Source organism: Schistocerca americana, chromosome 3 (genome assembly GCF_021461395.2).
Source record: "Schistocerca americana isolate TAMUIC-IGC-003095 chromosome 3, iqSchAmer2.1, whole genome shotgun sequence".
Classification (NCBI taxonomy): domain Eukaryota; kingdom Metazoa; phylum Arthropoda; class Insecta; order Orthoptera; family Acrididae; genus Schistocerca; species Schistocerca americana.
Genome location: NC_060121.1, coordinates 971,399,449 through 971,471,537, shown reverse-complemented (window position 1 = coordinate 971,471,537; position 72,089 = coordinate 971,399,449). Strand labels below are relative to the sequence as shown.

Below are 72,089 nucleotides of genomic sequence, written 5' to 3'. Positions count from 1 at the left end.
AACTTTTTTCTGTATGTTCCATGGTAGACTGTCACATATCCATGGTCAGAGGAATTTAGTGATTACCTATGGGTTTATGGCCTACTTTCAAATCTGACATCATTTATCCTTGATAAAATATGTATGATGGCCAAAAAATTATATACACAATTTTATCCTTAAAAAGAAAATAGTAATAGAGGGAAACATTCCCTGTGGGAAAAATATATATGAAAACAAAGATGCTGTAACTTACCAAACGAAACCACTGGTATGTTGATAGAGACAATAAAAAACACACAAACACACACACAAGTTTCAAGCTTTTGCAACCCAAGGTTGCTTCATCAGGAAAGAGGGAAGGAGAGGGAAAGACGAAAGGATGTGAGTTTTAAGGGAGAGGGTAAGGAGTCATTCCAATTCCAGGAGCGGAAAGACTTACCTTAGGGGTAAAGACAAGGGAAAGACGAAAGGATGTGGGTTTTAAGGCAGAGGGTAAGGAGTCATTCCAACTCTGGGAGCGGAAAAACTTACCTTAGGGGGAGAAGTTAAGTCTTTCCACTCCCGGGATCGGAATGACTCCTTACTCTCTCCATTAAAACCCACATCCTTTTGTCTTTCCCTCTCCTTCCCCCTTTCCTGATGAAGCACCCTTGGGTTGCGAAAGCTTGAAATTTGTGTGTGTGTTTGTGCGTTTTTTATTGTCTCTATCAACATACCAAGGAACGCTTTCATTTGGTAAGTTACAGCATCTTTGTTTTTATAAAGATGCTGTGACTTACCAAATGGGAAAGCGCTGGTAGATAGACACAATAAAAAACACACAAACACACACACAAATTTTTTGTGTGTGTTTTTTATTGTTTCTATCTACAAGCGCTTTCCCGTTTGGTAAGTCACAGCATCTTTGTTTTTTATATATATTTTTCCCACGTGGAATTTTTCGCTCTCTTATATATAAAGGTACTCTACACAAAACAAATGTGCATCATAGTAGACTACACAACATCAGACTGCATTGAAATAGCATGTACAACTTTGATTAATTACATTAATGTATGAGAAAGACCTTTTACATGGAATACACAGTTGATATTTAGATACAACCCATAATAATTCTAACATGTTTGTACATATTATTTGTTTAGATCATAGCAACAGTAAGATAAAAATTAGTATTGGCACAGAGTACATAAATCTAATTATTTTGTATGAAGCTATTCCAAGTATTCGTTTACACTATAAATTACATTAGATTAGATTAATACTTGTTCCATAGATCATGAATACGACACTTCGTAATGATGTGGAATGTTTCAGGTTAATAAAAGACATCTGTACAAGATATTACATTACACAAAATATTGCATGACACTAATGTTTAAGTTGGTTTTTTTCCCTTCCTTTAATTTATATCTAAAAATTCAGCCAATGAGTAGGAGTTGTCATCTAGATATTCTTTTAATTTATTTTTAAATGTTGGTTGGCTATCTGTCAGGCTTTTGATGCTGTTTGGTAGGTGACCAAAGACTTTTGCGGCAGCATAATTTATCCCTTTTTGTGCCAAAGTCAGATTTAACCCTGCATAGTGAAGATCATCCTTTCTCCTGGTGTTATAGCTATGCACACTGCTATTACTTATGAACTGGGTTGGATTATTAACAACAAATTTCATAAGTGAATATATATACTGTGAGGTTACTGTGAGGATTCCTAGATCCTTAAATAGATGTCTGCAGGATGACTGTGGGTGGGCACCAGCAATTATTCTGATTACACGTTTTTGAGCAATGAATACTTTTCTACTCAACAATGAATTACCCCAGAATATGATGCCATATGAAAGCAGTGAATGAAAGTAGGCATAGTAAGCTAATTTACTGAGATTCTTATCATTAAAATTTGCAATAACCCTAATAGCTTACGTAGCTGAACTCAGACATTTCAGCAGACCATCAATGTGTTGCTTCCAGTTTAACCTCTCATCAACGGACACACCTAAAAATTTTGAAAATTCTACCTTAGCTACTGACTTCTGTTCAAAGTCTATATTTATTACTGGAGTTGTGCCATTTATTGTACAGAACTGTATATACTGTGTTTTATCAAAATTTAAAGAGAGTCCGTTTGCTGAGAACCACTTAATAATTTTGTGAAAAACATCATTTACAATTACATCACTTAGTTCTTGGTTTTTGGATGTTATTACTATACTTGTATTATCAGCAAAAAGAACTAACTTTGCATCTTCATCAATGTGGAATGGTAAGTCATTAATGTGTATCAAGAACAGTAAATGACCTAAGACCAAACCCTGTGGGACTCCGTACCTGATAGCCCCCCAGTTTGAGGAATCAGCTGTTGTTTTAACATTACATGTACCACTTATTTCAACTTTCTGCATTCTTCCAGTTAAGTATGAATTAAACTATTTGTGCACTGCCCCCCTCAAACCATAATGATTTAGCTTATATAAAAGAATTCCATGATTTACACAATCAAAGGCCTTTGAGAGATCACAAAAAATACTAATGGCTGATGTCCGGTTATTTAGAGCATTTAATATTTGATCAGTGAAAGAGTATATAGCATTTTCTGTTGAAAAGCCTTTCTGAAAACCAAACTGACATTTTGTTAGTACTTTATTTTTACAAATATGGGAGGCTACTCTTGAATACATTACTTTCTCAAAAATTTTTGATAGAGCTGTCAGAAGAGAGATTGGGCGGTAGTTGTTGACATCCGACGTATCCCCCTTTTTATGCAATGGTTTTACAATGGCATATTTCAGTCTATCAGGGAAAACACCCTGCTCCAAAGAGCTATTACATACATGGCTGAGAATCCTACTTATCTGTGGGGAACAAGCTTTAAGTACCTTGATGGAAATGCCATCAATTCCGTAAGAGCTTTTACTTTTCAGTGAGTTTATTATTTTACTGATTTCAGAGGGAGAGGTTGGTGGAAATACAGTTGGTTCAAACTGCACAGGTATGGCCTCTTCTATTAGTAGCCTTGCCTCTTCTAGTGAAGATCTAGATCCTATTTTCTCCACAACATTTAAAAAATGATTATTGAAAATATTTTCAATTTATGATTGTTTGTTAGTACACTTGTCATTCAGTTTTATGGCACTAAAGTCTTCCTGTGCTCTTGGTTGCCCTGTTTCCCTTTCAATAATATTCCAAATTGTTTTAATTTTATTATCAGAGTTACTGATGTCAGACATGATACACATGCTTCTGGACTTTTTAATAACTTTTCTTAGTACCGCACAATAGTTTTTGTAATATCGAACAATTTCAGGGTCAGTACTCCCTCTTGCTGTTAGATACAGTTCTCTTTTACGGTTGCAAGATATTCTTATTCCTTTAGTTAGCCAAGGTATTTTATATATTTTCTTGGAATTATGTTTAACTATTTTCTTGGGAAAACAATTTTCAAATACCCTTAAAAATGTTTTTTTTTTTATTTCTTTTATCTTTACCAGTAGTTTGTTATACAATCTACTTCCTTGTATGTTTGTTTGATTCTGCGCCAAAGCCTTGTTAACTCTTTTAATATGAATGTCATTGTTCTTTCTTGTGTTGTAAGTATGTAGATCTGAGTTGGATTGGAAATTGTAACTATTTCTTTTTACATTGATTATGCTTTTTTGTATATAGAGGCATGGTAGGGGTAGAATATTTAGCTGTTGAAATAATTGCTTTGAAGGAGTTAACCTTGAACTGTTGGTAATTATTCTAACAGCTTGTTTTTGTAGAGTGAAGATTGTTTTGAGATTTTTCTTACTATGACCCCTGAAGGTGAGGCCACAGGTAATAGCAGAATGTATATAAGCAAAGTAAACAGTTCTACTACATTCCCTACTACATACATATGTAATGCAAAGCAAGCAGAGCTTAACTTATGAGAGAGATACAGGATGTGGGATTTCCAGTCTAAATTTTCGTCTATATGTACACGTAAGAATTTTGTGGTAGCAACTCTCACAATTTCTTTATTTTGTATTCTGAGATCCAGATCAGAACGTGACTTTGTTTTCCTGTAATGGATATAATTAGTTTTAGAGATATTTATGGTTAATTTGTTCATTTCAAACCAATTTTGCAAATATTCTATAACTCTGGTTCAGATGATGGCAATACCCGGTTTATGTCAGTTACTACAATGTTTGTGTCATCTGCAGGGTTATGTGAGCTCCATTTACTGGTGTCAAAGTTCATTAGCACTGTGGTATCATCCAAAGATCATGGTGCCACACCACAGTCAGTAATGTGCATCAATACTACAAACATTAGTGATGTCTCGCTGCAATACACAATGATCCAAGTGCTTATCCATCCTCGAAAATAATAATTAGTGGCAATGTAAATAGGAGGTCGGTAAGTGAAAAGTACATTTTCAAAATAAACAGTGATGTGAGAGAGCAGTGCAACAAGCTTGGAGTAATATTCATTGATCCTAATAAATTTTTAAATGATAAATGTCTATGGAGGGATGGTTTTCATTTGAACAGATTAGGCTTTGCAGCTTTAAGTAAAATGTATATGGATGTCTACAAAATCATAAATGAGGGAAACTAATATATCCTGATGGGGGTAGTAAACTATTTACACAGAAAAATGTCAATGTTTCTGCACCTAAGATGTCACAAAGATGTGAAAAGGTAGTTTTTCAGGAAGAACGCCCTGAAGAAACAAAAAACAAAGCAGGTGTCAAAGTGTTACATCAAAACATTCAGTACCTAAGCAAAAAGTGCATACAATTACAGTAAGCACTAAGTGAGAAAAATGCAGATGTAGTTATTCTTACAGAACACAGATTGTCTAATACTTTAATTACAATGACTAAATTTGACAACTATACAGTGAGTAGTAATTTCTGTCAAACGTAACATAAAAGTGGGGGAGTTGCCATATATTGTAAAGGCCATCTACAAGTCACAAAACTGGATTTTATCACGTAACTTAGTGTGGAGATGACATTTGAAATTTCAGCAATAAAGCTGTTGGTAAACAAAGTGCCCCTGATTGTTATAGGTGTGTACAGATCTCCTAGTAGTATTGTGGACAATTTCTTACAAAACATGGAAAAAATGATAGAAATTGTATGTAATAAGTATAAGAACACAGGTATTGTTATAGTTTGTGATTTTAATCCAGATTCCTTAAAGTATACTAAAGATTATGAAAAAGTAAATGATATTCTGTGTAGCTATAATTTGTCAGACAGGGTTAATTGGCCAACAAGACTAACTAAAGACTCCTCTAGCTGTATAGATCCATTTTACACCAACTTAGATAACTGCAGAGTTGACATAATAAACCTTCACCTATCTGATCATCTTTGCCAGACAATGGAAATACTGAATATGTACGATTCACAAAGTACATATGAGATGATTGAAATAATATGTACAAATGAAAAATGTGTAGAGAACTTGGGGTACACAGTATGAGACATGGAATGACATATATTGCGCAGAAACTGTTGCAGACAAATGGAATAGCTTTTATAGCACTTCCTTTGTCCATTTCAATGCAACATGTCCAGTTACTTTCAAAAAGAAATATACTCAAAACCGTATAAGACTACCTTCAGAAGTAAAACAGCTAAAGAAGAAAATATTTATTACTTGGAAAATATATAAAGAGTACCTGAACACATCAACTAGAGACAAGTACCAAACATGTCGAAAAGCCTATAAACAAGCACTGAATGTATACACAAAGGAAACTACACAACAAAAAATTGCTACCTCAAATAACATAAGCAAATCAGTATAGAAATGTGTAAATGAGAGAATCAGCAGAAAACCAAAGCGTAGTGTCAACAATATCCAACTAACGACTGATAATGTAAATATTTCAGATCCATATATGATCAGCAATGTTTTTAATACTCACTTTATAAATTTAGGTAACGTGTGTGACCTCTGACACTGATGACTACAGAACTCCTTGCCAGGTACAAAAATCAGTGTTTATGTGTAAACAGATACAACTGACGTAGAGGTAATCATAAATAAAATGCAAAACAAATTCTCTATGGGATGGGATGAAATCTCCTCCATAATATTAAAATGATGCAAACATTCACTCATACCTGTTCCGGTCCACCTCTTCTATGAAAGTTTGAATAAAGTTGTGTTTCTATCTGAATTAAAATATTCAATACTCAAGCCATTGCACAAAAAAGGTAGTATCGACAAAGTCGAAAACTACCAACCCATTAGCATAATTCCAATCCTAAGCAAAGTATTAGAAAAGATTATTTCACTAAGGTTAGAAAAATTTCTTTTCAAAGAAAAAGTGCTACGAGAAACCCAACAAGGTTTTAGGAAGGGCTATTCAACATCATCTGCCATATGTGATGTAGTACATACAATACTTATGAAATCAGATGAAAAAGAAAGGATGGCATGTTTGTTACTAGATTTATCACATCAACACAGTATCTCATGAGCTGCTACTTGAGAAACTGGAAACTTATGGTATCAGAGGAATAGCCAAAAGTCTAATACAGTCATACCTACAAGACAAATATCAGGTCACACAAGTCACACACAAAGTGGGCAACATTATTAAAAGTATAGCTCCAGTCCAGCTATAGTAAAGTATGGTGTACCCCAAGGATCAGTTCTGGATCCTTTATTGTTTATACTATATGTTAAGGATCTGCCCACAGAACACAACAGCAAGATATTTAACTATGTGGATGACACAACCGTTGTTAACTGGGGAACAAACGAGAACGATTTGGCCCAAAATTGTTCTGATGTCTTATTTGCATTGAAGAATTACTTCCAAAACAACCACTTTAGCTTAAACATCAATAAAACAAATCTAATGACATTTCAAATACACCACAAACAAGATGAAATGCAATGGAGTGTTGTGTCTGATGATGGTTCAGAAATAAAATTTAAAGATAAAAAATGTTCAAATGTGTGTGAAATCTTATGGGACTGCTAAGGTCATCAGTCCCTAAGCTTACACACTACTTAACCTAAATTAGCCTAAGGACAAACACACACACCCATGCCCGAGGGAGGACTCGAACCTCTGCCAGGAGCAGCCACACAGTCCATGACTGCAGCACCTTAGACAGCTCGGCTAATCCCGCGCGGCGATAAAATTTCCTTCCTTGGCCTAATGTTAAATCAGCATCTCTCTTGGGAGCATCATATTGATTTATTATGCCAGAAACTTAGCAAATCAATTTATGCAATGTGGACAATGTCACAATTTCTTAAATATGAGCAAATAAGTATAGTATACTATGCTTTAGTGTATCCATACCTCACATATGGAATTGAAGTATGGGGATGTACTGCTGCCAAGCATGTAAATAGGGTGTTCATCCTTCAAAAAAAGGCAGTTAGGATCGCATGTAAGCCTAGATATAATGAGTCCTGCAAAGCAATTTTCAAAATTAAGAAACTACTAACACTCCTATCACTACATATTTATAAAACTGTTCAGCTGATGTTAAAATACAAGCAGTTCAATCATCTAAATAGAGAAGTGCACATGTACAATACTAGGAGGAATGATGATTATCACCTGGAAAGAAATAATACAAAAAGTGCAGACAAGAGCCCCTATTGCATGAGGAGCAAATTTTATTTATTTATTTATTTATCCATCTTTAAGCATTTACATGCAATCGATGTCGTCATGAGTAATGTACGATTTACATATTAAGAAATATAACTATTGTGAGGTATCACACAAAGCTAAAGTATACATTTTAAAAGAACATACGTAATAAAGGAATATATTTGATACTTAAAGATATCCCACATAACTAAATTGTGCCTTTTAAAGAATGTGCATAATAAAAGAATTCATTTCATACATAAGGATTTTTCCACATGTTTAACAGTTAAATGTGGAACTACGAAGACAAAAAAAGCTTAGGAAGAGGTACAAACAAAGTTGCGAGTTGTTTCATAAGTCAGGTCTATTTTTGAAGAGTTTTCAAATTCTTTAACACTGTAAAAAGCTTTGACTTTCAGCTATTTTTAGTCTTACTTTTAAAAATATTAAGAGAGACACAATGTGCCTGCAGAGGTAATTTGTTGAAAAGCCTTATTCCCATATATTCATAACTGTCTTGTGTTTTCTTGAGTCGAGTTGTTGGTATGTCTATCTTATATGTTTGACGAGTGTTATGATTATGAACGGACTGCCTAAGGTTGTAACTGTTAAAGTTTTCTTTTATGTACAAAAGGCAGCTGCATATAAAAAGAGAAGGGACTGTCATTATCTGTAATTCTTTGAAGTATGACCTACATGACACGTTATTTTTGGTAATCCCAGAGATGCTCCTGATGGATTTCTTCTGCCAAATAAAAATTTTCCTGGACCATGGAGAATTACCCCATAGAAGAATACCATAGCTAACATGGCAATGAAAGAATGCATAATAGGAATTAATCAGCAGGCTTTCAGAAACACAGGTGCATAATTTTTTCAGTAGACAGATAACTTGCGAAAGCTTTCGAGATATATTGTCTATGTGACTCTGCCAGGTCAATTTCGTATCTAAGTATATGCCAAGATGTTTGGTAGAAGTGTACTCAATATCAGCATTGGATAAGCTGAAGGATATGTTTACAGTCTTTTCATAGTTAATAGCTAACTCATTGGCTTCAAACCACATATTGGATAATCTGAGAAACTCTTTACTTTGCTCCTTCAGTTTATTAATGTCCTTCCCTGAATTGATGAAAGTTGTATCATCTGTGTAGAGCACAGATTTGCATGGCATATTGCTGGGCAGGTCATTTACAAATATTATAAACAGTAATGGCCCAAGCACTGATCCTTGGGGTACACCTCTAGTGACATTCAGTAACTGTGACTTTTGACCGTTGTAGCTTACTGTTTGCTTTCTGTTACTGAGATATGATTTAATGAGGGAGAGTTCCAGATCCCCAATGCCATAACACCATAGTTTTTCCAGTAGTGTTGTGTGGTTTACAGAATCAAATGCTTTGCTCAAGTCCACTAGTGTGGCTTCAGCAGATAATTTGGATTCAAAAGAAGATTGCGCAATAGAAACAATATTTTCAACAGCATTAATTGTCGATAACTGGGCCCTAAAACCATATTGAGACTTAGTCAGTACATTGTTTTTTGACAAATGCTTGTTAATTTGCTTTTGTATACCATATTCGATTATTTTTGAAAAAATAGGTATCAGAGAAATTGGACGATAATTATTAGTGCAGTTTTTATCACCTTTTTTGTGTTATGGAATTACTACTGTCTTCTTTAGACATTCTGGAAAAATACCATTGTCAAATATCCAGTTTATGAGTGTGCAGAGAGGGGATGATATCAAGTCAATTATTTTTTTAATGACAAAATTTCAGAGGCCATAAATATCTTCCGATCTGGAGTCACTTAACTTTGCCACTGATTTAATTACATCACTTATTTCCACATGTCCCCAATTACAATTTGGCACAGTATCAGCAAAGTTTTGTAAAAACTTGTTTATATAAGTAGATTGTGAATTTGATTTTGAACTCTTCTTACGAGGAGATGAGGGATTAGGGTTTGCTGCATTGATAAAAAGAGATTAAATTCATCTGGGGTGACATTAATATCAGTTTCAACTTTTACACTATGACTACCTGTACCTAATTCTGCTTTAATGACTCTCCATGCAGCCTTACAGTTATTATTGGAGGTTTTAATGAAGTTATCATTTGCTCTACATTTTGCTAATCTGATTTGTGATCTATAGTGTCTCTTGAGGCTAACATACGTTGCATTGTCAACACTACCATTTTTTACCTTATCATAGCACATCAAAACCATTAATCTTAGCTTCTGTAAATATGGTGTGAACCACCTATGTGGAGTAGTTCTACCATGCTTTCTTGCCATAGTTTTGTTTCGTTTGGTAACCAATGGACAGGAGGTATTGAAAATTTCAGATAGAGTACTAACAAACCTGCAACAAGCCTCCTCAACATTGTTGGAAGCATATATTATATTACTCCAGTTTAGTACCTTCAGCTTATTCCTGAAGCTATTTATGCTTTTATCATTTAATAACCTGACATACCGGGTTGGTTCACAATCCCCCATTGTTTCATTAATTGTTAGTTTTACCCATATACCTTTGTGATCTGTCAGATGGTCAACATTAAGGAGTCCCAATTCAAAATCATCTCTATGTATATCTGTGATAAAATTGTTGAGGCAAGAAAGTTGTCTTGTGGTACTATAATTTGCACAGAAGAGATCATGGGATCTTAGCATGTTTTTGTTTTTTTCCTTACATCAAAATTTAAATCTCCTAAAATTACTGTCTTGTGTTTGGTATATTTTTCTGTATGGTGAATAAGTTTATCTAAACACTCTACAAATTGATTGGCATCACTATCAGGAGAATGGTATATTGAAATAACTGTGAGTTTTAATGTTGGTAGTAGCATGACAGCTGCTTCAAGAATGCCTTTAACACATATGTCCCTAACATCAAGTACAGTATATCTTAACACTAGGTTGTCACTTATATATATTGAAGAACCCCCATAACCTTCATTGTGTCTGCAGTAACTTGTAATTAAATTAAAACATGGTGGTACATACAGTTTTATCTCTTCTTCTCTTAACCAGTGTTCATTAATACATAATACTATTCTGTTGTTTCCATTCAATACAACACCAACCTCGTCAGCTTTATATTTCAGAGATCTAATATTTATGTGCATGAATAATATTGATTTTTCACAGCAAGAGGGAAGATGCATGGTGTCTTGGGCACAACTGGATGCACACATGGTGGTTTGCCAAACTTCCAAAAAAATTAAAAAGCTTAAGTGGAAGCTGCCTTGAAATTGCCTTGAAGGAGTTCCTCAGCAATAAGTGTTTTTATAGTATTAAGGAATTCCTCTCAGAGGAATAGAATACTTTAAATATGTCTGCTTGTGTCTGTATGTGTGGATGGATATGTGTGTGTGTGCGAGTGTATACCTGTCCTTTTTTCTCCCTAAGGTAAGTCTTTCCGCTCCCGGGATTGGAATGACTCCTTACCCTCACCCTTAAAGCCCACTTCCTTCCGTCTTTCCCTCTGCTTCCCTCTTTCCTGATGAGGCAACAGTTTGTTGCGAAAGCTTGAATTTTGTGTGTATGTTTGTGTTTGTTTGTGTGTCTATCGACCTGCCAGCACTTTCATTCGGTAAGTCACCTCATCTTTGTTTTTTTTTTATATATATATATATATATATAAAAAAAACAAAGATGATGTGACTTACCAAATGAAAGTGCTGGCAGGTCGACAGACACACAAACGAACACAAACATACACACAAAATTCAAGCTTTGTATGTTTGTGTTCGTTTGTGTGTCTGTAAAGCTTGAATTTTGTGTGTATGTTTGTGTTCGTTTGTGTGTCTGTCGACCTGCCAGCACTTTCATTTGGTAAGTCACATCATCTTTGTTTTTAGATATATTTTTCCTACGTGGAATGTTTCCCTCTATTATAACTGTATATATATATATATATAACTTTTTCCACAATTATATAAGGGGAAATGATCAATATGTAAACTATCCAAAACAAATCCTTGTATTTGTTCATGGAGAATAAATAAATAAATGATGAATGGGAGAGACTGAAGAAGACATACTCTCTCTCCTTCTTTCTCTCAACCCAGCAGCATCCCTGCATGGAGGTCAATATAGAGACAAGCTTGGAAGAATCCTGCAAACACAATGATTTAAATAGAATATATTGGTGTCACCAGTAAACATTACTGGTAGACCTTTAAGAATGATTTAGGTCAGATCATTGATAAATATAATAAGCAGAAGTGGACCAAGTGTGGAACGTAGCTTGCTCCTTTAATGGTATGACTCCAGCATTTTTTGAGGTGATTACAACTTTTTGTAATCTATCTGAGAGATATGATCTAAATGATTCTTTGCATTTTCCATTAATTCTAATATGTAGCAGTTTAACCAGAAATAATTCATGGTCGATAAATTGCAAGCCTTTATGAGATCAAGGAACACTCCTGTTATATGTTTTTGTGTCATTGGGTGCACTATAAGCTTCATTTAGAAATGAATTTAGGACCCCAGTTATTGGCCTCCCTTTATGAAAGCCAAACTGATGAGACCTCAGTAAACAGTTGCTTTCCATGAACCTTGTATATGCTTGATAATATCGAGATAGGTTTGTAGTTATTAACATCACACTTTTCATCATTTAAAAGAGAGGTATGGTACCATCAGATGCTCAATAGAAGAATATAATTAAAAGCTTCAAGAACTTACTCCCTACCACTACATGTTCAAAACTTTTTTTATAGGTCAGTCATTTGGCTTAAATTATGGGATTACACTCTTCACTGTCTCTGGCAAAAATTAGTAAGCCATCTCCTTTTGTCAGTTTTCAGAAATAAGTTACACAGTGGTAGCCTGAAAGAGCAAAGCAGGCAACTTCATCATCTTTAAGATAATTCTCAGCAACACAAAGCAAATCTATGGTTTCTAAGTGGCTTTCCAAGAATATTAATTGTAAGCCTAATCTTTTGTTCCTCGTGCTTTTCAGATTTTGGAAGCAACCTTAGAATTATGATTCCTTTGTATGGCTGCACTACTTTTAATTGATGTTTCTCCTGCCTGTTATCACTTTTAATAAGGAATGATTGACTGATCAATTTTAAATAGTTGACAGATTAGTTTGCATTATACTTTTGATAAAATTGGGCTCTTGTTAAGGCAGGATACCAAAAATTTGGAAGGGTTGTGGGTATTCTGCTTCTAGTTAACTTTATTCCTGTTCCTGCTGACTGTGTAGCATCTAATGGGTTTCATGGCACTGCTTCTGTTGGTGGAGCCACTGCTTCTGCTGTGATGTTTTGATGTTTTAGCTGTTGGTACTGGTACTGCCTCTGTGGTGCTACTGCTTGTGGTGAATGTGGTACTGTTGTTTTGTTTGGAGACTTCTTGTTTTTTCTTGTCTTTGGCTAAAAAATCATTTGTATGATGACAAGGTATAGTTTTCTTCCTAATCAATTCATTATCCCCGGTTCCATCTCTTGATTAGTCACCTTTTTGCAGTTGTTGCTACTAACACATTTTTTGTTGGCACTGATGACAGTGCTGCTGGTTTGACCTCTTTTAGTAGTGTTGTTGTTCTTCCTGTTGGGATTGTATTGTATTGTATTGTATTTTTATTGATCCAGGCAATCATAGTATTGTACAGTTGTACATATGATATTGGATAGGTCAAGAGAGCTATTTACAGTAATTTTTACAAATTGATGTTTACATTATTTTGTAGCAAGGAAATTATCTTTCTTCAACAAAACAGTTAATACAAATCAAAGAGATGTAAGGTTTTACATACGATATTGGATAGGGCAAGGGAACATATTTGCAGGTAATATTTAATAAATTGTTTTTACATTATTTTGCAATGAGGAAGTTAGCTATCTTTAACAAAACAGTAAATGCAAATGTTGTATGGTAAAATACAAACAGCCAATACAAATGTAATAGTAAAGTAGTCCAGTGTATTTCATAGACATGCACAGTATATAATTTTCAGACCTAATCGAACATTTATCATATTTTTTACATTTTTAACCCCTTTCAAAAAAATGATCAACTGCATAAAAGCAATGGTCCAAGAGATATTTTTTTAACTTATGTGTGAAGGCTCTTGGGTTCTTTGTTGCTTTGATTTCATTGGGTAAATTATTATACATTTTTATCCCAACATTTAAAACACTTTTTTGGTAGCAGGTAGTTCTGGACTGAATCATATGAAGGTCAGATTGCTGCCTTGTTGCATAGTTATGAATACCTCCATTGAATTTTAGTGTGCAGTCATTGTTTAACAGGTATGACTTGACAAATGAGACGATATTATAAATGTAAGCAGAGGGCAGTGTCATAATGCCATTTGTTTTGAAATGTTGTCTGCATGATTCGTTATGTCTTAGATTACATATTATGCGTATTGCCATTTTTTGCATTTTGAAAATATATCTACCTCCAGGTGAGTTCCCCCAAAATATGATTCCATACTGTAATGTAGAATGGAAGTAAGCATAATATACATGTATGAGAACAGATTTTGTGACTGATTTTTTGAGTATCCTTAAAATGTAACACACAGTTGAGAGCTTTTTTGAGATATAATTTGTGTGTGTCTCCCACTTAAGATTTTCTGCAAGCCATATGCCAAGAAACTTGACAGAGTCCACACACATAAGCTCTTGGTTATTTAGAATCACATCAGGCATTTCTTGTTTTTGGGATGAGAGTCTAAAGTTGATGTAGGTTGTTTTCTGTATGTTTATAATCAGTTTGTTCTCGTTGAACCATTTGCAGAGTGACGACATAAGCGGTTTAATTTTTTGGTTGTGGTCCTCTGTATCAGTACCTGTTATTAGAATACTTGTGTCATCGGCAAATAGTGTGGTATGTCTTGTAGCAAGCTTTGTGCTTATATCATCAATGTATAGCAGAAACAGTATGGGTCCCAGGATTGAGCCTTGTGGCACACCATATCTAATAGGCATTGTGTCAGAGGAGTGGACAGTAGATTGATGGGTGGTTGTATTCTTTTTTTCAAAATTAATTTCAACTTTTTGAAATCTGTTTGACAGGTAAGATTCTAACCATTTGTTTGCAATTCCTCTTATACCTTTATTTGCTAACTTCTTAAGGAGTATGGTATGGTCAATTACATCAAACGCTTTGGATAAATCTAAAAAGATACCAGTAGTGATTTCCTTATTATCCAGTGCTTTTAAGGTTTCGTTGAGATATTCATAAATAGCTGTGGTAGTTGTCTTTTGCTTTCTAAAACCATGCTGGTGTTTTGTCAATAAGGATAGTTTATTAGTAAAGTCTTCCAATCTGGTGTAAAATAATTTTTCAAATATTTTTGAGAATGAGCTAAGTTGTGCTATGGGCCGGTAATTGGCTACATCATTTTTAGAGCCCTTTTTGTGAAGTGGGGTAATTTTAGAAGTCTTTAGTAGGTCAGGGAAAACTCCGTTTGTAAAGGATGCATTTATTATGTGGGTTAGGGGTTCTACAATGGATTCTCCACATTTCTTAACAATTAAATCAGGAATATTGTCACTACCACTGGAGTACTTATTCTTTAGTCCTTTTATAACTGTAAGTACTTCAGGATTGGAGACTTTGTGAAGAAACATTGATGCCTGTACCGGTGCGGTTTCTATTAGTGTTTGGTGTTGAGCATTTGGTCTGTGGCAGTTGTTCTTTATCAGATTTTCTGCTATTTTGCTAAAATAGTCATTAAAACCATTTACTATTTTTTGGGGATCTGATGTGACTTCATCATTTAGGTTTAGTTTTAATGTTTTGTTTATAACATGCTGCTTACTGTTTGTTTCATTTTTTACAACCGTCCACAAGCCTTTCATTTTATTGTTAGATTCCTTTATAAATTTATCATTGTATAATTTTCTTGCTTGTTGGATAAGTTTCCTATAGATTGCAAAATAGGTCTTACAATATGACCTAAACTGATCATCGACGTCATGGTGTTTCATGTGATTTTTTAAGTCACGCTTTTTTGCTGGAAATCCTTATCCCTTTTGTTACCCATGAGTTTGTGTGTTTGTTTCCGATTTTCCTGGATTTCAGTGGAAATGCAGTATTGAAGTGTTGGAGAAATGTTTCATGGAAGGAATTAAATATGTAGTTTACATCATTTTCTTTATAGACCTCTGCCCAGTTTTCAGCCCTTAACAGATAGTTAAAAAGCTTTATATTATCATCATTAAATTGCCTTTGCATTTTAGTTATTGTGGGATATTGTCCTATGTAATTTAAATTCGCTGTTAGTATTTGGGCTTCATGGTCACTGTAACCTGTGCTGATGACTTCGATTGAGTGGTGCAGTTTGTCTGTGTTTATGAAAATCTGATCTAGAGCTGTTCTTGAATTTTTTGTGATCCTGGTTGGTGTGTTTACAGTTGGGGATAGGTTGAATGAATTTGTAATATTCAACAATTCGTCTTTGTTTTTTCCAGGTGTGAGGAAGTCAATATTAAAGTCTCCACTTATTAATAGATTTTTGTTTAGTGAGTGAATTTTTGTGAGTAGTGCTTCGAGGGAGTGTTTGAAGGTTTGGATGTTTCCATCAGGGGCTCTATATATATTCAGTATCAATAGGTTATAGTCTGTTAAGATAATTAAGGAGAATTCAAAGTCTGTTTCTATTTGCATATTATTGTACTTTGTGAGGCTTTTGTATTTTAAACATTTTTTGACATAGATTGCTGTACCACCTCCCTTACTTTTGTTCCGACAAGAATAACCAGCTAGAGTAAATTCGCCAAGTGGTTTTTTTTTAATTTTGTCTTCTGTTAACCAGTGTTCAGTAATACAGAGAACATCTAAGTGTGGCTTTGTTTTTAGGAAGAGATCTATTTCTAGTAACTTATTAAACATTGACTGCACATTATGGTGTAATATTTTAAAGGATAATAGTGACTGTTTTCCAATGGAATGATTTTTGACACCACTCACCGGGTTTTCTTGTAGTTTTGGTTCATGAAAATTTTGCTCTGCACCTGTTTTCCTTTGGTTTGCTGCTAGCAGGGAGCTATTGGTGTTCTTGCCCATAAAAAATCCTGGCTGTGGACTGGAGGTCTGCGTTTTCGTGTTGAAGATCTTGTCACAGTTTCCAGTGGTGCTGATTTGGAGTGTGGCTGCACATTTTTTGCTGTTTCCACTTGGATGTCGTGGGCCGACTGATTTGTGGCACTTGACGAGATATTTGCATAGGATGTTGTTGGTGACTTAGTGCTGACTGTGGATACCTTCTTCTTTTCTAAAACTGTTTCTGGTGTTTTTCTTGATGACCCTGACTGTATATTCACTTTTATTGTTGTTACTGATGGCTCTTCAGCTCCTGGTGTTGCTGTTGGTTCAGCTGTAGTATTGCTCATTCTTCTGAGATTTTCCACCAAATTAGCTTCATTGGACCATGAATATGTTTGATGTCCTGGTGTAACACGTTTTATGGCACTTCTTGTTACCAGTGGACTTTTGATGGCATTCAGCAGATTAACACACAGTTTCTTTTTCCCATTTTTATGTAAGTGAAGCCCATGCCTGGTGAAGTCTTTCCGTTGGAGGAAGCTATTTACATCTAAAACTCTGATGTGTTCACTGTAAGATGCCTTCTGCATCAAGTAACTGTTCATTTGGTAGATTTTGCAGTTTTCATTTGGCATGTCATATCTGTACGGTATTGTGCATAGAATTAGTTGTGTGTGCCTAGTTTTTGCGATCGTTTCATCTAGTGATGTCATAAAACCACGTTTTGATCCATTAATATCGTTTGCACCAGCTAAGACGACAACATAATCATTTTGTCCTAGACTAGACGTTTTGTTTTGTATATTGCATGTTGTTTCTTTGAATATAGCATTTGGCTTTATCAAAGATGTAAATTTATAGCTGGTTGTTGAAATTTTGTTCAGTACTTCTGCACAGTTCATAATCATTTTGTCCTAGACTAGACGTTTTGTTTTGTATATTGCATGTTGTTTCTTTGAATATAGCATTTGGCTTTATCAAAGATGTAAATTTATAGCTGGTTGTTGAAATTTCGTTCAGTACTTCTGCACAGTTCCTACCGTGACTATCTGAAAGTAACAGTACCTGTTTTTTGTTATTTGTAAGCTGACTCGTGTTCGTGTTTGTTTTCAACTTACTGCAGTCATTTTTCTTAACCATTTTTAAATTACACGAGAAGTGTTCAGAAGCACTTTGTAGGTTACCTTTATTTACTGTTTCACATTTTATATGTTCACTCTTACCTTTGTTTACTGTTTCACATTTTTCATGTTCACTCTTCTTCAATGGAGCGTCATTGATGGTGAAGTTGCTATGAAAAGCTTAGTATTGAAACTATTTTGGTGATTTTGATTTATTTTATTGTCAAATTCACCAGATATCGTTCCCCAAGCCTTTCAGGTGTAGTGCACATTGCATATGAAACCTACATCCTATAGTGCTTGTATCAACAAATTTCACAGTTTTGAAATATCTACAGATTCTGATAAACTGATTATTGCACTGCATACTCCTTCCCGCTTTGCCCATATTCATTTCAGAAGATTATGGTATTGTGGAATATTTATGCTTATGACATTATGGATGCATTCTCAGCAAACCAAACAGCTTGTACTTTCTGAGGTTTACATTAATTATTTGTTATTGCCAATAAGTAAATAGGCAAAAGCACTTATTTGCTGAGGGTAAAAGCATCCTAATGAAAGGCAACTCATTATCACAGAACACAACCAAACAATAATTTAATAGTTTCACAGCAAATATTTTACCATAAGGAATTCAAAAATGTCTTACATGGTTTTGGAAAGTGAATAGTAGCTTCTAGTTTCCTAGAATTGATATTAAAAGGTAGAAAAGCAAAGAAACTGCATGTAAATGTCTTAGACATCTAAACTGATATTCAGTTAATAAATTAGCATATTGCTTTATGCCTCAAGAAATGAAGTTTAGTATGTTTTACTCAGATATTTGTTACAATTATCCTGATGAGTACATAGAATAATCATCACATTTTGCATATTTTGACTTCCTTCTGTATTACAGAATAATATACAGACGAAATTTTTGCATTTTGTCATTACATGGTTGTGAATTACGGTCTAGCCCCCTGTAGGAAGCCAACATCAAATTTGGATGTAATATAGTCTTACAATTAATGCTTATAATCATGTAGTGATTCTGTATAATGCACAACTTTTTTTAAGTTACTGAACTAAATACAACTAGATAAACAAGATCAAAGCACTTTCAACTACTGGTCTGCAAAGCAAAATAAATTAGTGGTCAATGATGTAAAAACAATTATATCTACATCTACATCTACTCCCTGCAAACCACTGTGAGGTACCAACTAATGGCACTGATGATGAAGAATAAGAATAAGGATCTTTATTAGCCGTTCAGTATTTTCTTATACAATGGGCTTCGTCAATAAGTTCAATTACAGTATAAAGATGGTTATATTCTCATAACAATGTTTATATAAATCATATGAATGTTAGTGTAGTACAATAGCACACGTTTGGGATTTTATATGTTGTTAATTTTACAATAAGAAAGAAAACATTATATAGATTTATATTAAGCGGGGAGTATTCATGTTGATGACACTATGTCATTATCATATACATGTTGATAATATTATGTCATTATCCTAAGCTATTGATACAAATATAGAGCACTCGAAATAGGTCTATTATGCCTACATGTTAGATATTGTTTTTCCAAATTTAGTTCCTACTACAGGCAGAGGTACCTTTCTCTATGTTAAAACAGCAAATCTGCCATATTACAATCTTTATATTCATCAAGATTCTATGCAGAATCGGAGAGGAAAGGAATATGTGGAAAACACTGATAAGGGGAAGGGACAGGCTGATAGGACATCTGCTAAGACATGAGGGAATGACTTCCATGGTACTAGAGGGAGCTGCAGCCTCAAAGGTGGTGTCTATACACAGGTCTGTGACATCAATAGTAAGGTATTGTAGATTTAGTCCATTCTTAATATATATTGCAACACCCCCATGTCCAATTGTTGATCTGCAGTAACTACTAGCTAAGGAGTAGCCAAATGCAATATTGAGGTCAATTTCTGATGAATATAGCCAGTGCTCATTTACACTAAGTATGCCACAGTTGGAAGTTTCTAACCAGTACTGCAATGCTTCCAACTTCTTTCTTAAATACTGTATATTAATATGTAAGAACAGAAGACCATTTTTGCTAACCCTGGGTAGTAAAGATGAGGGTTCAGATTGTCTTCTTAAGGGCACTTCTATACAGCTGATATCTTGAGTTGTTTGTAAGTCTACTGCTGGTAGCCAGGCCCCATTTTGACAATGTTCAGATACATCTAGTTTCCTGGGCTCAGAGTGGATGGTTTGAAGATTATTTTGATCCTGCTGGAGCATATCTGTTAATATTTTGCCAGACAGACCAGCAGGCTTTACAGGTTTCCCTGGTCCAGCGGTATTACTGTAAAGGTGGCCATTTCTTTAGTCACAGAGATTGAAAGAATGTATGTTGAGATAAAGGAAATTATTTAGATAGTTAAGACAGAGGAAAACTTAATTGTGATGGGTGATGGAATTTGGTAGTAGAAAGAAGAAGAGAAAGAAAAATAGTCTGCAAATATGGACTGGAGGAAAGAAATGAAAGAGGAAGCTGCCTGGTAGAATTTGGGGCAGAGCATAATTTAATCATTGCTAACACTTGATTTAAGAATCACAAAAGAAGACCATGTGGAAGAGACATGGGGACACTGGGAGGTTTCATGTTGATTATATAATGGTAGAAAAAGAGATTTCGAAACAGGATTTTACACTGTAATATATATTATATAGAGGGAATACACAAGGGAAATAAACTTGCAGGCAATGTTACAGATAGGGAAGAGGAAACAGATAAAGGTGAGATATGACGTATGATACTGTGAGAAGAATTTGACAGAGCTATGTTTATAGCATTTGTAGACTTAGAGAAAGTATCTGACAGTGTTGCTCTCTCTAAATTTCTGAAGCTAACAGGGGTAAGATGAAGGGAGCAATAGGTTATTTACAGTTTGTACAGAAGGGTGTGAGGCAGGGTTGTAGTGTATTCCCAAAGTTATTCAATCTGTACATTGAGTAAGCTGTGAAGAAAAGCAAGGAGAAATTTAGGAGAAGAAGTAGACCTTTATGTTTGCCAATGTGACCTCAATCCCGTCACAGACAGTGAAGGGCTAAGAACAGTCGAAGAGAACAATATCTTGAGAGGAGGGTGTAATATGAACATTGACAAAAACAAAATAAGGATAACAGACTGTAGTCATATAAACAGGGTGATGCTAAGGGAATTAGATTAGAAAATGAGACACTAAAAGTAGATGAATTTTGCTATTTTGGTAGTAAAATACCGTATGATAGCCAAAGTAGAAAGGATATTAAATGTGGAATGCCAATGCAAGAAAAGTGTTTCTGAGGGAGATAAATTTGTTAACAGCAAATATAAGTGTTAGCAAGTTTTTTCTGAGGGCAGTCTGGAGTGTAGCCTTGTATGGAAGTGAAACATGAATGATAAGCAGATCAGACAAAAAGTTAATTGAGGTTTTGAAAGGTGGTGCTACTGAAGAATGCTGAAGATTAGATGAGTAAATCACATAACTGATGAGGAAATGCTGAACAGACGTGGGGAGGAAAGACATTTGTGGCATAACTTGACTAAAAGAAGGGATCAGTTTATAACGCATTTCAAGATATCAGAGAATCGTCAGTTTAGTACAGGAGGGAATGGAGGGAAGAGTGTGTGTGTGGGGGGGAGGGGGGGGGGGGAGATGGGTAAACATTGCTGAGAAACCAAGATATGAGTACAGTTAGCAGGTTCATATGGATGTGGCTTGCAGTATTTATCCACAGATAGAGAGGTTTGCAGCATTTACCCACAAACAGATAGGTTTGCAAGGGACTCAGTAGCATGGAGAGCTGCATGAAACCACTCTTCTGACTGAAGACAACAACAACACACTAGTCACACACCTTGGCTTTGCACCTATAACTCTAAGTGTCTATGGCTACACAACTTGTATGGCATGGTGATAATACTTATAAATTATATACACAAACCTTCCTCATGAATTAGTCTATGTATTGGTGAAAACTGTATCAGAATACCTACGGTAATTACTGAGATTAACTTTCACATATAGACAGAAAAACATGGCAAAGGACTTTATAATATGTATAGATAAATGAAATGACAACCAATGTATTACATTATTGAAATACTGTATGAACCTGTTAGAAAAATTTAGGATATTGAAAATCACATGTCAGGATATATAAACCCTGATGGTATTTGTAGCAAGTGACTGCACTCATGTTTCAAACAAAATGTGTCATTTGCAACACTTTCCCTCTCTCATTTTTTTCATGAAACCCATCAAGAAGAAGAACCTGCAGGGATGTAGAACACACAAAGGTATACTTTTACAAAAGACAAAACTATCATAAAAGCTTGATTTGTATAGGCTACTGTATTAACTATTAACTATCATTATACTACTTAGTGCTATTCACACTTAAGCTGTCTAAATTTAGTCAAGTAAATTAAAATGAAAACTGTTACTTTGAAAAAAGGTGCTGCCTCATCTGCTTTAATATGTAGTCACTGTTTATCTGCTATAAGTAGCTTAAAATTTGTTAGATTAGAGTGGTATTTTTCAAAGTAAATGTATTTTTATTGGTTGCACCCCATCTGTCTTGCAGAGTGGAACAGAGCCTTGATGACTATTGTGTGCCCAAAATCAAAATCAAAATATTTTTTCTGTGAACATGCCTTCTGTTTCTTTATAAAAGTACCATAGTAAGTTGATATCTCATTTTACTTAATATGAACAGGAGTAATTCATCAATTTATGCAAGAATTACTTTTTAACATAGTCATAGGCTACGTTTATTTTATTCCTTGTACAATGTAGCAAGACTTATAATACTAACAGTTTTATGCAAATAAATATGATATACTATATGACAGAACACCACACACTGTTGAACAACTGTGAACAGGAAAATACTTGTTTTAGTCAAGGAGTTTCTTGTAGCATTCTTAACATTATGAATTGTTCCACGTTATTATGTTCATCATGTATCTGATTTGTAGTGAATGTAGCAATTTTGTGCTATACATTGAGTTCACTTTATGTATCACATCTTAATCAGTTTAGCAGTTAACTGAAAGAAGTGCACATGCATAAGTTACATAATAAAATTTATGGTCATCTTAATAGATTTCAGAGTCAATTACTATTTAAAATATGTCACATAGGGGAAACAAGACAAAAAAATTCACAAATCTGTGCTGTGTGAACTTAGTTCTCAAATATTCTGTCTCTTCTTGTGTAACTTGAAGGACTGTGATGTTCATTCATAATTTTCACTGCCTTACTAGAAGAATACTGTTTTATGCTATGTATGAAATTAATTCTTAGTGACATTCTTAAAAATAAATAAATAAAGATACGCACAAAACATTTCCAGACACAAGAAATTCTTAGAATAATTATTAAAAATTCAAATCTTCCATTGGTCATAATATTCAACTGTCGGTTTAATAGCAGACCAAAGCACCAGCTCTACAGGAAATGGAGGAGACCTTGAAGGCACAAAGGAGACGCACTCCGTGTCTACTCAACTGAATCATTATTGTCTGCAGTGTCACTAACCTCATGTTAAGAAACTGGTGTGACAAATTTGGTTTCCTCAACTCCAGTACTACATTACACAACATAACAACTTTATCAAAAAGATTTCTGTGAATATCTATTATGATAACGTTTAAAAAGAAGAGAAAAAAATTGGTTTTCTGTATTGTGTCAGTATTAAAGAATGAACTTCCAGTAATTTATACTTGTAACTAATTTTCAGTAATTACAAAATAAGGAGGCAGAGCTCAGTATTATATGGTTAAAAGGGGTATTGTCAACATTGTTATTACTGTCAGTCATTCTGAACACTATTACAAATTTTCACACATGACCCTGCAAGGAAGCCCTTTATTATGCAGTGCATGGTCATATCCAAGGCCATCCAATATCCTGTTTCTTTTACTTCCTTTTCACAGAGGTGGGAGAACCTTTATATAAGGAGGGCTGGCATAGAGACCTCGGCAGTAAGACTTTATTCTTTTCTCTGTGAGAGTGAGCAACAATGAAAGCAAACAATTACTTTTATTTTGTGTGCATTTTATTAAGTGTGCTGGATAGTTTTATGTGCAGTGCATCTAATGGGATAGAATTTATTGAAAACAAACATCAGTCACTTAAGGATTCACCATCATATTTACTTTCAGAATCTGAAGATGCTCATAATTTTAAAAGGTATTTGAATTTTCATGGAATTCTACTAGACCAAACACCATCGAGTTCAGAATTATTGGGGCCAAGTATTGATTTAGATTACACACATTTACAAGAAGATACTTCAGGAAAACAAAGTCATGGTATTTCTAGTGATTCACGTGGTTTCTACAATGAAAATGATGCTGCTAGAGCCACAGGACGTCTTGGATTTTTTGGAAGTTCTGCAAAACAGGGTGCATCTGGGCATATGTCTGAACATGCTTATGATGGCCTTCAGAGAAGAGTTCATCATGATTCATCTGACAGAAACTTTTACAATGGTATTTCTGGAGCACATGCTGATAGACGGTTTGGAGGTCTGTACAATGGTGGTCATGAATTAAAACAAAAAGGGCTGGCAGCTGCTGCAGTTGGATCTAATGGTTCACACCGTAAAGGCCATCACTCATCAGGTTTTCATAATTCTTATCATAAAGATGAATCAGGAAACAATACAACTTTCTACGATGATTCTGCAGATTTTGGTGGACATTTCTTCTTAGGTTCCCAAGATGGTTCATATATGAATCAAGCGGATGAACTGTATGGAGGTAACTATAACCACGGTGCTTTCAAAGACCAAATTAAAGGACGGCAAAGCAACTATGGTCTTTCTAATGCGTATGATGCTGTTAATGGTCATAAACAAAATTATGGTCAGGGTCGTTTCTTCGATAATGCAGCCGGTTATGCTGAAGAGGAGCAAGCTAAAAACAGTGAGCGTGCTTTGTTTACTGGACGGAATGGTGATTCAAAAACCTATCATGGGGCAAATATAAACCATGAGCAGCTTTATGGTGGAGTTTTGAAGCCTAAATTACATTCCACACTTGATGAACCCGAACATAGAAACAGTTTCTCGAGTGAAAAACGTAATTATTATCCAGCTGATGGCCGAACTTACGCGCTACGGAAAAGACCAAGCGACAGTTTAAGTGACTATGGTATTGACGATGGGGCAAGGCAATATTCTAAACAGTACGAATCAAGTGCGAGTAAATATCTTAAACCACAAACTTCTGCTGAAATCGGATACTATGGGACTTATAGAGGTATTACTTACTGAACAGCTGTCAAATGGAAAGGTACTAAATTTTAACAAAATGTGTTTAGTGCGTGGGAGTTTTGTGAAGTAATTTAACGGCTGCAATTCTTTCTACGGCTATCACAATCTGTATTCCAGAAAACCAGTCACAATTTCTTTTATCGAGTACTTGTAAATTTTGCTGTTAAGTAATGTGTTCTACTGGAAATTTTTTGTGTCGTCATTGAAGGAAAGCTTGATATTGTAACTACTGTTAATTTTTTATGTGCGTAAATATGCAATTTTGTTTTATACTTTGATATCACTGTCAACTATTTAATTTTCAATAAATTAATTAGCAGCAACTTTTATAGTTTTGTTCTGTCATTTATCAACCACCACAGCATTTGGTAATGGGATTTGATTACAAGTGCTGGTTACTACTTCACTATTTAAGCTGATTAAATATAATAAACAGTCATGGGTACGATTAGGCCAGCTTTCATATCGTTATTAACATAGTTGATTATCTGTCGTGACGTCCTGAATATATCATTGTCCAAAGAGGTATGTGCATCGTCCTTATCCTCAAAGATACTGCACCTTGCAAGTCACCCCTATGAATGTGGCGTGACCGGCATAACAACGTAAAAGTTGTCAAGATGGCGGATACCTTGGATGTGGTGGAAGAGAGCGGGTTTCTTTCAAGTTTAATATGGGAAATTCTTAAAAGTCCAATTAACATTGCTTTGGTAGGAATAATCAGTTATCTTGTATATAAAATAATAAAAAGCAGGCAAAAGGTACATGAACCTGTGCACATTGAACCAGAATTACCGAAGTTAAGAAGAGATTTTACAGTAGAAGAGTTACGAAAGTATGATGGAACTGGCCCAGATGGAAGAATTCTTGTTGCTGTGAATGGAAACGTCTACGATGTCACGAAAGGGAAACGTTTTTATGGACCAGGTGTGTAGTAATTCTTGTTGAACCGTAGTATATTCTGAAGGTTCCAGGTTGCATTCCAAGTGATGGACAGGTTTCTTAAGTCTTTAATGTATCTATATCTGCTTTTACGCCTTCGCACAGTATGTAGTATAATAGCACGCATCGAATGACAAATTCTCGCCTTAGTGCTATCAGAATAAGTCTTAGCTAGTTTATTATAAACACCGTAGTTTGTCTCATGTTCACACCTTCTGAAGAAAAACATTTTTCATTGAAGCTAAATAATTGCCACTTTCAAGGAGTCATAAGTAACTTTGAGGGACTGTTCAGTACGGGATTATGATTTCAACCATTAAAAGAATGGGAAAATTATTCATTCAAGGAAATTGATAAATTATTTTTGCAATCAATTTTGTACTATGGCTATCATTCACATAGTTATTGTGCCAGTTACTTACCATGTTTGTTATTGAATGTTTAATGAAATGTAGTAGGATTGTGAGTCATGCAAAAGTAGTATGCTCACACCATATCTAATCTGTCCCATTTAGAAAATATGAACAGTGCTTTGAGTTCCTTTGCATTCTGTATAGCTAGAGGAGTAGCAAGCTAATCTATCCTTATTTCAGTAACATAAAAACTGTACAGTAGATGCACCACTATATATGGGCCTATAGGCCTAAAAGAAGTTGAATGTACTTCAAAATAAGATATATTTTGCTTTAGGCTAATGAGAAAATCATTCAGATTATTTATACAAGTAAATATGCTTTGGCATTTAATTTCATGAAATGGGGTCAACTGAAGACTAGGATACAATCTGTAGGCTTTGACCAGTGACGTCATAGTTTACTCATATATATTGTCTTTATTTTCAAGTCGTAGATAATAATAAATCTGTTATCTTCAGTGGTGAGGCATCATCATTGTACATTGAAGTAAATGAATGTGTTCTTAAATGATAGGGTTAGACACACTCTAAGATTTTTGTCACTTGTATTAATTTACGTCATATGTTCATTCAATACTTATTTTCATTCTTAGTGAGATAATTTGGAAAGAACTGCTTTTCATTCTAGACAATTTTTACTTTATCTTCTTATGTGGGTTGGATTTATCTATATTAACTGCAGTAAGGTATACAAATTTTTTTGTTTGCATTTTTTCAGTTGGTACTAGTATTATCGCAGGTGAAAAGACAGACATTCTAAAAATTATCTTATACCTCAGTTGAGGTATATAGGTCCACTGAAGAATACGACATTAGTGCTAGCCAAGACAAAAAAAAAAGTGACATACGTAACATCAGTATCCTGTACCTCAGTTGAACTACGAAGGTAGTAACATGTTCTTCAGTTGACCTATATAGGTGTTATGTATGTCACTATTTTTCTCCTTCACTAGAATCTTGGTCTGTCAGCTTATATAGCTCAACTGAATAACAGTAGGCTACACTACCTTCACAGTTCAACTGAGTGTAGGATGCCAGTGTCACATTTGTTTTTTTTCATCTTCACTAGCAGTAGTATCCTGTTCTTCAGTTGACCTTTGCAAGTCAACTACAGTATGGGATACAAATTTTACACATGGGTCATTCCGTGTCAAATCAACCAATTGTACTACATGATTTGAACCATGACCTCTTAGATTTCCCCCCCCCCCCCCCCCTCCCCCCTCGCCCTCCGGGTAATGTACCCACTAACACTAGTTTAAATTTGAAGTTTCAGATTTTTCTGACCTTTGGTTTTGAAGTTTCAAGGGTTTAAAAATAAAAAAAAAATCTGCTTTTGATCATTCGATGATTGTTTTAATATGCTGCAGCTCAAAAACTATACAACTTAGAGAGCGCAAACTTGCACAATTGTTTTCCTGTAAAAATTCCCTTCAATTTTATATGTAACATGACTATGCTACCTAAATCTGAAAATTTTAAACTATTCAAAAAACCTTTTTTGAAATTCCCAAAATATGTACCCTCAGATTTTTTTTTATAAAAATTGTGTGTGTTGTCCAGTCTAACCGACTACATGCATGCAAAATTTCAAAATGGGATCTCAGTGGGTTCTTGTATAAAATATTTTACTACCACAATACACACTAGTGAGGTGAAAAGCAGACTATTTGTAGGCTATGAATACTAAGCTAGGCCTACGTAAGTCTAACAAACTTATATTATTATGTTAGCCTTTTTATGCAACATTACCCTCTTATTGTTTGTTAATTCATTAAATGATATAGTGTTGTTTTTAATTTAATGTTCATGATTCTTTTAACTACGCATCAGAAGGAAGTGAACACATTTTAATTGGTAATATATGTGCTAGAAGTTAAAATTTTGAATAAAGCCACTCACCTTCATCCTTAGTTGTAAATGGCAGACATTATCTTTTTCTCGATTTTCCAGTGTTATTTGAAATCATTTACAACAAGTTCCTTATATTAGAAATGGGCATATAAGTAATTTCACTTGGGAAAAAGATTAACTTGTTGATATTTGCATGGATAGAACTGTATTTGTAATACTAATTGGTATTTACAAAGCTAATACACATGGTATTTATACAACTTAGTGTTTAGTAAGGGTAGGTGTAACATAATTTAAATGTGCTTCTTTTAGGATATTTTTCCAAAGCAAGAGAAGACAACTTCATTTCTTAAGCACTTAGTGTTGATTCTTCCCCTAGCTGTTGTTGGATTCGCTGTTTGTAAAAGAGCATTTCCTGGGACATCTCTTGGTTGTGGATAGTAAAAAGACTAGACTTGGACCCTTTGGGTGTAAAAAAAATTTATTCGGTACATGTCTGTATTTTTCTTCAGTGCATCCTAGCCACTAAGAGTCATCATATGCTACTGTCACAAAACCAGCAGCAATATTTTCCACATGTGACGGTGTTGTTCAGTGTTGTCACGTATTCAGGAGACTCATCCAGACTAAAATGATAAGGCTTGACAGTAATTTGACTCTCTTTGCAGGGTTTGGATCGACCGAAGCGTCAGATCCCACCTGTAAGGCTGTTGTGGTGTGTGACGTCACGATAGCGCGGAATTTAGTTTGTGAGAGTGGCATGTTTGTACGTGTCGTTTTGATGCAATTGGTGGTGCTCTCTGGTGGTGTGTTAGATGATGTTTTTGGTTTAGTTTGCGAGTGTGGCGTTGTGTGTGAATTTTGGTAAATTGCTTTTTTCTGTCTTTGGTAGGTATGGATATGACTGACAGGGTCAAAAGTTTTCGGTTGTCGGCTATGATGGGGGACAGTGCGTTGTCTCTAATAAAATTTCTTCAACTATTCAGATTTTTGGACGAAGTTGTGAAGTGTTCAGTATGCTGTCAAGAAATGAGGCTTACTTAAAGTTCCGGCGTCTCAGACCCGGGACGGCTGTATGTGGAAATGTAAGGATAACAGGTCAAGGGAAGTGTTCGATCCCAATGTGTGGCTGTGAATGTTGATTTTGGTATCGGGAGAGGTTTTTGAGCTATTTAGGTCAAGGGAAGTGTCAGATTCCAGATGATATTGTGTTGTATTTGGGGAGTTTTGGGATGTCGTTTTGCGTGGTTTTGTATGGTGGTGGGTGTCTAAATTTGTTTATATTTAGTTTGTCCTCATCCAAAAACCCCCTATTTCCTGCGCTTGTCCTGTTAGTGTCATTAGGCTTTTTGTGGAACGTGTTGTGTATGTTTGTTTTTCGATGTATTTTCGTCCTCTTAATGTGTACGTAACGACTGTATTTGCGCCATATTGGAATCGTAGTTTATGGTCATTTCCGCCATATTTGTGATGTCATGGGTCAAAGCAGATGGGCGGGATTGGACGCTTCCGTATTTCCCAGGGTTTATATGAGTGAAACTTTTGTGTTCCCATAATCGCTTTTGATTCACTAAACTGAGGAAGTAAGTATTCTTTGGTCAGTTCATAGTCCTCTGTTGTGCAATATTCAAAGTCATTGTTTTTGTTTTCCATGGCAAATACATAAAGTGATTTGGGTGTTGAGATTTGTTGGTCATATGGCCTTTGTAAGCTGGTTTTAGCAGCTAGCCGCTTAACAGTTCTGCCAAGGCCATTGCATGCACTCTTGCCAAGGGATGTTGCAAAGAACTCCCACTCTGCCGCAACTTCAAAATCAGTTTTGTGCAAACACAAATTAAGGAAGTTTTTCTGATTTTTATATTGTGCAGCGCTGCCATCAAAAAAGTAAGTAATCTTTTAAGTGCAAAAGGCAAGGTTTTCTTTATGATTTCTAGCAGTTTTTTCTGGAATACATAGAAAGTGACTGTATTATGTTTCAGGCAATCTAATATGAAGACAAACTGCAGATATTTGTTTTCCCTCCCATTTGTAATATATGATGAAAGGATGCAGTGTAGTTTGGGTGGTAGTCCAGTGGAATGATTGTATTTCATCTTGTACTACGAAAGAGTAGTTTTCTGCAAAATCACAGTTGACTACTACATGGCCTTCAGTTAAATTGGACTTCATTTCGCTGTAGTATTCTTTCTGCTGACTAGCTATAAATGAATGAGTTTTCACCTTCATTAGTGTGACCAAAAACTCATCCATAAAGTCATCAGTACTTTTTACTACAGTTTCCATCAAACACCTATCTACAGTTACCCACTTTTTCTAGGTAACTTCATCAATCATATCGTCAGTGAATTTGCAAAGCTTGGAAAACCCAATTTTGTTTGCAGGGCTCTTTTCCTTAAATAATTGGTATATTTCTTGCAAATTTGCCAACACTAGCCTCATTTGAACCTGGGGGGAGGATCCAAATCTGAGATATCAAGGTTCAGACTGTTAGTTGATTTGCGATGGAATGACCCACATGTCAAGTTTTCGCCTTCTGCAGCACCGGTAACCTATTCCTCAGTTGACCTACATATGTCAACAAAAGTATTGGATTCATTTCCCCCCACCCCCTCCACCACACTAATACTATTATGATACTTTCAATCGATACTATTACTATTGAATGCAAAAGAAAATTGTATCCCCTACTTAAGGTCAATTGAAATATGGGATACAAATTTTATGTATGTCTCTTTTTTTACCTTTGTGTAGTTCAACTGAGGTACAGGATGCCAATGTTAGGTTTATAGATTGTTTTGTCTTCACTAGTATTAGTAGACCTACATAGGTCAACTGAAGTATGGGGTAGCCTATAAATTTTAGGTATGTCGGTCTTTTTTGCCTTTGCTAGTACTAGTATGAGCTGAAGACTAGGATTCTAATAGTAGCGGAGGCAGAAAAAGCAACAGTTGTAAACTTTCTATCCCATACTTCAGTTTGCCTACATAGGTCAGCTGAAGAATAGGATACTAGTGGTAGCGACGGTGGAAAAAAAATCAACATTATTAAATTTGTGTCCTGTAATGCAATTGATCTGTACATATCAACTTATGTTCAGGATGCAACCCATGTATGTCAACTGAGGTAGTCCATGGTAACATTAATTCTGCCCCTTGTTTTATTCTTTCCTTTTTGCATTAGTATCCCATTCTTCAGTTGAGCTATATAGGTCAGCTGAAGAATATGGTACTAGGACATATTGTGTCTCAGCAATTTTCTTTGCTGTTAAATCTGTGCAATGCAGCATCTTGGGTAATTTTTGATATCATTTGTCAAAACCGACAGGTTGTATCCCATTCTTCAGTAATACCATGAAATGTGTAACTTACAATAAGTTGATGGCTGCTTGTGTGTTGTTGCTTGAAAACAGATTGGTATATATTCTTTAGGTACCCATTATATGGAAAAAAATATATAGCCTTCATCCAGTTTAAATTAATTTACTACTAAATGTCCAGAGTGCTTACTTTTTGGATACCTGGTGGTTTCAATATCAGTTGCTTTTTGTGGTCACTTACAACCTAGTATTATGTGTACTCGTGAAATAGAAGTTGCAGTTGTTTTCTAGTACAAATGCAATATGCTTCTGGGTGTTGTCTAGGTCTGTTACCAACATTTATCAGTCGATTAAATGAAACCTCTCATCTCTGCTATTTGTGGCCGTTACGTGTATATAAGTACTTCTGTGCTATAATTGGCACTTGTAGATTACAAATATGGCAAATGAATAGAGACAGATGGTGGGAATGTGTGTATATTGTGGGCAACACGCAACTTACTTTAGCATATTTAGCCTGCTTAAGATTCCTCAATACATGTTACAATAACTTTGGTATGGATGTTTTTATATATTGTAACAAGGCACTTAAAATAGGCAATACTGGGGCACAGGAATGGGGTAAATTCTAGTGTCTGATTCCACCTGTCAGGCTTTGAGCAATGACGTCATTTGTAAGACTACTGATCACATTCTTAGACAGTTGAATGCAACATATGATAAAATTACTACTACTACTACTACTACTACTACTACTACTTAGCCACAAATTGTATCGGAAAGAACTGAAGGCAACAAAAATAAATAAGAATAGGAAAAGAGAAATGTACATGTCTGAAATTCTCATCATAAAAGTGACAAAATCACACGGTTTTTAAATCCATTATAGCCTAGCACATGGTGAAGTTGTAATATTATGAAATAGCATTAGTTTTTAGTAATGATTATAGAATCTAAAGGGACTATTGTGGGAAAGTGGTGGTTTTGGTTGGGGAGAAACAAAAATGTAGCACAAAAACTGGAAAAGTGAAAGTAATTATATACTATACACAAAAAGAACAGTAACATGAAATGTGGGAAAACCAACTCCAAACTTGTAAAAGAAAAGCCTCTACACAGGTAACGAAAATTGGAATTGGAAACTAGAATTAAGATATGCAGGACAGTTCTGATTTCTGATTCCAACCATTCTGAGGCTCATTACGTAGATCGTTTATCCAGCAGTTGTGTGCACTGAAATGTAATAGGATTTCTACATCTGTAATTGCTCTTTGAGTTCTGCAAAAAAAAGTAACAAATATTGGAATCTTACTGCACACATGTCCGAAATAAGCACCATTGAATGGCTGGAATTGGTGACTAGAATTGACCTCGAGTACAGGTCAAGTCTAGTTACTGACTCAAAAGAATTCCATGGTTCATTATTAAGATCATTTTTCAGGCAGGTGTGTGAGCTGAAAAGTAGTATGATTTGCATTTCTATTTGCTCTCTAAAACACTGTGAAAAAATGACAAATATTGGAATCGGTGACTAGAATTAAGCTATTTAAGAGGCCAGTTATGGTTATCATTTCCAACCATTGCATGGCCCAGTATTTAGATCGTTTTTGCAGCATGTGTGTTACACTGAAATGTATAAGAAATAGGATTTCTGTAATTGCTATTGCTCTCTGAACTGCTGTAAAAAAAAGGTACCTAATATTGGAATCGGGTACTAAAAGTAACGTATATAGGTCAATTTCAGTTACTGATTACAATATTAATTACTTTATGAATTTTTGTTCTTTGTGTGCTGGTTTTTTAAGGATTTGTCTCGGTTATTCCACATTTTATGCTACTGTTTTATATATGTTGTTGATTATTTCATTTTCCCATTGTTGTTAGATTTTAGTTTCTCCTTGCCCAAAGCCACTACTTTTCCATGATTGTCTTGATATATTCAATAATTATTATTATAAATTAACACTTTATATTGTTATAAACTAATGCTTTTCAACTGTGTTTTTGAAAATATCATCGGGACCTGGTGCAAAAGATTAATGGAAACCAACTATAGCCCATTGTGGATTGTAACCAAATTGAAGAGGATTGAGGTAAACTGCATGGCTTTTGCCAGTGGCATTGCCAATTTGTCAAACGATGTGGACACCACTAGCATTCAAATCAAGCTGTTAAAAGAAATCTCTGAGCAAACTGGTCTCCATATATCATTTGAGAAAACAGAAGTCATGACTAACATTAAAGATGCCCCACGAAAACTCTGTATGAAATATGGAGTCATTGCCTGGGTAGACAAATTCAAGTACCTGGATGAGATCATCCTGAAATGGACTGGACAAGGAAGCACTTAGGGAATGGATACACAAACTAGAAACAGGATCTACGGCAAGAAATGCCTTTACCAGAACACTAAGATACGTCACTATGAACCAGTTTTGAGGCCAGTAGTTTTGTATGCAGCCGAGACCTTATCCCTAAACACTGATAAAGACTCCTCAGGGAACTGGAAGAAAGAGCACAAAATCATTAGAAATATATTAGGATCCAAGTACAAAAATGGCATCCATCAAAACAGATCCAACTAGGAAGTCTACAGTAAAATATAAAAAATTAGACACAATCCAGAGAAGACTGGGACGATTTTATGTTCATCTCCAACGGATTGACTGAAATAGATTAATCAAAAATATATTTCTCTTTTTTGATTCAAAACCAAAAACTACAATGCCATGGTTTAAAAACACCAAAGTAGGCTTCCAGGTGCTACATACAAAACCCGAAGATTCTATTGACATTTTTTTGCTAACAGGCACACTCACAATGAATGAGGGAAATATGGGATCAGAAAAAAGCCAGGCTCAGTGCTAAGTGCAACAAGACATGACATGGTCTTAGATGGCCCCAATGAGTAAATAAATACTAGTGCTATTTTATAATATTATGACCTCACCATGCACGATGTTGTTGTTGTTGTCTTCAGTCCTGAGACTGGTTTGATGCAGCTCTCCATGCTACTCTATCCTGTGCAAGCTTCATCATCTCCCAGTACTTACTGCAACCTACATCCTTCTGAATCTGCTTAGTGTATTCATCTCTTGGTCTCCCTCTACAATTTTTACCCTCCACATTGCCCTCCAATACTAAATTGGTGATCCCTTGATGCCTCAGAACATGTCCTACCAACCGGTCCCTTCTTCTTGTCAAGTTGTGCCACAAACTCCTCTTCTCCCCAATTCTATTCAATACCTCCTCATTAGTTATGTGATCTACCCATCTAATCTTCAGCATTCTTCTGTAGCACCACATTTCGAAAGCTTCTATTATCTATTGCTATATGATAATAAAATTTAAAGGTTCTCTGTGCTTATTTTACTCGTATAATTTACAACTAATTTATTTCACACATATACTTCCCTTTTGCTATAGTTATCTTCAATTCATTTTGATATAATTTGTAGCTAAGAAAACAATTGTGTGTATTGTGATTGTAATTTTATTGTAGGCTATATTCCTTTGTTTATGAATACCATCTGATGCTTTCGAAGATTGCCTCTATGTAGCATCCATGCCTGTGGTATGACCTCATTGCTCAAAGCTGGCAGGTGAAACTGGACTCTAGAATGTATCCCAGGAACAGGTAGACTTCTTCACATTAGATTCCAGCAGTCCTTGCATGACCTACCAAATTACAATGTGTCTATGGTATGTTCATAATACAGATTAACATGATAGTGTAAAAATAGCTTCATTGTTATGAATGAAGTGTTAATTCACTCCTCTCTTTCTCATTGTATTATTGTTTCTGTACTTCTGATCAATATGTTCTATTGAAGTGTCTCTGGACACCTTTATCTGTGGTGAGTGCACATACCAGTCTTTCGGTGTGATTAGAGTGAATTTTAAATGTGAATCTGTGCTTCCACTAGTTTATGTAGCTTATCCATTGCCATAGCACTTAAGTGGTGTGTGTGTGTGTGTGTGTGTGTGTGTGTGTGTGTGTGTGTCCACATTTATATTGAATTTAAAAAATGTTTGTCTGCAACATTGTTTCCATCAATGCCCACATCTTGTTTGTAACTATGTTTATTGTCCCGTAATGTGGAATATTTATTACTGCTATGGTTGGGCATATGTACATGAGCACTTGAAAGTGACTGTGCAGTCAAAGGTGGTCTATAGCGTGGTTAAAACATCTTATATCATAGTGATCGAGAGCCGCAGCAGAAAAAAATGGCTTGTTTTATTATTCCAAAACACCCAAGGTCATCTTTCACTAGAAGTGTTTAAATGCATGTGGCACCTTCTCTGGGCTTCACATTGTGTTCTTTTTTTTCTGTCTCTTAAATTTACACAATGTCATCCTTTAATAAATTATAACTTGCCATTTTATTTCCTGTTCGTTTAGTGTACAATATTTTAAAAACATGTTTTACTTCCTTATCCACATACTGATAAACCTAATCAAAGAGTGAAGAGGAAAAAGAAATTAGAAAGTACATTGAGAGACAGTTGTTGTACTCCTCTGCAGAATTGAGACAGCAGATTAATTTCAGCTTGAAATTGTGTTGAACAACTACTTTCATCTAACAGGCATAGATATTCTGGTAAGAACTAACAGTTCTGCAATACACCCCATCTTGGAAAAGAGATATTTAGACATAGATCCTGATTAATCTGAAATATGATACATTTTTTGTGTTTTGTCATGTGCACGTTTTTTGCTTCTGCAGATTTAAAGTAGACAGAATTGCAAATCATTTGAAATTTGAACCGATTCTGAGTGAATAATGTAGTTTCTTTCAGATAGCAATTTCACTGCAGTTACTTCCTTCACCTGCAAAAATTTTGAGGTTACTATTAATTTTGCCTACACGGTAACTAATGTGACTGAAGAGCAACTTTACTGTTGATGACTCTGAATTCAAGATAAAATGATGGATTCTCTCTATCAAGAACTACTGAATCCGCTCACAAATGTAGTCTGATACTCCATATGATCATATTTTCATTAATAAATATTGTTGCTGTTGTTTGTTTTTCCCCCCGAAGGAGGGCGGGGATATGCAAGCAACTGATGGCTTCACTTTTTTGGGTTTCAGGGCATTATGTAAGAAAAATGAGCATTGAGTTTTGCAGGGCCAACATTTTCAGAATCCATGCTAGTTGAGAAATTTCAATACATTTGATCTCAGAATATGTTCTAAGTATCTACAACAGATAGATGTCACAGATACTGGATGGCAGTTGTGTAAATCACTTCTGCTACCCTTCTTGTAGATGGCTGCATGTGCTTTCTTCTGATCATGCGCAGTTTAATTTGTTTGAACAATCCACACTATACTGTTCTTGAGAGCCGAGTTGTAATTTCCGTATAGAATCTGACAGGTTTCTAGATAGACTCTCCACATAGCTCATTCACTCCTCTTACACCAGGACCGTGACAGCACAGCAAGTGTCACCCCCTCACACACACACACACACACACACACACACACACACACACACACTCACCTTCCGATATTCATCCATTGTCCATTTTACCTCCATCTGTTATCTGTGTCTACATTGTGGGAATATAAATTGAGTGGAGGAGGGGTGGGGTGACCTGTGAATCCAGGAAACAGTTTTATGTCTGTGTTCAAAGTCAAAGATATAAAATTAGTTTCCATCTTTGTACGAAAGAAGCCTCTAACTGTAAAAAATAGACCTTTTCATCTCGGTATTCAAATATACAATTGTCAACGCAAATTAAAAATAATTCTCTTTGTTTTATGTGAATCAGAAAATTTTCATTCTTGATCGTTATTTTTACATTGATCTTGTTTTTTTTTCACATTAGCTTAAATATGACAACAGCAAATGCAGGAGAAATTTTGTAAGAGATGAACAATCATGCAAAACATGTGTAAGTGGGCTTAAATGTTCATTATCTACCTCATATGTAACTATGGTATATCAATATTGCAGTAATGTTCTTTGTTTGCTTTTGCATGTGTGTGTTACGAAATTGTAATAACTTGTTGCCCTCTGTTATGTAATTTTGTCAAATCTTGTAGGTTTTATGTATATGCGACGTCTCCTTTATCATTATGTACTTGCTTAGTACACCAGGATGTGTGTATATTTCAGAAGAAAACCTCATAACCAACAAAGAGAAATAAAAATTAAAGAACAGCATGCCGTCCATCTAACCCATTATCTTAGATTTGGATGAAACTTCACTTATTTCTCCTCCCTACAGAGAAAAGTAACAATACCAAATTTTAATGTTTTATTTCGCTCCATTTTCATTTTATAGCATTTCAAATTTGGAAGTTTTGATGTTTTTAATGTGACATGATACTTGCTAACATTTTCAAATGTAATTACAATATTTTCTTTTAGCATCTAATATGTATGAAACAAAAGCTAGCTAGTGATATTGGACCTACCCCATTGAAATCATGGTTGCGGTGACACTGATCTGTAGTGTAGCCCAAGGTCTAGGTTGGGCTGCATGGTGGTAATGTGGATGTGAATTAGCGGAGCCAATGAATGTGAATGCCAAATAGAGGTTGTGGTAATGCATTGACCTGTTGCATAGCCTAAAGTTTATGTTCGTGCTATATTTTAACACACTTGACCAGATAACTTATTATAGACAAGCCTCCAATGAGTATTTTGTTGCGTATTATGTTTATATATTGTTTATAAATGACAAGAAATTTAAGGTGGGGTCCATTATGTAACATTTCACTGAAATGTGGTGGTTGTGTAATATAACATATTCTTATAAACAAAATTACCTAATACTTTTAAGTACATTTATCTAACAGATAGGAAAATGTAGTCAGTACATAATGTCACATAAAGGGGAAGGGGTACCTCCCAGACGGCCACCTGGAAAATAAATGTGCTGGGATTTTTGTTGTTTTACAGTATTTTTCCTGCTATTTTAAAAACTGTAAATCAGTTTTCATTCAGTCATATTACAAAATCTGTTGTTCAGACATTTGTAAAAATACATTTTTGGTTTGTGTTTCAGAGTTGTTATCCTTTTTAGTGTAATAGACATGTTGTTTAAAAACCCAGGAACAGATGACAACGGGCTACGTCATAAGTCATGGAACATATGCCTATCAAAACTGAAATTTTAAGTAATTAAGGGGATTAAACTATCTTCACTGGCTGGAATTACAGTAACAAAACTTTTGTTTTTAACTGCACACTGTAAAATGAAAATAACTAAAAGCAATATTTTTTTCCGAGTGAATATTCAATTTTCTTCCACTTGCAGTTTTAGAATGTTCAGATACCAAGAATAAGAGGTATTGGCAGTGGGCAAATAACCTATTGTTTGGAGCAATGGACTGTTGGTTATGAACCTGCAAGATACATAAATTGAACAGTTACATCGTGTTCTGTTGTATACATTTCAATGACAATTTGAAAGTACCATAGATTGCAGTATTTACAAGCTATGTAGTGATATGGGTTGGCATTTTCTTCTATCACATGAGATTTCAGTTTATTCCTTAAAATTACAGAAGGTTCCACATTGTTACTTATGCAACTGGCTTCCAACGATGTAATGGTATTAAGTTGTGGAAACTTCTGGTTCTTTGAGGCCTTCAAAATGTTCCACAAGGTCTGAACATGGATAATATACAGGCTTTTCCAAATTAAAGTTTAATGGTGTTAACATTATATAACTGAAACGAATCTAACGAAAATGGTATTTGATTTGCGGAGTAGAGGTGTTTATAGATTTCCTTTTCTAGCTAGCCTTTTATCTAGTTCCTTTGTACTGTCTGTTTTTTCATGGTTGCATAGAATAACTCATCCAGCACTTGACCTTATCATTTTGATCTAGGTGTATACCATATGGTGTACACCATATAGCAGAGATGCTGAGTCGCAGATAAACGCATTAAAGACTTCGTCTAAAATACCCCTCGCGCGCGCGCGCGCGCGCGCGCGCGCACACACACACACACACACACACACACACACACACACACACACACACACACACACACACACACACACACATTCTGGTGCTTCAAGAGCGAGAGATTTTTGTGTGTGTGTGTGTGTGTGTGTGTGTGTTTTTTGACTTGGGCCTCCCTGTTGTTTGAAAGCCCACTTTCCTGCAGTCTAGTTATTATGCCTATCTGCAACTCAGCATCTCTGTTATATGGTGAGTAGCAACTATCATTTTCATAATATTGTTCATTCCACCAGGGATTTTCCAATGCTTGATCTAGGTATAGTTCTTTTTTTTTATAGTGGCTTGTACATCCATCAATAAAATTGTGGATTTTTGTAGCATGTGTAAACATTTATTCTGTGAACTCTATTGCAATTTTCAAATTTTGTGGGCTGTTTCATGTTACAATTGGCCCAAAAACACTATTTTTTTTCCCTCAGTATTTTTTAGGTAAATTGTAACAACGTACAGTGCAAGATTCAAATGTCCATTGGTATCCTTGGTCTTTCTACTTAAGTCAGTTATTTTCAATAAAGCCCATATGCCCTCACTGTTTGGTCCCCTCTCCCAAATTAACCAAACCATATCTGGCACTGTTAAGGTGGAGTACATTTGCAGGAGATGCAATATTCCTCAGTGTGATTGGTATGATTAAATCTAAAATCATTAACTTCATTTCATAGTTATTCTCAGACTCCTTGGTTTTATGAATTTTGATTTTGAGGCATATATATAGATACAGAGTACCAGTGGGAGTACATTGTTCAAATAATATTCAGTGTACATGTGCGAGAGTTTGACATATTACATACCAGTATTACTTACTATTTTTCATGTATAACATGTGTTCTCAAACAAGACTTCAAAACATGGTGAGCAGATGTGCCCCCTCCCCTCTTTCCTTGCTGTCCCTTGCCTCCCTCATTCTGTGAATAAGAGAGCTCTGGTTGTCACTTCGCTGTACATTGCTTTGCAGTCAAGTTTTAGGCAGCTGCAGTGGGTTGGAGCAAATGACAAACAACTGGTGCGCACTCTAATGGAACCCTATGTCTTGCCTATAATTGAAACGTTGTTAAATGATTGACGAAATAAAGTTAAAGTTAAGAAAAAATGCTGTTTAGGAGTTTCCAGACAGAGAAGTGATTAAAGTTAATTGCAGGACATGGATCCTTGAACTCTCTTTTGATACCACTGAATTTCAAGAAAAGTAATTGAGAACAATACTAATCATTCTGTTAGATACCGTATTTGTTGTCACTCGTTCTTCTGAAAATAAATGGGGTATTATTTTGCCAGTAATGGTGAACCAGTTGGACTCATTTTCATATGTATTCTTCGCTCTCAAATAATGACAAAACAATTTTCTGTGTTACTTGTATGCTAACAATTACTCACAAAAGTAAGCCAGAGATGAGTTACAGTTAGACTTTTCTCCATCAAAGCTAACAACAAAGTTCCGAGGTCAGGTCTGTTTGTTGCTATTAGGTCCAGTATATTTCCATCATAAGTGGGCTTTTAAGCATTTTGTTCTAGGTAGTTCTCAGACAAAACATTTTATAATGTTTCAAAGCTTGACTTGTCAATCCCACCACTTAAGACAGTAATTCTCCCAATTGATTGTTTGCTGTTTAAAATCTCATCCAGTGATGGTGACATTGTAATTGGGAAACTTACTTACTAGTGAACTGAGGTTTTCTCTGAAGTTTTTGGTTATATCTGTAGGCGAGTCTGGTGGCAGATAGATCTGATAAGTTTATGCCCATTCCTCACACTGTCATCCCCAGTCAGTCTAACACGCAGCTTCAGTTTCTCTTTCGGTGCATTTCAGTTCATCTACTGTGTAAAATACACCACCTCCATTCAGTACACACTTAAAATTTCCCCTAATATCTCATTGCTATTTAGGATTTTAATCAGCTTTCTGTATCTGGTATGATGAGAGAGTTCCACAGCTTTTTAGGAGCACATCAAACTCTGGCATTTGTTGTAAATGCTTTGGCAGTTAATCGCTAGCATTTTAATACTCTTCCGTGTAGGGTGCATTTCTTTGAATCCTAAACTGACACTTCCAGATCACCTACAGCTGTTATCTGGATTGGATGGAGTGTCTACATCCCCCACGCACTCTGTCAGCTACCTGGATAGCAATGTCTGATCTTTGGTGCAGACCTGACTCATTTAAGGGGGTTCTACACTTCTCAACCCTATGGCTCAAATCCAGGAAGTCGCAGTGTATATTATGACAGAAAGTTTGAAGTATCTGGTTCAGTCCTTCCACTCAACTCAGCACTAAGAGTTCAGTCAGTTCTGCGGACAATGTTACTAATTATGAGCTTTGTTACAGCTTCATGCACAAGGCTAGTTTTCTCAGCTTTCTCTGCCAGTCGCTGGAAAGATCCAGCTATGACCTTGGAACCCATACGACAGGTATTGGCTGTTCCAATATGCTCCACGATCTGCTATTGATTGCACCCTGTTTCCTCAGTGGCTGTCAGAGTAGGTTCAACTCATCAACCAATGCCGCCTTTGACCTGCTGAGAATTAGTAGACTCTGCCCTTTTTCATTTGCCGCCTCTTCACGTAGGATACAGCAACTTTCCCAAGAGGTAAAGTGTCACTGGCCCAGTTTCAGTGAAAGTTAGCACATCGAACTTGTTGATTAGGGTGGTTAGTAAAACACTCTTGTGTTCTCGTTGGTTCTTGTTTCATCTGCACAGGACTCCTAGTCTCACCACCAACATGCCGCTCAAGTCCAGTGAATGAGTAGTGATAGATCCCATACTTCCTGTAAGTAGTACTTGTGTTAACTTTGGTATCTGAGGTACACCACCCTTGGGAGCTCTCACAACAAACCAATTCGTAACAGCTTCCAATCATTTGACAGTAGTCGGGCCAGTTTCCTGCTGCTTATGAGTGTCATCTGACTCTTCCCATGTTCGAGAACAGTATTCACATTAAGGCTGCAGTGTGGCTGTTGTAATGTTTTACAGGATAGTAAACAAATAACTTTAGAATAAACCTACTGCTTCTTTTAATCTATCAGGCTAAAAATATTCTGATTCCCTTCAACAAAAAAACACCAGCAATTAGTACACATAACGAGCTTCTATCAAGGCAACGGAAAAACCTGGGATAAAAGTTACTAATTATTAACAAACTCTAAACCATCATTAATTTGTGGTAAATGTTGATAACATACACTGTTGTGGAGTGGAGGAATTAGATGGAATGTGTTATGTCAGTCATGATGCGAATTACTGTAATTTAATCGCAAACGTCAATTTACTACCTGAAATAGCTTACACAACAATTGTAACTTCAAAAATTCTCAAATTAGGGGTGAAGTATTCTTTGGCAGTAACTGTAAATATCAAATTCTGATGTACTGTGAAATAAGTTAGCCACTACACTCGTAACTTACGAAAATTTCCAAAAATATACTTTTGTAAGTGCCCAAAAAGTCCCAGAAATGTACCTCTGTGCCGTGTAGCCGTGTAATTGTACGATGAAAGTAGGGAACAGTTGTTGCTGGCTGAGGATACTGTTGTAAAAAGCTTCTAAAAAATCACAATTTAAGATTAGGCCTACAGTGGATAATAGTGTGAATTATTTTCAGCACTCGCAGATATCGGAATTTCACAATATAACACAATACGCCCTATTATTGACACAACCAATGAAAGATTGTGTGAAAGCAACACGAATAGTAAAATATTAGAATCTAGAATTTCTAATCAGTGTTCTCACATAAAGGAAAATTGGGAAGTCGTCATATGTGCAAATTGGACAGATCTTTTACATAGCTGAATTTATTACACCGTCTACTATCATGTGCCAAAGCTGAATAATGCAGTTGCTTAAATGTCCTTGTTTTTCACTGGTACATTATCTTCTATTTTTATAAGAATGTCTAGAGACTTTAATTCCAACTATTATGAAATTCAGTTATTATCTCACAAGCAAATCTGATTTGTCTTCCTTCTTGTGATATAACATTTCTTTCCTCTAATAGTGTGCTTTTGGGTGTTGTGCCAACACCCTTTACCAGTATAAAGCTACATAATCCATTTGTTGCAAGGTACTGTCATTTATATAAAAAAAACTGTAAAACTAAGATAATTGGATTGGTAAATCCTAGAATTAACTGGAGAAATCTAAGATTTACCATCGCGGCGTGATAAAAGTCCGAAATTTCTCATTATGTGCATAGATTTTGAACTTTTGCCAAGAGACATTGGTAGATTTTGGTTCAGACAAGTTTCATTGTTGCTGATTTTGTGTTCAGATAAGTTTTTTGTTGGCAAGTATGAGTCTTCAGTCCACCCACCGCTACGTAGTGTCAGTGTCAAGCATCCTGTGTACAGTCATCTTTGCCACTTATTTTAGTTGTTTCTTCTTCAGCTTTGCGTAAGAATGAGTGTCATTATGCATAAAAGATTTTACAAACTTTTATGAAGTGAATCAGTGAATAAGGAGGGGACAACAATTTTTATGTAACTGCTGAGCAGTATAATATTCTGTTAAGTGAAGTGGCAAATGCAAAAATCGTTTTCAATAAGAAATCTGTTCACTACAGATGTTTGAAGCGATATGATGATCTCAACAGCGCAGGTGAACAGAAACTCATAGCACCTGTGTCGCTAGAAAAGAAGAAATTTGTTATTACATTTGTTTTGATGAACTGTTTAACGTATGACATGAGACGCACATTGCTATAGGCCATGGCAGCCAAACATGGATGATTGTGGAACTGAATTGTAAGTACAAGAATGTGACTGTTAATCAGTTGTTACTTATTTGAGATTATGTGAACTGTGTCGGCAAAAGAAAAAAAAAATTGAAAAGGGGTATTGCAGTGAAAGCTCTCATACACAGTGAAATGAATTCATGATGCTAAATTGACGTTATCGACATGCAGGCAAACGCAGACAATAAGGTGAAGTTCACACTTGTATCCAAGATCATTTGACAAAATTTGTTATCCTCCTCACATTAACTTTGAAAAGGGCTGATGGATAGCACATCATCTTTTGGACATTTTTACCCTCTTTGGTGCCCCAAATACCCATCATTCTGATAATAGTACAGAGTTTTGTAACCAAGTAATTCAAAGTTTATGTGGGTTGTGGAGTGATATAAAGATAGTCTACAGCAGGGCTTCCGAACATGTGGTCCGCGGACCCCTTAGGGGTCCGCCGGCCCTTTCTAGGGGGTCCGTGGCCATCCTTCACGAAATTGTGTAAAATAATGAGTAAAATTATTGAATAAAAATGTGAACATCAAATTCATCACTTTTTTTTCGTGTGAAAAAAATGTGTACTTCGTCGTATTCCCAACCAGCCTTTGCGGTTCCTAAGTGAGAACGCATACACAGTTTAGTGCCGGAGAATGCGGCTTCTCTGATAGACTGTTTCGTAACAATACGGGGGTCATTTGTGCGCCGGCTCACGGCGGTAGATGCGCTGAAATCTTTTACGCATGCGCGGAGCGAGCTTTGTCGACCAATCACAGCACTCGCTGGCACGTATGCGGCCCCAGGCATCATTAAATGTTAAACTTGCTTTGTCAGTGCACTACCTATTTCATAAGTCGAATTTTGACCTTCAAGTTGTTTTCATTCATCTCTACATCTACATCTACATCTATACTCCGCGAGCCACCTTACGGTGTGTGGCGGAGGGTACTTATTGTACCACTATCTGATCCCCCCTTCCCTGTTCCATTCACGAATTGTGCGTGGGAAGAACGACTGTTTGTAAGTCTCCGTATTTGCTCTAATTTCTCGGATCTTTTCGTTGTGATCATTACGCGAGATATATGTGGGCGGTAGTAATATGTTGCCCATCTCTTCCCGGAATGTGCTCTCTCGTAATTTCGATAATAAACCTCTCCGTATTGCGTAACGCCTTTCTTGAAGTGTCCGCCACTGGAGCTTGTTCAGCATCTCCGTAACGCTCTCGCGCTGACTAAATGTCCCCATGACGAATCGCGCTGCTTTTCGCTGGATCATGTCTATCTCTTCTATTAATCCAACCTGGTAAGGGTCCCATACTGATGAGCAATACTCAAGAATCGGACGAACAAGCGTTTTGTAAGCTACTTCTTTCGTCGATGAGTCACATTTTCTTAGAATTCTTCCTATGAATCTCAACCTGGCGCCTGCTTTTCCCACTATTTGTTTTATGTGATCATTCCACTTCAGATCGCTCCGGATAGTAACTCCTAAGTATTTTACGGTCGTTACCGCTTCCAATGATTTACCACCTATGGCATAATCGTACTGGAATGGATTTCTGCCCCTATGTATGCGCACTATATTACATTTATCTACGTTTAGGGAAAGCTGCCAGCTGTCGCACCATGCATTAATCCTCTGCAGGTCCACCTGTAGTACGTACGAGTCTTCTGATGTTGCTACTTTCTTGTAGACAACCGTGTCATCTGCAAATAGCCTCACGGAGCTACCGATGTTGTCAACTAAGTCATTTATGTATATTGTAAACAATAAAGGTCCTATCACGCTTCCCTGCGGTACTCCCGAAATTACCTCTACATCTGCAGATTTTGAACCGTTAAGAATGACATGTTGTGTTCTTTCTTCTAGGAAATCCTGAATCCAATCACAAACCTGGTCCGATATTCCGTAAGCTCGTATTTTTTTCACTAAACGTAAGTGCGGAACCGTATCAAATGCCTTCCTGAAGTCCAGGAATACGGCATCAATCTGCTCGCCAGTGTCTACGGCACTGTGAATTTCTTGGGCAAATAGGGCGAGCAGAGTTTCACAAGATCTCTGTTTGCGGAATCCATGTTGGTTATGATGAAGGAGATTTGTATTATCTAAGAACGTCATAATACGAGAACACAAAACATGTTCCATTATTCTACAACAGATTGACGTAAGCGAAATAGGCCTATAATTATTCGCATCTGATTTATGACCCTTCTTGAAAATGGGAACGACCTGCGCTTTCTTCCAGTCGCTAGGTACTTTACGTTCTTCCAGCGATCTACGATAAATTGCTGATAGAAAGGGGGCAAGTTCTTTAGCATAATCACTGTAGAATCTTAAGGGTATCTCGTCTGGTCCGGATGCTTTTCCGCTACTAAGTGATAGCAGTTGTTTTTCAATTCCGATATCGTTTATTTCAATATTTTCCATTTTGGCGTCCGTGCGACGGCTGAAGTCAGGGACCGTGTTACGATTTTCCACAGTGAAACAGTTTCGGAACACTGAATTCAGTATTTCTGCCTTTCTTCGGTCGTCCTCTGTTTCGGTGCCATCGTGGTCAACGAGTGACTGAATAGGGGATTTAGATCCGCTTACCGATTTTACATATGACCAAAACTTTTTAGGGTTCTTGTTTAGATTGTTTGCCAATGTTTTATGTTTGAATTCGTTGAATGCTTCTCTCATTGCTCTCTTTACGCTCTTTTTCGCTTCGTTCAGCTTTTCCTTATCAGCTATGATTCGACTACTCTTAAACCTATGATGAAGCTTTCTTTGTTTCCGTAGTACCTTTCGTACATGATTGTTATACCACGGTGGATCTTTCCCCTCGCTTTGGACCTTAGTCGGTACGAACTTATCTAAGGCGTACTGGACGATGTTTCTGAATTTTTTCCATTTTTGTTCCACATCCTCTTCCTCAGAAATGAACGTTTGATGGTGGTCACTCAGATATTCTGCGATTTGTGCCCTATCACTCTTGTTAAGCAAATATATTTTCCTTCCTTTCTTGGCATTTCTTATTACACTTGTAGTCATTGATGCAACCACTGACTTATGATCACTGATACCCTCTTCTACATTCACGGAGTCGAAAAGTTCCGGTCTATTTGTTGCTATGAGGTCTAAAACGTTAGCTTCACGAGTTGGTTCTCTAACTATCTGCTCGAAGTAATTCTCGGACAAGGCAGTCAGGATAATGTCACAAGGGTCTCTGTCCCTGGCTCCAGTTCTGATTGTGTGACTATCCCATTCTATACCTGGTAGATTGAAGTCTCGCCCTATTACAATAGTATGATCACGAAACTTCTTCACGACGTTCTGCAGGTTCTCTCTGAGGCGCTCAACCACTACGGTTGCTGATGCAGGTGGTCTATAGAAGCATCCGACTATCATATCTGACCCACCTTTGATACTTAACTTAACCCAGATTATTTCACATTCGCATTCGCTAATAACTTCACTGGATATTATTGAATTCTTTACTGCTATAAATACTCCTCCACCATTGGCGTTTATCCTATCCTTGCGGTATATATTCCATTCTGTGTCTAGGATTTCGTTACTGTTCACTTCCGGTTTTAACCAACTTTCCGTTCCTAATACTATATGCGCACTATTTCCTTCAATAAGAGATACTAATTCAGGAACCTTGCCCTGGATACTCCTGCAGTTTACCAATATTACGTTAACTTTTCCTGTTTTTGGTCTCTGAGGACGGACGTTCTTTATCAACGATGATAATGTCCTCTCTGGTAAGCCGTCAGCTATTTTATCGTTTCGCCCAAGGGGGGGTCCCTCTAACCTAAAAAACCCCCGTGTGCACGCCACACGTACTCTGCTACCCTAGTAGCTGCTTCCGGTGTGTAGTGCACGCCTGACCTGTCTAGGGGGGCCCTACAGTTCTCCACCCAATAACGGAGGTCGATGAATTTGTAACCATTATAGTCGCAGAGTCGTCTGAGCCTCTGGTTTAGACCCTCCACACGGCTCCAAACCAGAGGACCGCGATCGACTCTGGGCACTATGCTGCAGATATTAAGCTCAGCTTGCACTCCGCGTGCGATGCTGGTTGTCTTCACCAAATCAGCCAGCCGCCGGAAGGAACCAAGGATGGCCTCAGAACCCAAGCGGCAGGCGTCATTCGTTCCGACATGTGCTACTATCTGCAGCTGGTCACACCCAGTGCGTTCAATAGCTGCCGGAAGGGCCTCCTCCACATTACGGACGAGACCCCCCGGCAAGCACACGGAGTGCACACTGGCATTCTTCCCCGACCTACCCGCTATTTTCCTGAGGGGCTCCATAACCCGCCTAACGTTGGAGCTCCCTATAACTAATAGGCCCGCCCTCTGTGACTGTCGGGACCTTGCCGGAGAATCGGCCACTGGCCCAACAGGCGAGGCATCCTGTGGTGGCTCGGAAACGATGTCATCACCACTAGGAAGCACCCCGTACCTGTTGGAAAGGGGTAAGGCAGCTGCCACGCGGCCAGATCCCACCTTTGCCTTTCGGCCAGGCACGCGCGAGCCCACCACTGTCCGCCATTCACCCTGGAGTGATGGCTGACCGGTAAGATGCTCACTGCCGGAAGACGCAGCGACATCAGGGGTTCCATGTGATTCCAAGGCCACCGAAGTAGGCATAGGTCTCACCACAGTTGCCCCAACGCCACTACGAGCCGACGCCTGCGCCTCGAGCTCGATGAGCCTAACAGACAAAGCCTCCACCTGCCCCCGAAGAGTGGCCAATTCTCCTTGCGTCCGCTCACAACAACCACAGTCCCTACACATGACTATGTTTACCCTACTCTATACGGTGACAAAATCCCAAGATAATCTTCTGATGAGCTACTCTGATAATCAAGAAACACTCACTGAAATACGAGACGCGAAAACTACGCTAGGTTTTCCCAGAAAAACTATTTAAAAGCTAAGCGCAGCAAATAAGTACAAAAACACTTTATACAAACAGTACTCGCTGCTGCTGATGCTCTCGCTCTGGCTGTCACAAGACAACTGCTGATTCAAGTGACTAGTGGCTAACGGCCGCAAAACAAACAAAAGACCGTTTTAGGGCGCTTTCTGTTCTAAACGATCAAGAAAACACTAAGAAATCTAACACGAAAACTACGTAAAGTTTTATCAAGAACTGTTAGTTACTATGCAGAGCAGATAAACACAAATAGAATCCCTTCCTTAGTGGATGGTCGTAAACAAAATGCAAAATAAACGCTTTATACAAACAGTACTCGCTGCTGCTGGTGCTCTCGCTCTGGCTGTCACAAGACAAAGACTATTGATACTTCAGGGGGGGGGGGAGATGGGGGGTCATTGGGAACTGACTAGGGGTCCGCCATGGATTTTCGACTGAAGAAGGGGTCCACCAGCTGAAACGGTTGGGAAGCCCTGGTCTACAGGAAGCCGAGGCACAGTAAGTCTCAGGGATCAGTTGAAAGAGCAAATAAAGATATCAAAAATATGTTGTAAACTTGCATGGAAACAAATGAAACTTCAAAACAGTCTAAAGAGTGAGGCTTGTGCAAGCAATGAAAAATTGGGCTTATGAAGGGATCAGATGTTCACCATAAGGGGGGGGGGGGTGTCCCAGTGAAAATGGACATTATGACCTCAGTTGTTCCACGTGATTTAATAAACAATATAGTCACTGAAGAAGACTTGGAAACAATGTTAAACACCACTTCCACTGACTCACAAGAGATTGAAAATGATGGTCAAGGGATTGATGCCTGTGGATCAAGTACTGGAACAGATGGAATGGCGGCAGAAAGTAAAGCTGCAGCAGGTGAGGCAGCACCAGATACACAGGATTTGAGAACGGTTAACAATGAGACACCAGCACCAGCTAATGGTTGTGATGAGACACTGGCAACTTCCAACAGTGTTAATAAAGTGAAACGGATGCAATAAGGTGCCAAAGAAGGTCTTAAAGTGCAGGCAAAGAGAATGAAAGCAGACTCATATAACAACATTCCAAAACCGTCAGTTGGACAGAAAGTAAGAATTAAAGTACTGGCTGTAGATAGGGCAAAAATTGATGCAAAATCTGTAATAGCAATTGTGATAAATATTTGGGATGACGAATTTTATCAACTTGGTACCAAAGCGGGTAAACTGAAGTCATTGTACAATATCAACCAATTTGCATTGAGCAAGGAAAATTTTACCCGCATTGAAGAAGTAGCGAGAGAAGCAATTAGTCTATGGGAAGTAGTTTCCAATCAATCTTTTCTTGGAGGATAAGGGTTGAAAAAGTGCAATTGCTTAAAGTGTTCAACTAAAAAATACTTGTGTAAATAGTCTTCCATCTTATGTAACTACAAATGCCGCAATAGTCAGCCTCACAACGTAACTTTTTTACAACATTTTTCATTACTATGGAATATTGCTCATTATAATTACATTGGACTGCAAGAATGTTTAAAATACATATATTTACAATAAATACAAACTATTTCAATAAATTGCTAAGCTGATTTTTTTAATTAAATAGTTGTATCAGTTGGTATAGGTAAATCCCAAGATTTACCAATGTCTCCTGGTAAAAGTCCGAAAGCTGTGCACATAATAAGAAATTTTGGACTGTTACCACACACAGCATCTTTACATATGTTTTCAATAGTTTGTCCAAGCCATTTCAATTGTGTCATTGTGTTTCCTTATGCCAGGCCATTGCCAATTGCATCCTCATATGAGTGTGCATGCTTGTACTTTAGATATAAAGACCCTAGTGTTCCTAGAAGAGTGAGCCAACCCATTGCTTCCTGCTACCTATATTTCTCAGAAAAAGATTAAGCTAAAATTATACATATTACAGTGCTTATCGAGGCTTACCAGCAGTCACTCTGATCCTTACTCATAACGTGAAAAGGGGTGGGGGGTGAATGATAGTGGTACATGAAGTAATGTCCACTATGCAGCATAAGACAAGTTGTGGAGCATAGATGTACATTTTAATGATTGCTCTGATTACCTTGCTGTTGCTAAAATTCTAATCCTATGCTTCTGTTTCAATAACAGATTAATCTCCCTAAAATCTTTCGTGTGCTGTTGGCAGTTGCCTGGCAACAGAATTTAGTTGACGTATATTATTTAGAATGTGTGTTTATTGTGACAAAGGTCACATAAGAGTCAGTTACAAAAAGATTTATTTCTTTATTTTAGGTGGTCCATACTCAGCATTTGGAGGACGTGATGCTTCCCGTGGTCTTGCTACGTTTTCTGTTGATTCAGCAAAAGATGAATATGATGACTTGAGTGATCTAAACACGATGGAGATGGAATCTGTTAGAGAATGGGAAATGCAATTCAAAGGTAAAATTAGTACCTAAAAGAGCAAAATTTAGTATGCCGTATTTACCACTAACATTAACATAGCATTACGATGTGATATACGTATGTTTTTATTTTAGGAGAATGTCAACTATTCTTTTGAATCCTTAAGATTGTCCTGACATTCTTTTTCCCTGCCTCATACCTTTGGAAATGTCTCCCACGATCTGTCCTTTATGTTGATGTGTGTGTTGTATGGTAGGAAAGGAGAAGCATGTGCAGAAGAGTGTCTAGTGCTAAAGGGCAGCTGTGCTTTTCAGTGACAGAATTTTAAAGAAACTTTAAACAAGTGATGTACATAGGGCTGATGGCGGGGGGATCGGATATCTCTGTGGTCGTAATGAGTTAATCATCGACAGATCTGTCACTTAGCATGAGGTGCGTGGAACTGAGTATTGACAAGTGTGAACTGTCTTTTCTGTATGTTCCTTAAGGACTGGAATTCCTTGCCAGAAACTATGGTAAATATCTTGGCTATATGCAGTCTACTAAAAAGATAAAATTTATCCTGCAACTGAAAACTATTTAATGGTACGAACACTCCACAGGTGTACTGCTGGTCCATAGTGTTCAACGGGCAAAATATTTCAGCAATCAGACATGTCGTGATCATCAGGTGTGCTGACGAACTGAGCTCGTGAGGGCGGGTGGCTGTCTTAAACCCTCTCCCCCTGCGAGGCATTCTCTCCGTGGTCCGCGGCCGCGCATTGGCAGTCGCTGGCGTCGGTGTAATTGCCTCGTCCATCCTGGTTGCCTGTTCATTTTCTTTGCTGAGCGTCTTTTTAGTTAGACTTAGTGCTGTTTCCCATGCCTTGCTGAGGTTATAACCACAATCTTGGTTGATGAGTCCATCACTGGTACGAATTTAGATAGCCTCTCTAACAATGCTGTCCCAGTATTTAGATGTCTGTGCCTAGACCCTGGTATGTTGGTAGTCCATTTTGTGATTTCCAGACAAACAGTGCTCTGCGACTGCCGACTTGTTGTGGTACCTAAGTCGAGTGTGCCTCTGATCTTCTTGGCAACGATCTTTGATCGTGCGCACTGTCTGTCCAATATAAGTCTTCCCACACTAACATGGCATCTGGTATATGCTGGCCTTCCGCAAACCGAGATCATCTTTGACACTTACTAATAATGCTTGTGTTTTATTGGGTGGGCAAAAGATAGTTCCTACTCGGTGTTTCCTCAATATTCGTCCTATTTTCCCCAATAGTGCGACAGTATACGGTATATAGGCAGTGGCTATCTCTTCCTCCGTGACTGCTTGTGTCTCCACATGCTGCACTGTATAGGTGGGGTGGAGAGCGCGTCTGATCTGCCATTCCAAGTACCAATTTTTCTGGAATACAGTTTTGAGGTGTTCCAGCTCATGGGCAGACTCTCTCCATCAGAGATGGTGCGCACCCTGTGCACCAAAGTTTTTAGCACCCTGTTCCTCTGCAAAGGGTGGTGGCAGCTATCTGCATGCAAATACAGATCAGCGTGCGTTTTTGTCATGTATGCCCCGTGGCCCAGGGTGCCATCTGCTCTTCTTTTGACCATGTCGTCCAGGAATGGTAATCTTCCTTCTGCTTCAGTCTCCATAGTGAACATGATGTTCAGATGTATGGAGTTCAGCTGTGGAAGGAAGTCTAGGAGCTTGTCACTTCCATTGGGCCAGGTCATGAACGTGTCATCCACGTAACAGAGAAAACAAGTATGTTTCCATTTGAATGATGTCAAAGCTTCCTCCTCGAGGTACTCCATAGAGAAGTTCGCTACCACAGGTGAGAGTGGGCTCCCCATTGCGACTCCTTATGTTTGTTCATAGTATTCTCCTTTAAAGAGAAAATACGTGGAGGTCAGAACGTTCCTGAAAAGGTCGGTCATCTTCTCATCAAATTTCTGTGCAGTAAGCTGAACTGACTCTCAAAGAGGCACCCTGGTGAATAATGAAGCGACGTCAAAACTTACCAGGATATCAGCCTTTCAGCTTGAAGTTGAGACATTTTACAAAATACACAGAATTATGAACCTAGTGAGGGCATTTACCGACATAAGGTCTTAGTAATGCTGCCAGGTATTTGGCCAGCAAATATGTAGGTGCCCTAATGTTGCTGACAATTGGGCATAACGGCACCACTTCTTTGTGGACTTTAGGGAGTCCATAAAGTCTTGGTGGTACAGGTCCTTGAGGTGTCAATTTCTTGGCGACACCCTCTGGTAAATCCACGTCCTTGAGAAGAGCACGAGTCTTGTTCTCCACCTTCTTTGTGGGGTCAGCATTGATCTTCCTGTAAGATTTGTCATTTAGCAGGCTTTGCATCTTCTCCATGCAGTCCTTATGGCCTTAGTCAGCCAGTAAAACAACAATCTCGGGGCTCTGTCTCAGGTCTCAAATGGCTGCCCTCTCCGTGCTGGTAGTATTCAACTTGATCGGTTTAGTTCTCATCGGAGCACAGTAGGTTTCCCGGCATACTTCTTAAGCTGCTTCAGGTGACAGTCGCTCAGCAATCTGTTCAACTGCACTGACAATGTCCACTTCTGGTGTGAACCTAGGTGTGGGAGCAAAATTAAGTCCCTTCTCCAGAACAGAAACTGCATCCCCAGTCAGCTCAATGTCTGTAAGATTGATGACCATCTTGCATGGGGCCTTCAGCGGTGGTTTGCCGGAGAGACGAAAGAATTTAGATATCTGATGTCCCGAAGCCTTCTTAAGAGCAGTATTGGCGGTCACCCAGGTAACACCATCAATCCAGTCCCAGGTCCTGGAATTAAAATGATTGGCTAGTTGTAGATGTAGTTTAAGTAGTTTGAGAGTTGTACTCAAGGCTGTGTCTGGTAAAGTGTACCCTCTCACAAACCAAGGCGAGGGTAGCACACTTCATTATTCTCTTAGCTGCTGCAGAATCGATGTGATGCATGATCTTAGCAGAGTTTGGCACAGCCTGATCGGCACGACACCTCTTCAGAAAAGCAAGAGCACCCAGCAAACGGCTCCTTCAGTGGCACAGCTTTTCAAATTTCTTGATGCTGCGATACATCTCCTCCCTGTAGATATGATTCTTCAGTTTCTCCCTGCGTATTACTTGCTCAAACAGTTCATTGGTGTACTGCCAGTCCCTAGTGTCCAACGGGCACAATATTTTGTGATCTGGCCCCATGGAAGGCACAAGCTCCTAGACTTTCTTATGCACCTGAACTCCATACATCTGAACATCAAATTTACTATGGAGACCGAAGCAGAGGGAAGTACACCCGTGGACTGTTCGAGCAAGATATATGCCGGGAGAAACTGAAGAATCATATTTAATGGTAGTTAGGAAAGAACACACAGCAGAATACACATTTCTATATATAAACTCCATGACAGCTCAGTGTAATACGTCATCGATTCCAGTGCTCCTGGAAGTCATGAGTAAAGCCATTTGACAGCTGGATCATAACAATAATTAGCACACGCAGCACAACTGACACTGCACTACTCTATGCTGAGAGAAGTGCGGTTTGGTCACTACATCGGCCCTCTTGAGGAAGCAGATTGCCATCCAGGTAGCATGTCGGGAAGTGTACTCGCTGTCCAGATCCTGTTGTGTATGTCTACGGTGGTTCTGCAACAGGTAGTGCCAGTGCTTGTGTCAGTGTTGAACATCGGGTGGTCGCTCATCGTGTGGAACATTCACCGATTTAACTCTGTCTATAGAGACTGTAGTAAGCTGGTCATTCACCAGTATCTCAAAGGTGTGTCCCCCTTGCTGCAGAACCTTGTGGGGACCAGTGTGCGGTGGTTGCAGAGTATGACGTTAAGTGCATGTCTGTAGGGCTTGATGCACTTAGGTGGTGGAGGTGCCATGCCTTGAAGCTTGAGGGGGCAAAGTCGGGTACATTTTCTCTCTGTCAGAGTAGAAAGTCACAGGTGTTGGGTGATAGTGATGCTTATGCTTTTACAAACTCTCCGGGTAGGTGCAAGGTTTCACCATAAACAAGTTCTGCAAATGAAGTGTCTAATTCAGATTTATATCATCCAGAGGACCAGAAATATATTTGGCAGTGCTGACATCTAATCTGAATCCTGACTCATGACTGCCACCTTGAGCAAGCGATTCCAGTGCTCAGTCATTTCAGGATTCGAAACCAGAACAGCTGTTAGCATGAGTGACATAAAAGTAGATATCTTAGGTGTTGCGAAACAACTCAAAACACTTAAGAAAGGCAAGTCTTCTGGTCCAGATGGTATACCAATCAGGTTCCTTTCAGAGTATGCAGACACAATAGTGCCTTTCTTAGCAATCATATACAACCGCTCACTTGACGAAAGGTCTGCTCCTAAAGACTGGAAAGTAGCTCAGGTCACACCAATATTCAAGATGGGAAATAAGAGTAACCCATTGAATTGCAGACCCCTCAATTTGCCGTAGGATTTTGCAGCATATACTGCACTCGAACATTATCAGTCACCTTGATGAAAATGACCTATTGATACACAACCAACACAGTTTCAGAAAATATCGTTCTTGCGTAACACAGGTAGCTCTTTATTCCCATGAAGTAATGAGTGCTGTCGACAAGGGATCACAGATCGATTCCAGAAGGCTTTTGATACTGTTTCTCACAAGCGACTACTAATCAAATTGCGTGCATTGGAGTATCGTCTCAGTTGTGAGACTGGATTCGTGATTTCCTCTCGGAGAGGTCACAGTTCGTAGTGATAGAGGGTAAATCATCGAGTAGAACAGAAGCCCTGCAAGGTAGTGTTACAGACCCTCTGCTGTTCCTGATTTACATAAATGATCTAGGCGATAATCTTAGCAGCTCCCTTAGATTGTTTGCAGGTGATGCTGTAATTTACCGTCTTGTAGAAATCATCAGATGATCAATTCCGAATACCTTGATCTAGAGAGAATTTCTGTATGGCGCAAAAAGTGGCAATTGGCACCAAAAACAAAAGTGCGAGGTGGTCATCCACATGGGTACTAAGAGAAATTCGATACATCTTGGGTATACAATAAATTGCACAAATCTAAGGGCTGTCAAATCGCATAAATACATAGGGATTGCAGTTATGAGCAACTTAAATTGAAAAGACCACGTAGATAATATTGTGGAGAAGGCAAAACAAAGACTGCGCTTTGTTAGCAGAACACTTAGAAGATGCGACAAACCCACTAAAGAGACAGCCGACATTACACTTGTCCATCCTCTGCTGGAATATTGCTCCATGGTGTGCGATCCTTACCAGGTAGGATTGACGGAAGACATCGAAAAAGTGCAAAGAAGGGCAGCTTGTTTCGTGTTATTGTGCAATAGGGGTGAGAGTTAGGGTGGCAGTCAATGAAACAAAGGCGGCTTTCTTTGCAGCAAGATATATTTACGAAATTTCAATCACCAACTTTCTCTTCTAAATGCGAAAATATTCTGTTGACACCCACCTACATAGGGAGAAATGATCATCGTAATAAAATAAGAGAGATCAGAGCTCAAACGGAAAGATTTAGGTGTTTCTTTTTCCCACATGCAATTCGAGAGTGGAATGGTAGGTAAGTAGTATGAAAATGGTTCGATGAACCCTCTGCCAGGCACTTAAGTGTGAATTGCAGAGTAACAATGTAGATGTAGATGACACATTATGCCACCTTTAGATATAGAATTATTTTGCTGTTATCAAACACTGCTTTATGTAGCATTATTGTTGAGTGAAGTGCAACTTTATAGATATGACATCACATAATCTAATTCAGTATTTCATGTTGTGGTTTTTTTTTTTTTAATAGAAAAATACGAGTATGTTGGGCGGTTGTTGAGGCCTGGAGAGCAACCAACCAACTACGAAGAGGAGGAGGAGGAAGATGTGCCAAATGCTGCTCAGACAGATACTAAACCAAAGGATGAATGAATGTGCCTTTGCTACTGCAACTTTCTGTACTGGACTGTACTGTACTGTCTTGTCGTCATTCAACATCCACAAGAATGGGCATGCCCCTTCATTGATTTTTCAGGAAGAAAGGGGGTTTCAGTACAGTTATCTTACGTTTAAGGTTGCCTTACTTTTGTATATTTCTTATGAGCTTACAGCTTTACATATATGGAGAAAGGCCAATTTAGCACTGATTTAGTATATCCTTATTTTTATTGTTTAGAGTGGTTATATTTGAGTTTATGGTAATGTGTGATCTACGGTGTGGAAAATTGATAAAGTATAATCTATTAAAAATTTAATATATTTTCATTAATTATTCCAAAAAGAACATATTCTAAAATTTTATTGTTGTCAAGAGATAAAGAGGCTGATTAACTCCATTCAAATAAGTTTTAATGACAGTTTTCTTTATAAGCTGTTGCAGAATGTTGATTTTTTTTTTTACAAATATGTAGAAAAGCTATCTCTTTAGTTCATGTAATTCGTACATTTTTAAGGTGGTTATTACTGCTGACTGTGTTAATATACAGTTACTAGTTGGCTGTTCAGGTACTGTTGTAAATATGAATACTGATTCCAAGTTTCGTCTTGTTTGTTGATACTGTTGCATTTTCTGCTTTGTCAGATTATATATCACTGTCAAATTGTGTGTGTTTTATTTTTCTTATTTTTTTTTTCTTCTTTTGTCTTTGGTCAAAATTTCATCAAAATTTGAGTGTTTTAAGTTTCCATTGCAGTTAATGGTAATATTTCGACACCTGTGGCATAATTAATCTTAATCAAATTGTAATGAGACTGGATTCTTGTGATAGAAGTGAGAGTGACACATGTGGTGTTTTAAGTTGTTTTACTAACTTGGTTTTGAGAATTTTATATTACATAAATTGGAAATATAATGCTTATTACCAAAGTGAATGAAAGCTCTCTGAATTAAAACTTTCTGGGGGTAAAACATTTACAGTGTTTTATATTGCTTTAAATATGAAGAAGGAAAAGAATTTTATTCTGATGAAAATTAGAAGAAACACTTGTTCCTGTCTGGCTTAATTATATTCATATTGTTATGTGTTCATTGGCTCATTCCACATAATGTTAATTCTTTTGCTGATAAAACATTGATTGTTACAATTTTTACTCCAGTTTTGATGTCCTTTAATGAACATCCACATGTTCTGTACTGAGTTGCTGTTAAATTGTTGGTATACTTATTTTGTAAATTCTTGTCTGATTTTGTTCTTTTTGCATTGCAATGTGGGGAACCACAGATGTGTCTTCTGTATATAAATCATAAAATAACATTACTGACAGATTTAATTTAATTACTTTGCCTTCCATTGAATGCATTTTGTAAGTTTTTCTTCATTGGATTGGCCTGATACTCATTCCATCATAGCTGTATTTTCCCATAAAGAAATTAAATATGTGTTCTAAAAAGATGTCTGTATATATATATATATATATATATACATATAATTATATATTTGTGTGTGTACTTTTCATACATGTTCTTAACTGAATAGGTGGTTGTTGTGCTGTGCCAGATGGCTGACAAAGGCAAATAAATTTCAGATGTGATGTTTTATGAAGTCCTGTGAATGTAAAGCACGTTTATTTTTTATGATTTGTAATTGCTTTAGATTGCTAGGTAGTTTTCATTAATTTTTTTTACCAGTTTTAACTCGCGGTGAAGACTGCCTTGAGGAAATTGAGGCTGCAGACACAGGCCAGCTTTGGAATATTGAAACAGATTCACAGTTTTGCTGCTGTAGAATAAGTTAGTTGTATTATTCTAATATAATAGAGTACAACACATTTGAAGTTTTTGATGCCATTAGTTCATTAATAGAGACTGAAGGTAGGCAAATCAATGGGGAGGAAACAGAAGTTAATTACTTTCTAAAGTAGGCTGAAATGGCTCAGTTGAAGTAGCAGGGGAATATACAGGGTTTACATAAAGTCTGGGAACACTTTCAATTATTTATTGCACAAGAACTAAACACTGTACAGATTTCATACATATTGCATTTTGAAGAGAAACTCTGAAAGTTTTTTTTACCAACATTCAATATGTGAACCATGAGTGACCCAGCAGACATAAATATGGTAATCAAATTCTTGCCATACCTGTCCCAACATGGCATTGTCGACTGTGGCAGTTGCTTCCTGTATTCTCTTCTGGAGCTCTGCTACATCACGTGGTAGAGGCGGTACATACATCAGATCTTTAATGTGCCCCACAGAAAAAAGTCACACAGAGTGAGATCTGGTGATCAGGGAGGCCATTTCATGAAACAGTTGTCCCCTTCTGTAGCATGGCTGATCCATAGATGTGGCAGCTCCATGTTCAGGTGCCAAGAATTTACCAAACTACAGTGTGGTGGTGTACATGAAGAAAAAAAAACTTTCAGGGTTTCTCTTCAAAATGACATATGTACGATATCTGTACAATGTTTGGTTCTTGTGCAATAAATAATTGAAAGTGTTCCGGGACTTTATGTACGCCCTGTACTAATATCATTTCACAAAACTTTAAGCAGTCATAAGTAGTACCAGCATCATTCACATGTTAAACCTCTTCATAAGAAAAGTGACAAGACTGAAAACAACTATTGTCTAATTTTGACATGTTCTTCCAAAATATTTGGAAAAGTAATGTACTCAAGACTATTCTCATATTTACATAGGAACAGTGTGCTTACCATATCAGAGTTCTAATTTCAGAAGGGTTGCTCGACCGAAAATGCTGTTTTATACATTCACCCACCAAATGTTACAGCCCTTAAATAATAAAATATCACAAGTTGGTATTTTTGTGAACTGTTCAAGGAATTTGATTGTGTAGATCACATTACTTTCTTAAAAAACTCAAGTTTTATGGTATTGATGGCTTTGCACACAATTGGTTCAAATCATTCTTAATAAACTGAACGCAGAAAGTTGTGCTGAATAAATAAACCAATTTTGCAAAGGTAGAAAATTTTAATGACTGGGGAGTAAAGACAAAGGGAGTCCGGCAGCATTTGATTTTGGATCCACTCCTGTTCCTTATGTATGTGAACGACCTTCCACTTGAAATTCAACGTGCAGATTTAGTTCCTTTTTCAGATGATATTATTAATAGCTCATGCGAGAGAGAAAGTGACAGAAGAGAGTTAATTCCAAATAATTATTAAGCTTTTCTCTGAAAATGGACTATCCCTAAATCTGGATAAAACACACTGTATTAAATTTTGTTCAACAAATAGTCATAGCAACAATTGATATAACATAGGGTAGAATGCTCCAAATTTTTGGTAGTACTTAAACTGATGAAAACTATAAGAAACACATTAATGAGGTTCTCAGACAACTTAAGTTCAGCTACTTTTGCTCTTCATATAATTGCTAGTCTTGGAAACAAACAAACAAATCAATCTCCTAACATATTTTCCATATTTGCTCTCAATAATTTTCTGGGCCAACTTGTCACTTAGAAAGAAGGTATCAATTGTACAGAAGCAAGCAGTTTGAATAACATGTGCTGGTTACCTGCGGTGAAATTCATCACAAATAATCCATCACAATTTGAGAATGATGTGATGTCCACACCTACCACACCAGAGAGAGAAGACGACTTTTATTGCCCATTATTAAAGCTGTCTTATTTATAAAGGAGTTCAATAAGCAGCAGAAAAAAATTTTTCTCGTTTGCCCAATACCGTAAAATTTTGGACATGTAGCAACCACATTGCTTCATCCATTAGATAGTGCCTGCTTATCTTTTGTTAATATCTTAATATTTACTTCATTACATTGGTATTTCTGAAAGAAAATAGTTGTGTAGATCTGTATCAAGACCTGTTTACAATACACTTCTATTTATGTGGCTTTACAGTTGCCATGCAAGTGATAGAAATTCTAAATGATTAATGGAAAATCTCATATAAAGATGTGAAACAAATACTAACAACGAGATAGAGGGGCTGGCCAGTACTTACCTCAGCTCAGTACAGCTGATAGATACACAAAACAGAACAGAAAATTGAGCAACGTGTATTCGTTTCCCCTGATCTGGACATACTCAATTGGTCTGGTCAACCTTTATCTGTACTTTTCCTTTTTTTTCCGTATAGTGTTTTTCTTATTTAGTGGCCTTCCTTTGGTACTGAACATTACCAACACATTTTCTTTCTCATCCTTCCCTCCTTGTTTTATTCCTTCTTTTTATTACTATTTTAACTTTATTTAATTTCCATACCCACTATGTACCCTAATTCTATCCCATATTATTTATTCATTCCGGAAACGTGCATTCACCATAGCCAAACTGCAATCCTACATACTTTTCCTCCGGTCCTGTTTAACCTTCAGAATTACCCCTAAAGGACTTACCTTATAAGTTCCCATCTCTGGGTGCAATCCCTCCTTCCACCAGTCTCTCCTGGATTTCCAGAACCTTCAATCCTTAGCTCTTACCCAACTTGTCCTGAATCTCTACACTACTTTGTGTAACCACCACTCCCAACAGCTCCTATCTCTCTTCAAAGTCCTCCACCTCTCAAACCCCTGCTTGGCAAACACACTCAGGAACATCATCCTAGAAGCCAGCTGTAAACTTGAGTTCCATGCCACACACCACCTGAAAAAACTATCCACAGTGCTAGTGCAACACCTAAGTAGTGGGGTCCCTCTCCCTATCCCTCACAACCACCAACCACAACAGAACCTTCAACAAACCCCCCTCATAGCCAATAAACCTAGCCTAGCCACCCTACTCAATCTCCCCATCCCAGCACATACCCCCCACAGACCAAATCTCAACTATAACCACAGTCAAATGCCACACATCACCAGTCCCAATTCAGTTCTAAACCTCTCATCCAGATCCCTCTCTCCTCCAGACACATCTGTTCTATCAAAAGGCTTAACCTATAGCCCCACGCCCAAATTCAACCACACTGCCATGGTTAAAGATCTCTTTCACCCAGAACCTCAACTGGAAATATCACTTCACCACCCAGACACAGCCCCCAAATACTAGACAGTGTTGAATCCTGTCTAGAACAGTTCCAATCGCCTTCTCAAAGGGATCCTCCTCCCCTCCCCCAAAACCATCCCTTGCAGACATTTCAGGAATCCAGTGTCGCCTCCCAGTCCTTCTTGAAGAACATCCAGACAACCCCCAACATTACCCCAGCTGAATCCCGTGCTATTAAGGAGCTGAAAACAGACCGCTCTATTGTCATCCTCCCGGTGGATAAAGGCTCCACAACTGTGGTACTTGACCGTGTGGAGTATGTGGCAGAAGGACTGCGTCAACTCTCCGACACCTCAACCTACAAAGCTGTTACCCAGGATCCCATTCCCTCCATCCAGACTAAGCTGCAGAAAATCCTAAAAATCCAAGGTCCCTCACAAGGCCTCACAACGTCTTCCATAGACCTACTCACTCCACCTGACACGTACCCCTACCATCTACCTATTACCCAAAATCCACAAAGAGAACCATCCTGGCCGTCCCATTGTAGCAGGCTTCAAAGCCCCAACAGAACGTATCTCAGCTCTGGTAGACCAACACCTCCAACCTATCACCCGCACACTCCCATCCTACATCAAAGACACAAACCACTTCTTAGAACGCCTCAAATCCATTCCCACTCCCCACCCACCTGAAACCTTTCTTGTCACCATAGATGCTACATCCCTTTACACAAACATCCCACATACCCATGGTCTCTCTCTCCCAACGCCCACCCGAAGATCTTCCAAAAACCTCGTTCCTGATCACACTTACCAACTTCATCCTAACCCATAATTACTTCACCTTTGAAGGCCAGACCTACAAACAAATCAGGAGAATGGCCATGGGAACCGGGATGGCTCCGTCTTCATGGGCAGCATGGAGGAGGCATTCCTGAAGACCCAACAGCTGCTTCCCCTGGCCTGGTATAGGTTTATAGATGACATCTTTGTGGTCTGGACTCGTGGTGAAGAAACACTCCTTAATTTCCTCCACAACCTCAACTCCTTTTCAAATCTGAATTTCACCTGGTCCTTCTCCAAAATCCAAGCCACCTTCCTGGATGTTGACCTTCATCTTGTTGAAGCTCACATCCACACCTCTGTCCATATCAAACCCACAAACAAACAACAGTACCTTCACTTTGATAGCTGTCATCCATTCCACATCAAACGTTCCCTTCTCTACAGCCTAGGTATTCATGGCAAACGTATCTGCTCCAGTGATGAATCCCTCAACAATTACACCAATAACCTGACCAGTGCTTTCCTCTCCCGCAACTATCCTGCAGACCTTGTCCACAAACAGATCTACCGAGCAATACCTTCCTCCCCATCCAACAACAATGTTCCTACCCCGAGACCACACAGAAGCATCCCCCTTGTCACTCAATATTATCCTGGCCTTGAATACATCAACAAATTGCTCCACCAGGGATATGACTTTCTCAAGTCAAGCCCTGAAATGAGATCATCCCTTGACAATATTCTCCCCACACCACCCAGAGTTGCCTTTCGTCGCCCCCCTAACCTCTGTAACATCCTTGTCAAGCCCTACAATATTCCTAGACCACCTTCTCTACCCAGCGGTTCCTACCCCCTGTAACTGACCCCGCTGCAAAACCTGCCCCATGCATCCCCCCACAACCACCTACTGCAGCCCTGCTACTGGTAAAACATACACAATTAATGGTAGGGCCACATGTGAAACAACATGTCATTTATCAGCTGACATGCCTGCACTGCACAGCCTTTTACATTGGTATGACAACTGAACTGGCTGAGCACATGAACAGGCACAGACGAACTGTCCGCCTAGGAGATGTCCAATACCCAGTAGCAAAGCATGTCCTCCAGCATAATTCTAGGAACCTGCTACACTGTAAATGCCATTTGGCTCCTCCCACCCAACACCAGTCCCTTGGAACTGCGAAGATGGGAACTTGCACTCCAACACATCCTTTCATCCTGCCATTCCCCTGGACTGACCCTACGTTAACCAACCTCACTCCCATTTACCCTTCAGTCTTCTCTTTCCCTTTCGTCTTTAGCCATTCACGCATCTTTTCATCCTACATAGTTTTGTTTATCTTCATACTATATACCTCTTTATTTCTGCATGCATTCTCTTTGGTTGTAAGCTGGCACAGTACTTACAGTAGAATATCTTTGGCTTCCCTCTGACGCCCATGCCTCCATTTTTGCTACCCTCCGTTTACCTTTCCCCTGTTGCTTCATAACCTGGGTTGTGAGTAACTGAATCCACTTTCGCTTCTTCCCCTCTCTCCTCCCTCACGCAGGAACAAAGTTCCGAAAGCTAGGATACGTAAATTTTTTGTTCTGTTTTGTGTATGGAACCACCATAAATTCTTTACTTTTGAATACATTATGGGAGTGACAGTGATCAATGTGTTACAAATATCTATTATCACTTAGTAGTGATTCTCCAGCAGACCAAGGTTCTAACTCATTGGTCAGATGATGACCACAGTAGTGGTCGAAACTGGTCGCCATAGTAAATAGTGATCTACATCTACATTTAAACTCCGCAAGCCACCCAACAGTGTGTGGCAGAGGGCACTTTATGTGCCACTGTCATTACCTCCCCCTCCTGTTCCAGTTGCATATGGTTCATGGGAAGAACGACTGCTGGAAAGCCTCCGTGCGCGGTCGAATTTCTCTAATTTTACATTCGTGATCTCCTCAGGAGGTATAAGTAGGGGGAAACTATATATTCGATACCTCATCCAGAAACACACCCTTTCGAAACCTGGACAGCAAGCTACACCGCAATACAGAGTGCCTCTCTTGCAGAGTCTGCCACTTGAGTTTGCTAAATATATCTGTAATGCTATTACGCTTACCAAATAACCCTGTGACGAAACACGCCACTCTGTTTTCGATTAAAAAAATTTTAAAAAACATAAATTCTGATGAATATGTGATGACACTGAAGAAACTTGAAGCTCGACTGAGTCGTGTTCGACCACATTGGCAAAAGCAGGATGTTTTGCTGTTGCACGACAATGCACGGCCACATGTCAGTCAAAAAAACCATGGAAGCGATCACAAGGCTCGGATGGACAACACTGAAACACCCGCCTTACAGTCCTGACCTGGCTCCACATGGCTATCATGTCTTTGGGAAACTGAAAGACACTCTTCGTGAAACAAGGTTTGAAGATGATGACTCCCTTGTGCATGCTGCCAAACAGTGGCTCCAACAGGTTGGTCCAGAGTTTTACCGTGCGGGTATATAGGCGCTGGTTCCGAGATGGCGCAAGGCAGTTGAGAGGGATGGAAATTATGTGGAGAAATGAAAATATTGTTCCTAATGGATGTACCTACACGCTGTAAAACTTTGACATGTAGAATAAAAGATGGATTTAAAAAAAAAATGGTGTGCATTTCTTTTGGAGTGACCCTCATATTTGTGACTGTGGGAAATTAAACAAAGCTCCAGGGCCTGGTGGAACCACTATCAGATACTAAACTGAATTTGATTTTGAGTTATCTTCTCTTTTAACTATAATCTATTGCAGATTCCTCAAACAAAAAACCATGTCCAGCAGTTGGAAGAAAGCACAGGTCTCACCCACATACAAGAAGCATAGTAGAAGTGATCCATAAAACTACTGTCCAGTATGCTTGATATTGATTTGCTGTACAATTTCAGAACATATTGTGAGCTCAAATGTAATGAAGCATCTGAAACAGAATGACCTCCTACAAGCCAACCATCATGGATTCCAAAAGCATTGATCAAGTGGAACACAACTCAAACTTTTCTCACATGACATACTGGGAGCCTTGGATCAAGGCAGTATTTCTTCATTTTGAAAATGTATTTGACTCAGTGCCACAAGTATGCTTATTGACAAAACTATGATGACATGAAATATGTGACTGGGTTGAGTATTTTTTGGTAGGGGGGACACAGAATGTTATCTTGCATGGAGAGTCATCATCAGATGTAGAAGTAACTTTGGGTGTGCCCCAGGGAAGTGAGTTGGAACTCTTGCTGTTCATGTTGTATATTAATGACCTTGCAGACATTATTAATAGTAACATCTGACTTTTTGATGATGATTCACTATATTGCATTGTTGGTGCTGCAAATTTTAGCAACTTTGACCGAGAAAGCTTACCTGCTGCAATGATATATATATTAGAGGGAAACATTCCACGTGGGAAAAATATATCTAAAAACAAAGATGATGTGACTTACCAAACGAAAGTGCTGGCAGGTTGATAGACACACAAAATTCAAGCTTTCGCAACCAACAGTTACTTTATCAGGAAAGAGGGAAAGACCAAAGGATGTGGGTTTTAAGGGAGAGGGTAAGGAGTCATTCCAATCCCAGGAGCGGAAAGACTTACCTTAGGGGGGAAAAAAGGACAGGTATACACTCACGCGCACACACACACACACACACACACACACACACATATATCCATCCTCACAGAAACAAGCAGACATTTGTAAAGGCAAAGAGTTTGGGCAGAGATGTCAGTCGAGGCGGAAGTACAGAGGCAAAGATGTTGTTGAATGACAGGTGAGGTATGAGCAGCGGCAACTTGAAATTAGCGGAGGTTGAGGCCTGGCGGGTAACGAGAAGAGAGGATATACTGAAGGGCAAGTTCCCATCTCCGGAGTTCTGACAGATTGGTGTTAGTTGGAAGTATCCAGATAACCCGGCCGGTGTAACACTATGCCAAGATGTGCTGGCCATGCACCAAGGCATGTTTAGCCACAGGGAGATCCTCATTACCAACAAACACTGTCTGCCTGTGTCCATTCATGCGAATGGACAGTTTGTTGCTGGTCATTCCCACATAGAAAGCTTCACAGTGTAGGCAGGTCAGTTGATAAATCACGTGGGTGCTTTCACACGTGTCTCTGCCTTTGATCGTGTACACCTTCCGGGTTACAGGACTGGAGTAGGTGGTGGTGGGAGGGTGCATGGGACAGGTTTTACACCGGGGGCGGTTACAAGGGTAGGAGCCAGAGGGTAGGGAAGGTGGTTTGGGGATTTCATAGGGATGAACTAAGAGGTTACGAAGGTTAGGTGGATGGCGGAAAGACACTCTTGGTGGAGTGGGGAGGATTTCATGAAGGATGGATCTCATTTCAAGGCAGGATTGGAGGAAGTTGTATCCCTGTTTCGTAGAGTGTTTCAGCATATCTGCAATATAGCCCTTCTGCTCAAGTTTTAAATTACCTTCCTCCAATTCCTAGTTATATGCATGTATTGACAAGACTTTCCTTCTCTTAGATCTTTTAACTTCAAAATGCTCAGAAAATTCATCACACAACTTGATGTTCATCGCATTGTTATTACAAAATGACAAAAAAAACATCTACATACAAATCAACAATTACAAGATTTTTACCTGACCTTGTAATGAGCATACAATCTTCATCGGCATTTATAAGATAACCTAGGTCTAAAAGTACACTTTTTGCCTTTTCATTCCACTGTCTAGCTGACTGTTGTAAACCATAAGTGTTGTTGGGTAGTTTATAGGCTTTATCTTAATTATATTTTTATATAAAACCATCTGGTTGGTTCAAGAGAGTGAAAAGTGGTTCTGATACTGAAATTATAAATTACAAGTTCAAGATTTACAGCTGAACTAATGACAGCTTTGAGAGTACTGTGTCTCACAAAATTACAACATAATATGTATCAAACTTTTGGGTAAATCCCTTAGAAAAACAAGTCTAGCATGATAGACTGTTGTGTTATTAACATTTCTTTTTAACTTAAGTGCCCACTTATTACCTATGATGCTTTTATTCTTTGGTGAGTCCACAAGGTCTCAAAATGAATTGTTGTGGAAACTCCCTATTTTCTCTTTCATAGCCTTTCTCCAGTTCCCTGTGTCACTCCTTTACATAGAATCCTCCAGATTCAAAGGATCTTCTCCTAAAGCGGAAAAAATCATTTACCAAATAGTTGACATACCCTGAGTACTCGTTGGGTTTGGATACATGGATTGACATTCTGACAGGCTAATTATCTTGTAGAGCAACAGGGTCCATTGGCAGCCTTTCTGTCTTCTCTACACATACCACTGACTGACCATCTGGGACTGACTTTCACTACTTCCTCTGCCTTGCTTGTTCAGCAAATTATACAGCTATCTTCACGTTTAGCTGGTGTCCTGGTACTGTCTGTTCTGCACTCATTCTCGAGAGAAAAAACACTCCTGCCTTTCACAATTTTCTTGGTCTTCGGTGAATCAGTTAGTCAGTCTGTAACCTTTAGTAATTTCATTGCAACCCACAAAAACAAGTTCCTTAGCCTAGGCATCCCAATTTGTTTAACTGTATTTTGAGCTGACGTAGGGAAAAGGGCTCGGTAACCAAACACTTTCGAATGGTTCAAAGAAGTTACTTTTCCCATCTATAGCTCCTATGGAATATTACCATTAAGTGCTCTGTGAGGAACACAAATCTTTGTGTAAATAGCTGAATTGCATACCTCTGTCCAATACTGCTTAGGTAGACCATATTCAAATAATATATTCTGTGCCATCTGCAAACTGATCTGTTAGTCCTATCCATTACATTGTGTTCTGGACTATAAGGCACATTTATCTGATGCTCAATCCCATTCTTTTTGAAAAATGAATCAAAATTAAAGTTCACAAAATCACTGCCATTGACTGTGTTAATAGCTAAGCATGATCACATAAATCCATATGCACCAAGCATGTGTGTGTGTGTGTGTGTGTGTGTGTGTGTGTGTGTGTGTGTGTGTGTGTGAATGATCGAAATTGGAGAATGTCGACTTTCACCAGTGAATGTCAACAGATACCAAATACGTCGGTGAAAGATCGAATATTTCATTACGTTGTTGTACCTTTGGACCCTCTCCGGTGTGTGTCGACAATCACAGATATGCTCTCGTGGATGTCCAAAACAGAAGAGTCAAATAACAAGCTACTAGTCCTCTCCTGCCAAATCCTTTGTTCTGCTCAGAGTCAATCAGCTTTGTCAGTTTTATGCAAGTTTTGATAATGTGAGCAAGGTTTTCTTAATTTTTTTTCCGATACCTTAATTTATACTAAATGTATACTGCAGTAAATCATGATCTTTTTCATGAAAAGTTGAATGCATTAATTGAATGTAAATGAGAAGACAATTGTTTTTATTTTTCTCAAGAAAAGTATTCTAAAATACTTTCTGGAGTGGTTTCTGCTAAAATTAAATGCAATACACCTTTGGATTACAGACAATTAAAACATTTTGATGTTTTAAAAATTAATGATGAAGATCAGTTAATTGTGCCATTAAAACTAGGGGAAACGAACATACAGTATTATGTTACCAATGAAGAATTGTACAGTATACTATATGAAACACATCAGAATAGGCCACGGAGGAAGAACACATATGCTTAAATAGTTGCAAGTTAAATACAAAAATATTACATATGAAGTTGTAATATTGTACTTAAATTTATGCAAACAGTGTCAAATGAAACACAGTGCACCTAAGAAAGGTATTGTTGTGAAGCCAATTGTTAGTTCTGAATTAAACTCAAGATGTCAAGTTGATCTGATAGATCTGCAGTCAAACAGAGATGGCGAATATAAGTTCATAATGGTGTATCAAGATCATTTAACTAAGTTTGTCCAGCTACAACCCTTGAAAACTAAAAGAGCTGAAGAAGTAGCACCTCACGTTCTTTCAATATTTTTAACATTTGGTGCACCAGCAATATTGCAGTCAGATAATGGTAGAGAATTAGTCATCAAGTCATATCCGAAATGTGCGCTATGTGGAAAGATTTTAAAATAGTTCATGGAAAGTCTCGTCACAGTCAAACACAAGGCTCAATTGAAAGGGCCAATCAGGATATACAGAATATGCTAGTTGCACGGATGAACGATAACAATACAAATAAATGGTCAGATGGTTTGTCCTTGGTTCAATTTGCCAAGTACACTGCATACCACAAAGGAATATGCCAAAGTCCTTATGAAGCCATGTTTGGTGTTAAAGCATAAAGAGGCATAGCATCATCTTTTTTGCCTGGTGAACAAATTGCAAATATTGAAACTGAAGAACAACTCGAAGAAATTGCCAATACTTCTGAAACCAAAGAACAGCTTGAAGAAACTGTTAATGCTTATAAAAAAAATTTGAGCTGTGGTCATACCGGAAACCATATTCCAAAGAAAAATATTAAAGAGGACCTACTACCTACAATGTCTTCACATCAAATTCTGTCTGAAAAACACGAGTTGATTTCTAGAAAAAGAGCAGCCTTGAAAGAAAATCTTCTATTCCAAGCAGCAAAGATGTTATGAACTTCACAAAAACAATTTCCTCCTGCTCAAATTGGTGATAATGTACGAATACAAGTCCATGATGTCGACCGTGGTCATACAGATAGCCGAAACGTGTTGGCAGTTGTTGGAATAGTAGACTCTGACTTCTATAAACTGGCAAATAAAAATGGTACCCTCAAGCAGCTCTAAACATGTAATCAGTTCATAATTTTTAAAGAAAAGTTACTTTCCATAGATGAGATTACTTTTCAAGAAATGTCGCTGAGAGAAACAGCTGCAGCTAATTCGAGAAATGGGGGACAAGGCTATACACGCTGTCATTGCAGAAGGAAGTGTTCCACAAATAAATGCAGCTGTAAAAGCAAGGCACTCTTGTGCAATTCAAAGTGTCATAATAGTTTAAGTTGTTGCAATAAATAAGATTTGAATCACATAAGTAAGTAATTTTTTTATAACTATTATTTTCTTTTCTCATGTAGAATGTACTGTGTATTTTAAATTCTTGGTCATTCCTTTCAGAAAGAGAGGCGAAAAAGTTACATCACCCTTGTGATGTTTTATAGCGACTGAATTGCGGGGAAGAAAATATAAATCTCCAACATGTTCAACATTCACCATTAGTGCATGGTGAATGTCAACATTTACTGGTGTAAGTCAGAAATAAGGGTATTTAGCAAATATTTCGGACATACACTAGGCGACTATGTGAATGTTGACATTCACCGGTGAAAGTCAACATTCTCCAAGTCGAAGTTAGATATACCTAGGCACACGTTAGCGATGACTGGAAATTCTCACAAAGTAAACCCACTCAGAATTTTCAATAAGTTACCAGTCTTTGCTTGGACCATGGATATAATTAGTTTTAAACATAATTGGTACAACTGGTTAACAGAACACTCTTTTTATAATGTTAAAGAATACTTTGATTTACCAGATCATTATATTTACCGTGAACCATGGACCTTGCTGTTGGTGGAGAGGCTTGCGTGCCTCAGCGATACAGGTGGCCGTACCGTAGGTGCAACCACAACAGGGGTGGGGGGGTGGGGGGGGGGGTATCTGTTGAGAGGCCAGACAAATGCGTGGTTCCTGAAGAGGGGCAGCAGCCTTTTCAGTAGTTGCAGGGGCAACAGTCTGGATGATTGACTGATCTGGCCTTGTAACACTAACCAAAACGGCCTTGCTGTGCTGGTACTGTGAACGGCTGAAAGCAAGGGGAAACTACAGCCGTAATTTTTCCCGAGGGCATGCAGCTTTACTGTATGGTTAAATGATGATGGCGTC

The 72,089-nt window shown here is 37.7% G+C and overlaps 2 protein-coding genes across 2 annotated transcripts; both read left to right on the top strand.

The window, feature by feature from the left end:
* Positions 1-23,708: 23,708 nt before the first annotated feature.
* Positions 23,709-25,351, top strand: LOC124606684. Its single transcript, XM_047138699.1, has one exon. It carries the CDS (start codon positions 23,768-23,770, stop codon positions 25,022-25,024), a length of 1,257 nt encoding a protein of 418 aa, XP_046994655.1. The 5' UTR covers positions 23,709-23,767; the 3' UTR covers positions 25,025-25,351.
* A 261-nt stretch (positions 25,352-25,612) lies between these two features.
* On the top strand, positions 25,613-59,086 carry LOC124605619 (membrane-associated progesterone receptor component 1). The gene is made up of 3 exons (XM_047137429.1): positions 25,613-25,951; positions 51,434-51,583; positions 57,355-59,086. The coding sequence occupies exons 1-3, from the start codon at positions 25,645-25,647 to the stop codon at positions 57,474-57,476; spliced, it is 579 nt and encodes a 192-aa protein (XP_046993385.1). The 5' UTR covers positions 25,613-25,644; the 3' UTR covers positions 57,477-59,086.
* Positions 59,087-72,089: the final 13,003 nt, after the last annotated feature.

Bases quoted from the DNA above. Each gene is read 5' to 3' on its own strand.
- LOC124605619 (XM_047137429.1), top strand. From the start codon at position 25,645: ATGGCGGATACCTTGGATGTGGTGGAAGAGAGCGGGTTTCTTTCAAGT. The intron at 25,952-51,433 runs GTGTGTAGTAAT...TCTTTATTTTAG, and splicing joins GAAACGTTTTTATGGACCAG to GTGGTCCATACTCAGCATTT. The intron at 51,584-57,354 runs GTAAAATTAGTA...TTTTTTTAATAG, and splicing joins ATGGGAAATGCAATTCAAAG to AAAAATACGAGTATGTTGGG.
- LOC124606684 (XM_047138699.1), top strand. From the start codon at position 23,768: ATGAAAGCAAACAATTACTTTTATTTTGTGTGCATTTTATTAAGTGTG.